Source organism: Melospiza melodia, unplaced genomic scaffold, assembly GCF_035770615.1.
Source record: "Melospiza melodia melodia isolate bMelMel2 unplaced genomic scaffold, bMelMel2.pri scaffold_44, whole genome shotgun sequence".
Lineage (NCBI taxonomy): Eukaryota > Metazoa > Chordata > Aves > Passeriformes > Passerellidae > Melospiza > Melospiza melodia.
The window spans coordinates 5,518,218-5,589,719 of NW_026948761.1; the positions used below are offsets into that span (position 1 = coordinate 5,518,218).

The 71,502-nt window shown below is 48.6% G+C and overlaps 1 pseudogene; it reads right to left on the reverse strand.

The window, feature by feature from the left end:
* Window positions 1–6,636: 6,636 nt before the first annotated feature.
* Window positions 6,637–59,349, reverse strand: LOC134434588 (cytochrome b-like; annotated as a pseudogene).
* Window positions 59,350–71,502: the final 12,153 nt, after the last annotated feature.

Below are 71,502 nucleotides of genomic sequence, written 5' to 3' on the forward strand. Positions count from 1 at the left end.
GCTGTGTGGCTTTAGGTATTGGAAAATAATGATAAATAAAGTACACATAGTTCATAGTATAAAACGTAGACACAAGCCTGGGAGCAGGGAGTGTGCCTCTGTCTGACCTCTGGCAGGCCAGAGAAAAAATGTTAAAAATAAGAAACAATAAACAACCTTGGAAACCAAAGCCAAAGAATTCAGACTCCTTCTTTGAAACACCAGGCTGGGAAAAAAGGATTCTCAGGGTCATCCCTGACCACACGGAACCCGAGATTGGCCTTCTGGGCTGTCTGGGTCAACATCAGAGTAAATCTGGAAGTTTTGCTTTAGCCTATTGAGTCATGGTGCTGGGGTCTTGTCTTTTTCTTGGGTGCCGTCAAACGCTAACCTGGTATTACTCCCTCTAGGGACTGATTCTTTTATCCCTCTGGTCATCAGGGACCTGTAATCTCTCATATTCCTTCTCCCTTCTTCTTGATTAGGGTCCCAGTCAGGCTCCACTAAAGGCATTGTTTAGTCACCTGGGGGCCCAAGCTGGTTTTCTCACTCCCAAATTTTCATTCCTTCAGTTCTTATTAATCGAATCTCTTCTGGGGAAAATAGGATGTTAAAGATGGAGTTCAATTCTCCCCATGTATAAATATTAGGGCCTAAAAATGGATCAAGTTGATTTGCTATTCCTACTAGGTCTTCCACTAAATTTCACAATTCTTTCTTAAAGTTTCTAACTTCGGCCACAGTCAAGTGAGCGTTTACAAATCCAATCTCACTGGCCACCCTGCACATGGGAACTTCTCTGAGAGGGAACAATTTTCCCACTTCAGCCTCTTTGGACTGGGTGTTACAACATCAGCTGAGGAGGCTGACTGGTTAACTTCACTCTTGGGCATGAGATTCTGAGATGTTGTTTGGCTTCTCATTTGTGGTGGGGGAGGCAGAGCAGGAACTTGCTGGTGAATAAGGGGTGCATGAGATGGTAGAGGTAAGGGGACAGTAGTGAAGGGTAAAGAGAGTAAGGAGAGGGCTGAGGGGAAGGTGGTGGAGGTATAACTGGGTGAGGAGGTGGTAAAGGAATGACAGCTGGGAGAGGAGGAGGAATTGACTCCACAGAAAGAGGAATTGGAGGAAGGATTTGAGGTACTGCAAGGGTAGGAGGAAGTAAGTGATCAAGGGGGTCCCAGTTTTTGTTAGCCTTCCCAGCCTCTTCTTTTACTTTCCTTGCTTGCTTTCCCTGTTTTAATTTATAGACTCTTGTATTTTCCTGCTCTGAGGTGTACTTTAGCCAACAGGTGCCGTTCTGTATGTGATGGGCCTTTTGCAGGAACTTGGGGAAAAAATAAGGTGCATCACCTTCGGACAGAGAGGCAAGTAACTCAGGAAATGTTTAAGGATGTTGTTAGGTGATGCAGAAAGAAAATTAGAGAAGTGAAAGCTTAAGACTTAACCAGGCCACTTCTGTGAGGGATAAGAAAAAGGTTTCTATAAATACATTAATGGCAAATAGAGGTACAAGGACAATCTGTATTCATTATTGGGGGAGATGGGGTTACAAAATATGAGGGAAATGCTGAGGTACCTAACCCCTTCTTTGCCTCATTTTTCAAGAATAAGACAAGTTGTCCTCAGGACAAGTGTTCTCCTGAGCTGGTGGATGTGCACAGGGAGCAGAACAGCCTCCTGGAATCCAGGAGGAAGAAGCTGGGGACCTGCTGAGCCACTCAGATGCTCACAGGTGTCTCTGGGAGCAGATGGGATCCATCCCAGAGGGATGAGGGAACTGGTGGATGAGCTCCCCAAGCTGCTCTCCATCATTTACCACCAGTGCTGGCTCAGCAGGGAGGTCCCAGAGGACTGGAGGCAGCAGTGTCAGCCCATCCCCAAGAAGGGCTGGAAGGAGGAGCTGGGGAACTCCAGGCCTGTCAACCTGCCCTGGGTGCCTGGCAAGGTTATGGAACAGATCACCTTGAGTGCCATCAGGGCACCCACAGGATGGCTGAGGGATCAGAGCCAGCCAGCGTGGATTTCAATATCTGCACTGATGATCTGCATGAGGGGACTGAGTCCAGCATCATCAAATTTGCAGATGGCACCAAGCTGGGTGTGAGTGTGGATCTGCTGGAGGGTAGGAGGGCTCTGCAGAGGGCCCTGGACAGGCTGGATCCAGGGCCCAAATCCAACAATGTGAGGTTGAACAAGTCCAAGTGCCAGGTCCTGCACTTTGGCCACAACAACCCCTGTAGTGCTACAGGCTGGGGACAGAGTGGCGGGACAGCAGCCAGGCAGAAAGGGACCTGGGGGCACAGATGGACAGCAGGCTGGACATGAGCCAGCTATGTGCCCAGGTGGGCAAGAAGGCCAATGACTCCTGGCCTGGATCAGGAATGGTGTGGCCAGCAGGAGCAGGGCAGTGATTCTTCTCCTGCACTCAGCACTGGTGAGGCCACACCTTGAGTGCTGTGTCCAGTTCTGGGCCCCCAATTTAGGAAGGCCATGGAGGGGCTGGAGCATGTCCAGAGAAGGGCAACAAAGGTGGGGAGGGGTCTGGAAAAAAAGTCCTGTGATGAGTGTCTGAGGGAACTGCGGTTGTTTATCCTGGAGAAGAGGAGGCTCAGGGAGACAAGGCAGAGTCAAGACACAGTTTGGACTTGATGATCTCCAAGGTCTTTTCCAACCTTGCTGATTCTTTGACTCTCTGGAACCACCCTTGGAGCAGTTGCAGGAGGAGCCCTGGGCCTCCTCTTCAGAAGCTCCAGCAGCCCACGTCCCTCAGCTTCTCCTGCCTCCCCCCAAAGCCCATCCTGTCAGTCCTGCACAGCCTCTGCAGCTTCTCCTCACTGCCCAGAACAGGGAGTCCCAGAGCCAGACACAGCAGCCCAGATGTGCCCCCCTGGCCTGAGGTGCCTCTGGCAAGGGAGCACCACCAGGCACTGCAGGAGCCTGCAGACAATTCCTGCAGCACTTGTAGGATGATCCTGCTGCCCAAGGGACATTCCCATGGGGCAAAGTCAGGAACTGCAATGGGGAGTGGGGCCAGAGAGGAAAGGGCAAACAGGGATGGGCTGTTTGCAGGGGAGGGAGCAGGGTTGGGCAATAGGAAGAAATCTGGATCAGGAAAGAGGAAAGAAAGCAAAGGTGAACGCAGGGAAATGCTCATGGCAGTTTGGTGGTGGCTGCCAGGCAGCCCTGGCTCTGAGCAACAGCGTCTGCAGTGGCACAGGAAACTCCCAGCTGATGGGAACAAATTTTCTGGCTGACTGCAGAGGCCAGGACAAAGCTGAGTGGTTTCCCTGGTGTCCCCCAGCCCTTGCTGGCCCCAGGGGCTGATGGCATTTGTGCTCCCTCAGGTTCATGTCCCCACACCAACAGCATGGGGGTGCTCCCTCTGCTCTGTGCAATGCAAACAGGGGCAGCTGAGCCAGTGCTGCCGTGTCTGTGCCTGCAAGGATGGGGCACCTGTGTGAGCTGGGGGAGAGGCCAGGGCTGCAGAGGGGGGATGTTGTTGGCAGCTCCATGAGGACGCTCTGGGACGCTGCCCTGGGCTGTGCAGCGCACTGGGGATGGATCAGCCCCTGCTCTGCTGCTCCTTCCCTTTTCCCCCAGGGCCCTTGCAGAGTCGCAGCCATGCTGTTTGCCCCCAGCCTGCCCACAGCCAGCCTGGGGCTGCTCACGGGGCTTTTCTGTGCTGAGCATTGGCCTGGGTGTGTTCTTGAGAGAGCCTGGGCAAGGAGCCTGGAGCCCCCAGGGCCTGGGCTGAGGCGTCAGTGCTGCCCCAGCAGTGCCCATGGCCTGTACCTGCTGCAGCCCTGGCACTGCCACCCCCAGGGCTGTGCCTGGCCCCGAGAGCACTCAGGCCCTGCAGCTCACCCTGATGTTCACGTGGCAAACAGGGAGCGTTTATTCTCAAGCCCTTCCTTCTAAAGGGCCTTTGAAAAACACAGTCTGGATTATTTCATTGCTCTGATCTCTATGCCTTGTCAGATTCCGGCCAGTGAAATGCTGCAGCCCTGGGAGAGATGTGCCTGGGCGAGGCCCCTGGCAATCAAACCAGGGCTGGTACATTCACACAGCCCGAGCCACCCTCCACTGTGACACACAGCAACAGAGTGCAAGGCACAGCTCCGGGTGCTCCTCAGGAACCTCAGCCCTGGGAGCACTGTCTGCCCCAAGCTCCAGGGGCTGCAGTGGGAGCCCGGCTGGGCTCTGCCCTGGGGCCATCCTGCAGGGACAGCTGGTAACAGGGGGCATTGCCTTGCCACAAACAGCCAAGCCAGGGCTGCAGGGCAGCTGCTCCAGCCCGGACTGCATTGTTGTGTACTGTGCTCTGGGGTTGGAGCTCCCTGCACAGGGCACTAGACTGGTGTGCCACAGGAGACTGGGAAGGTTCAGCTGCAGCCTAACTGAGGGGGGTGTGTGGGCTGGGAAGAGTGGGGAGGCTCAAGGGGATTCACAGAGCTCATCTTGCTGCAAGGATGAGGAAAAGGCAGTGGGAGCTCAGCAGCAAGGAGAGCTGAGGGCTGGAGAGCAGCTCTGAATGACACTAAAATCCCACTGGAATTCTGAGACATTTCTGCTCCTCAGCCAGTGACAGGATGAGTCCCTAAGCCTGGGGCTTCCTCTTCCTCGTGGTGAGGGGCACCAAGTGTGATGGAGACTGCAATGGGCTGAGAACTCACTGGGGGAAAAGAGGGAGCAGTTAGGAAGTAAAAGGCAGGTGTTGGGGGAGAGAACTGTTTGGAGAAGGGCTTAGCTACGGCTTGAGCAAACTGAGAAATGTCATTTGGGGTCATCCCAGATTGATTTCATTTCAGAAGTTATTGAACAAGTTTATTTTTTTAGGGTTGTCTTGTTTTCCCTTGGAGATGTACACTCTGCAAACTTGAGATGTGCTGCCAAAATGCTCAAGCAAGTCTGCGCAGCAGGTCACACCATTTCTTCTTTGGCTGATTCCGGCCCGGTGCTGAGCTCCAGCAGAGCCCTGGCAGAGCCCACAGCAGCCTCAGCACCCGCAGAGCCCGGCTGCAAGGAGAGAAAGCAGAAACCACCTGTCAGCTGAAGGCTCCTGTGCCGTTGTGCCAGTCACCTGCAGTGCCCAGGCCGTGCTGGCCGTGCTCAGAGTGGTGCCCAGAGGTGCCCATTCCTGTTGGCTTTGGCACAGAGCAGGAGGGCAGGATATGTGCCCAGCCTGCAGCCAGCCAGGGCACATGTGACGATGGTCAAAGGGGTCTTTCCATGTGGGAAGAGACAAGGATTTGACTCCATATTTCAGAAGGCTTGATTTATTTTTTTATTATATATATGTCATGGTTTGACATTGGCACAAAGCCAGTGCCCCCATGAAAATACACTCTCCCTGGTTTCTGCTGCGAGATGTGACCAGAAATAAGCAAAGCAGGCCCCCACTTAGAAATAAAGAAAAGAAAACTTTATTAACGACACTACAAGTAAAAAGAAACACACAGGGAAAATGAAAACCTTCCAAAAACATTTCCTCCTCCCCCCACCAAATTTCCAATACATCCATCCCTCAGATCACCAACTCTCGGTCCATCATGACCCTTTAGATAATCAATTCTCTGTTCATCAAGAGGAGAGGAGTCCTTCTTGTGCCATAGGCTTTCCCAGGAAACACTGTCAAAACCTCGTGTTTGGTACGCTGCCAATTTATATACAGACGCGAACAGGATGGGGCTGCTTTGATCAGCGCCTAGAGCTTTTTATGTTTTTAGCATTAGTTTCATTAGATGGTTATGACAATGGAAAGATGCGTACAGCTCGCTGACCAGGCAGCAGGCCAAAGAAACTTAATGTTACAACATAACATAAATGCGTCTCAGCCAATTACACAGAGTAAAAGCATACTGACAGTAGTTCTATCTAATCATCTTAAACACTCGTAGCTTTGGTTAAAACAATAGCAGCCAATTCTCCAACACAATGGCTCGTTTATAAGAGACAACGAATAAAGCTGTATTCATAAGCATAACCTTCTAGATATATACTAAATAAACTTGTTGCAACTTAGAAGGGACATTACACAGCCCTATTGTCTTCGCTACAGCTTATATATCTTTTTCTGCTGCTTTAGCACTTCACAGTTCTTGCTGTTTCTGCGGCCTGTCCTTTTTACAACCTTCCTAAAACTCTCTGATTTTTATGGATTCCCACACACGTGTTTCCATGTCACTCGTGGCACCACCTGGAGAACATCTGCCATCATGACCTCTTCCTTCCATGTCCAGTGCTCTCACCACTGCACATAGACCAGAGCTGCTTCTAGGCTTTTCCTTTTAAGGATGCTTTGTCCCATTCCAAAAAGAGCACAATCGCTCACTTTCGGGACACCTGTCTCCCCCAAATTTCACCCCCTGGGGCTGAGGTGTCTCATCACTAAACCCTCTTGGCTTTAAGCCATTGCCTCCCCCTGGATGCAGTCTCTGTGCCACAGGAAACATGGTTCTGTCCAGGGCTATACAAGAAAAGTCCAGCTAAGGCCACTCCATCATCTCTTCTCACCTAAGATTCTTCCCCGCTCTTCTGACATCTTTCACTTGCAGGAACTTTCATCACACTTGCCCATTTCTTCCTCTGTTTCATCTCTATCTCTCTTCTAGGAAGGTTACTGTTTTGCAAAGTTTTCATTGTCCAAAATGAGGGTTAAATCTCGGGCTCTGCCCACCCAGAACTCCCACAGAGGCCGGACACCTTCTCACTGCCGCCCCACCTCTTCTTCTCCTTCTCGGCCTTGCTGCTGGCACATGTTATCAAGTTTCAAGGTAGCACAGTCACAGGCACACGCTGGCTCTCTCTTTCATGGAGGGTGGGCTGCACGATTCCTCCTGGTTTTTCTCCAGCCTTCCATCCTCAGGGCCGCGCCTACCTCACCTGGCTGCATGGCTTCCCCTCCCCTGCCCAGCAGCTTTTTTCCCCTGTAACCCAAGAGAGCTTCCCCTGGGACTTCTCTGCTTTTAACCCCCTGTGTTCTCAGAGGCGTATCCATGTCCCCAGTGGCCACACCAGGTGCCAATATTCAAATCTCAGCACCCATTGGTTTGACCACAGCATCCCAAAAAACTCACTTCCTCTTAAACCATGACCACGATGTATGACTTAAAGCTTGTAAAAACTATATTTTAGCATTGATATATGATCCTTCTGATAAGCTGTGTTCACACCCTTGGCTTACAGAAGAGAAAGTTTAGTGGGACCAGAACTTGCGTTTCACCTTCTCTTTATCTGTTCACTTTTAGGCCACCCAAGCCTCCAGATACTAAATTAGCTCAAGTTAGAGAATGCTGCCATTTGTTGTCGCTGCAGCAGGAATCTGGATGCTCCTCATTGAGCCATGTGCCTTCAGCTGGGTGCTTCCATAGACAAGCCATGATTTCTTGTCCATGGCCATGGCTGTCAGGCATTTGAAGGCATGTGTTCTTTCAACCTGCTGTAACAGAGGGAGTCACTACACCAGAGCATCCAGCTGCTAAAAGATCAAGGAAACAAGATCCAGATGGAAGGCAACAACGACTGGTTCAGTGGACTTTTCAAACACTGGGGGATGAAAGGCTGGCTTTCATCTCTAGTTAAGGCTGTTTTGTGGGCTTTGTTTATTGTCTTCATTGTGTTGGTTATTGTATCCATTTTTGCTAAATGCCTGCAAAACTCTGTGGCAGGAGCCTTCTTTATGGAGAACAAAAAGAAGGGAGGTGTGAAGGGCCAGGGGCCTACGATTGGAACTGTAATACCTCAGGGCAAAGTGACCAAGGTAAGAGACACTGGTCTGAATGCAATGGTGACACCCATGGGCATTTGCAGGCCCATGGTGATGCAGCAGCTTTTGTTGGCATCACCCAGTTCAACTGCTGTATTTTCCTAATATGTACTCCCTCTAGAATGTTCTCCCCTCTCTAGTCCCCTATTGGTCCTGGCTTACTGCAATGCTTCCCTGCTTTCTCACCCCATTTAAAACTCTGTGTCCCCAGCCCCATTTTGTCTCCCTCCCTGCACCCTCTTCATCGCAATACACAGTGTTTGGTGTTCCACACAAACATCCCTTTAGAGCCTCATTCACCAGCAGTTTAAGCAAGCGTGCTCCCAGCTCTGGGAGTGCAGGTCCCTCACAGAGGTTGGCAGTGGGCAGGCTGCAACACAAGAACTGAGTGCACCAGGGAACCTGGCCTCTAATAAAAGGCATGAATCCCACAGCCCACCCAAACCAATGCCTTGTATGTCTCTACTTTTTCCTCCTACTCTCATCTCTCTTGTCACGTTCCCCATTTTCTCTGAGAGGGTACATGGCTTCTCTCTCTCCTGTCTCCGTGTTCAGCCACATGTGTGACCCTGCAGGAACAGCCTGACCCACAGGGAAGTGGGAGAGGACTCTTTGTCAAGAACTGTAGTGACAGGACAAGGAGGAATGGGATCAAACTGCAAGAGTTGGAAGAGATTTGATGATGGGAAGAAGTTCTTTACTCTCAGAATGCTTGTTGCTGACAGAGGGACCAGTGCAGAGAGGCTGTGGATGCCCCATCCGCAGGAACATCCAAGGCCAGAGGGACAGGGGCCACAGCAACCAGGTGTGCTGGGAGGTTGCTCAGCTTGGAACCCGATGATCTTTAGGGTCCCTTCCAAGCCAAACCATTAAAGGATTTGATCATTCTGCCATCTCCATCTCCCACTGAAGAGCGGCCCTGAATTTTCTGTGACATCACAACTCCCAGAGGGTTCCAGGTGGAACATCCAGGACCTGGAAATGAGCAGAGCAGGCACTTAACTGGCTGCCAAGGGTCAGTTTCCACTCGATCTGCGTTCTGCCCCTCAGCGCTGAGGTGTTGCTGCTGCCTGGGCTTTTCCTGCTGCCTGCTCTGGAGCACCAATCCCAGCAGGATGTGCACTGCTGTGCCAATGGAGGTACAGTGCCATCCCAGGCAGGGGGGACACCTGGCTTGGGCAGGCTGCAGCCATGTGGAATGGATGGTGTGGGACAGGAAGCCCACTGGGAAATTGCGCTGCCCCTTGCAGACTGCAGGAGACACTGAGGAGGAGATGGAAGTGGACGTGGTGCTAGAGAGGGAAGAGATGATGGAGGTAGATGAGGAAGACCCTGTTGAGGAGATGGAAGTAGAGGAGGGGGACAACATCGAAGACATGGAGGTTGATGAGGCGGATAACATCCAGGACATGGAAGTGGACGAGAAGGATGAGGAGGAGCCCATGGTCCTTGGATGAAGATGGAGCCCCACAGGTAAGACAGGCAGATGCTTCCCACGCCCTGCCCACAGACACACTGGGTCCCCTGACGCCAGGCTGGGGCTGGGCTGGATGGCCCCGCTCAGGGACACGGTGCCCACAGGGGGCCTGGATTGTGGTGGCAGAAGCACCAGCCCCGGCCTGCCCTGCACTTGTCTGGGGCCACGCCAGCCCTGCCAGCCCCGGCCCAGCCCCTGGGGCCCAGCTCCCAGCCCTGCTGGGCCCAGTGCTGGCAGCTGAGTCCAGCTCTGCTGCTTCCTTTCTTCCAGGACTGATGCAGACGATGGCACAGATCCGATGCCTTTGTAAATACGTTTCAAAGTTTGGAAGTTGCTTGTATTGCTTGTAAATACGTTCAGTACGTTAGAAGTTTTCTGTAAATATGTTTTGAAGATTCGTAGTCCATCAGATCCCATGTAAATATGTTCTGTACATTGTTGTTGTTGTTATAAGGATTGTTATAATGAAACATGTTCTGTAAATCCGAGCTTTTGCCTATCTTCAGCAAATAAATACTGTTTCTTTTTAAAACATCTCTACTTTTTGCCATTCTTTTGGGTGCAGGCAGCGTTTGCACACTTGTGGGTTCCTCTTGATCCGGGTTCGCAGGGCTGGAGGTCCCTGGGGTTGCTGGCACAGCCACCCCGGGGCTGGGGGTCCCTGTGCACAGGGGCTCCCACTGACACCACTCCTGGCACTGGGCACTGCTGCTCTTCCTGGCCTGGGGCACAGCGCTGTCCCCAAGAGCTCAGCTCTCACCAGCTCTCACACAAGGGGCTCTCACAGCACTGGCCCCTGCAGCCATGCCACCTAAGCAGGCAGCAAACCTTCAGCCACCCTTCCTGCTGCAGCCACAGGCACTCCTGGGCCCAGAGACGCCAGCAGGCCACAGCAATGCAAAATCCACCTGCACGCTCTGAAGGCCCCCACAGGCTTGACAACTGGGCCACCTGCATCTGGGCTGCTGCAGGGGCTGATCTTTAAGGCTCTCAGCCTCCAAAGGCTTCCGCCTCTGCTTCCCAGCCTGCTCTGCACTGCCCTGAGCCTGCCTTGTTCAAGAGACAAAAGCCAAGCCAGGGCATCCTCGCCATGCCTGCATTCCTGCTGCTGGCAGCGGTCACTGGCCCTGGGCCCCACTCGGGTGACAGCTGCCAGGACAGGCCTCTGCTTTCAGCACAACTGAGCTCCTCACCCAGCAATGAAGTCTCAGGAAGTAGTAGTTTTGTGGAGGTCCAGGGGCCTACCACTGGAACCGCAATACCTAAGGGCAAAGATAATGAATTAAAGTGAGACACTCCTCTAAATGCAATGATCTTGCCCAAAGGCTTTTGCAGGCCTTTGGGATTCAACAGGGTTTCTTGGTATCACGAACTTCTTTTTTTCCTTATATGTACTCCCCCAAGATGTTCTCACCTGTCTTTTCCCCTGTTGGTCCTGGGTTGCTGCATATAAGACCCTTTTATCCCCCATATAAACCCTGTGTTCCCAGCGCCATTTTGTCACTGTCGACTGAGAAACTCCTGTATTGACTAAAAATATAACTTCTTGGCTCTGAGGACCTACTTTTAGTTTTATTATCAAGGCCTCTTCTGGTTGTATTTCGGTCCTCTTCATTAAACAAAAAACTCTTGCCCTCTCTGATTCTCCTGAGAAGTTTTCTCATCTTGCCGTTTCTTTCTGCAATTTTTTTGCAGGTGCCCCTTTTTATGACAATAAAAACAGGTAGGTCCCGCATCCTTTAAAGTAGGACAAGAAATTTTTAAGTATCTTTTCTTGTGGCGGGAAAAATGCACAGGTCTTGTGTTCCTAAAATTAGATCCTGACATTCGCCGTTTGTTTTTCCCTGCAGATTTTTCTGTATTCAAAGCTGCCTGCATTCTTGAACTGCCACAACCAAAATTCTGGCATCTGTTTTCTGCTTTTTCTCATTGCTCTTTACAAATGCCCTTTGTGCTTCTCTCAGTAATACTTGAAGTCCCCTGTCCTGCCAATCTTCTAATTTTTCCAGCTTCTTCCTGATGTCACAACAAGATCTGATCACAAACTGAATTTTTACCAGAACCTGCTCTACTGCAGTATCAGTATCTATACCTGAATAGAATTGCAAGTCTCTTTTTAATCTTTTTAACCATTCTGCCGGCGACTCATATTTTTTTTTTTTTCTGATGCTCACTCAAAATTTTTCCTATATTATGTCCCTTAGGCACTGTCCTCTGAATTTCTTGATTTTCTCCCCTTCTGGATTCCCGTTCATCCCAAAACTGTATTATCATCCCCAGTGAGCTGTCCTGAGGAATGCTCCCCCCTCTGAGAACCCCCCTCATGGTTCTCAGATACCTCAAACCTCTGCAAATTTTCCTACAATCCGCAGCCCCTGGGTCAAGGAACTTACTTTTTCCCTGACCCATTTCTGGCAGCAGCAAACTAAGAAATCCCCGGTACCAGGAGAGCCTTAGTTTCCCACACTCACCTCGTGGCTTAACTTCCTCACTTACTACTCTGTCACACTGCCTTTTCAATCTACCTGTTCCACTCCTATCTCTCCCTCTGCAATCTAACTGTTCCACACTCCCTCTTTCTCAGTCTATTAGCCCCGTCCTCTCACCATCTAATCACATACTAAATTGCCTGCTACCAACCCCTCCAAGGAAATTGAACCTATTCATTCACTCTCTTTCTCAGTCTCCCTAATGAGTCAATCCCTCCTGCTCAAGGACCCTCCCACAGGTGCCTGGACCAGGGAACCCCTCCTTCCCCCTGGGTCAAACCCTCCCAGGGTCCCTACTCAGTCACTTTTCACTTCCCTCCTTTCCCGGCTGGCGTCCTCTCGGAGGGCACGAAAACGCGGTACTGGGAGGTCCCGCTCACTTCGGGGGTCTGGCACTGCCCTGCCCCCATCTCAGACACTCCACACACACTCACACATGCATACAGCTGCCCCCCCGACCCAAAACCCCGTGATACTCACAGCCTCCTTTTCTCACGAGGGTCTTCGTTCACAAAGCAGTTTTCTATGGATACTCTCTCTCCTATAAGCCGGCACTCTGATGGGAGCCTCTCTTGCGTGCTCTTAAAAACTAATTTGCTTATGCGTTATTGTAATAAAACCTCTCTTTTCCCAAGGGAGAGTGGTCTAGCCTTGGGACCACTTAAAATTCTGGTGGGGAGCTCCTTCCCAGAAACTATCGACCTCCCTGGAGTTGAGAGAGTCACGGATGTCGGCACCAAAATTGTTATGTTTGCCCAATTATCCCATCATAAAAAAAGCCAAACAATATTAAAAGTAGTAACAATTTTAATTGAATAGTTAAAATAAAAAAAAAATTGGATACAATATAATTTGATTAAAAAGAGGGATAATTTGGTTCTAATAATAGTGCATAAGCAGAAGATAACCACGGGGTACAGAGGGCAGAGTTCTGGGACCCTTGCAACATCACGTACGAGCTTGCCAAGTGAAAATCACCCCTTATATGCCATGTGTCAATACCATCTCCTCCCATTTTTGGTTCGTCATATCTCTATCTCCGTCTTCATTACCACCTTTACCACACATGCGCCACCACTCGGTTTGGTGGTCGCACAAGTCTTTGGGGGTCGTCACTGATGAAGGCCCTGTAGTCTTCTTCATTGTCCTTCAATTCACCTTTGGGTTACACATGCGCACCAAGCCAGTACAATGTAAACCAAGACTAACGTATCACTGCATCTACATATCAAGGCAATAAATCCCTTATAGTTAGCACTTTCTGTGACCCAACCAGGTTTTTACTCATTTTTAGCAACTGTATCTTCAGCTTCTTTCCTGTGGTCGTTGACAACATCTGCTGGGAAGGGGGGGGGGGGGGGTGGAGCCCCTCCTCTCCCTCTCTTCTTTGGCATTACAACTTTTATCTATTTTATTATTCTCAAATATCAATTACTGTATCAATATTGATTGCTGTTTCAAATTTTATCAGCACGAATCATACCTATTCATCATATATGTAAATTGCAGTTTAATGAACTTGACTTGAATTCAGTTTTGACTTCTGAAGAATTAAAAATCCGAATGACAATGACACAGCCTCACCTTCCCTTAGTGATATGTGAAAGGCCAGAACAAGAAGAGAGAATCTGGTGCCTGCTTAAATCAACATGTACTGAGAAATTATTGGTATTATTGAAAGAACAGTTTAAATTACAGGAGGGTCTCTTGCCTTGGTGAGCCCTCATCCGTCTGTGATACACCTCACCTCAATGTAAACTTCAGGTGGTTTGGGGTTTTCTTTTTCTTTCTCCAAAACACAAAGAGATCAAAATTCTTGGTAAAAACAGGACTTCTACTTTCAGTCAAATCTAAAGAGAAGCTCTGCAGGGCTTCTTCCTAGATACGGATAAAATACCCTGGTGATCTTATCACACCCTGTTCTCAAACTTTTGGGACCAGCTTCTACTCTGGAACACCATGACTTCCTTGTAATCTGAAAGAGGGAACAAATCAAACCTCAAGAGTTGGTCCTACCTTTAAAACCAGTGTTCCTCCCACCAGAAACTTCTTTTCCTGTTGTGATAGATGAGTCATGGGATGATTGACTCTCACAATTAATAGAAAAATATCATGTATATAAGTTAAAAAAAGTTTTATAGATTTATAGTTATGCTGCACCCCATCCTGTGGTTATCAAGGGACAGCTGGGGTTGGGACATCTGGGAGGGCTGGCGTGTCACTATGGCCACACTTGACCCCCAATCAGGATTTGAGGAAGAGATCACCACCACTGGACAGCGAAGAAGGGGTTGATGGACAAAACTTTGGGAGGGGTAAAGGGTTAAAAAGGGAAAGTCTCCATTGTGAGGGGGCTGAGCACATGGCGAGGAAAATCTTTTGCTCCTGGTGCTGTAACCTTTTTTCTTTATTCAGTCTTCTGTTGTATTTTTGATAAGGTTTAATAAACCTTCCTAAACTATGACGAGTAGCTATTTCTCACACTATGGTCTGCAACCCTCACTTTATTACAATAAAATGCTTCTTTTTATTAGGTTTATATCAATTCCATATGAGCTTTTATGAGCTTTTATGCCTTTTTATCTATATATGTTTAATACCACTATCTGCTTATTGCAACATTCCAGGAATCGCTTTTGACTCTTCTCTCCATATTCCTGCAGAAGGTCAGGTCACTGTGGGTTTTACACCAATAAAAATCCAGGCTGTTCAGATTCTAGGTGTGATGAGCAGGCACAATTTCCCTGCTGACACAGGGACTGAAGACAAACCCCTCTGTTGTCACTGAAAACAAAAGAAAGGAGGAAGTTTCTGCCCATTGGAAAGTCCCTGTTTGCCCTGAAGGACTCTGCCTCTTCTTTCTCAGCAGCAGCTCAGCAGCTGGACGCCAAGAAGGACAAGAGAGGGAGAGGTGGTTGATTTGTGTGACAATCTAACAGCCCTTGCAAACAAGAGCTGAGTTTGTCAGTAACATCTCTGCAGAGGCAAGTCCTTGCTGAGGCTGCAGAGCTGTGTCACTTGTGTTTAGTTTGCATTGAGGTAATGGCACGGTGGGTTTTCATGCTGCAGGTGTGGCCCCTGTGACAGCAGCCTGTTCATCCTTCAGGGGGTTTGCACCCACAGGGACAGTGCTGCTCCTGCCAGCACACCACAGTTTGTCCTCATGCCAAAAAGTCCGGGCAGAACTCCTTAAAGGAACATTTTCCTTTTGCTCTCAAACCAAAGATTTAGATGTAATGGTATAATAGAAACAAATCTTTTCCCCTGTTGTCTGTTGGGACAGGAGGAAAATCCTATCACATCCAGATAGCAAGGCACTGATTTCACGTCCACTCTGGAAATGACTTGCAGGAGCAAGTAAAGTAAATTCTCTGCTAGAACAGTGAAGTCCTGCCACTCTAAATCAGTGTGGTGCCTGAAGGGTTTTGTAGCAGGGTTTCACCTAAGTTGATGCTCAAGACGTTTATGAGGTCCAACACAGACCTAAGGTTTGCACAGCAGAGTTTAGGCTGACAGCTAAGGGAGCGTAAATTAAATGGTCTTTCCAACTCAGAAGGCTGATGAGAATTGTTGGTATTTGTGCTGTCCTTCCTTGTTTAAAGGATAGCAACATATTTGATGAGATTTTGGAATTGCAGCTAAAAGTCATGGCCAGATTAAGTCACCTAAGTGGTTGTTGTGCATTTCTAATTGTGGAGGTCATTATCAATGTAGCTGCTTCTAGTAATACAAAAAGCTCTTTCAAGACACTTCTTAAGAGAAACGTCTTTTTCCTTTTCACTCTTAACTGCAAAGCCCCTCCAGGATGAACAGCAAACAGGTTATCTAAATTGTCCTTTCACAATAACAGAAAACTTCCCCTTTAATCAGCCTGAATTGCATGATTCTCATCTGTATGAAGGAATTTCATTTAGTCTCTGCTGTAAAGAAGTGATTTCTATGCAACAGGGCTGATAAAGGGCAGACCCAAATTAACAAGAGGGGTATTTGTTAGTGCTGCCATTACTCATCTTTAAACAACCCACAGCACCCAGCCCAAAGCTAATATGGCTCCGTGTTAAACATTTCTGAGGGATTACACATCCTTGTGTGAAGATGGAATTAGGATTTAAAGCCAGTATTTCTGCATATAAAAGCATTGTGCAAGAACATTGCATCTTCAAAATGGAAACCAAATATCACCTGTACAGGGTAAATGCTGCAATAACATGAATACACTTCTCCCATCAGGTTCACAGGCAGCTTAACCAATTCAGTGCTTGCAGATAATCTGTTCTGGCATCTTTTGGGGCCCTGAACCAGGAAAGTCACACTGAAATACTGTGAGACCATGAAAATGTCTCCAGATCCAAACTAGTCTCCAGGTGACACAAGTGACTGCAGCAACCTCCAATAATGCAGTGGAGGCCAGGTTTGCTCTGTTCTCTTTGTCATTGTGGGTTTGTAATTCAGACTCACAGAAGGGCTTGAGTTGGAAGGGGCCTTAAGGACCATCTAGATCCAACCCCTCTGCCATGGGCAGGGACACCTTCCACTAGACCAGGTGGCTCAGAGCCCCTGAAAGCTTTGGCAAATACCCAAGGACACCTTTTCCTCTGTTTTGCAAGGTCAGATTTCCATGCTCACTTTCACAGATGGCTCCAGTCTGACACAGAGCATTGCTGGTTGGTCACTCTTATCTCCACAGCCCAGCAGAGTTCCTGTTTTGGATGGCTCTCACTGCTCCCAAGGCCCCAGGGACCAGCCACTGCCTCTCCTCCTTCTGCTTTCCCTTCCAGGATCAGAGATTTCCTGCTGCTTCCTCCACGTCTGAGACAGCTGGAGGAGATGAGGGGCTGAGGATGTGGCTTATGACAGAGAGTTGATAACACTCAGCTGAGTATTTTATTCTCCTGCCACTAAGCTGTCAGGCTGCTGCTGAAATTCCTCCTGCTTGGAAAGGGCTGGTGTGAGCAGCAGGAATTGTTGCTGGCTGGAACTATTCCAAGAGCTGGACAAAAGAAGCATTTTGTGGAAGGCCACCAGCTGCCCTTGGTCAGCAGCACAAGGTGTGAGGTCCCCTTTGAAGGCCATCCCTGCTCAAGGACAGCCTGGCCTTCTCCAGTGCCCAGAGCACCTTCCAGGCTTTTGGGCTGGCCTCGTCCCTCACCCCGGAGAAGCAGGTTGCTGTTGGAACTCTCATATCCACAGTTTCTGGCTGGATTGCCGTGTCTTACCACAGACAGCCCTGGAGACACCAGCACAGGCTCCATCTGCAATACAAGGGGACTTTGTTCCAGCTTTTCCCTTGGACCAGCGTGCAGCAAGCCCATCTGGGCCTCATTCCGGTCTGTGTGGGCTGGTAGTCAGCTTCTGCTGGGAATTTAAAGCTTTTACCCTACTTTCCACAGCAAATAGTGGAGCAAACCCAGCCGCACCAACCCCCGAATTTCACTCTAAAAACCACAATTTTCATTTTCCTCTATTCAAGCCTTGAAGAAAACAAACTTTTCTTGAGTGAGCTGGAGGTACAGTGTTCTCCAAGATCATTCTTGAGTAGGATAATATTGCAGGGGAAGACTGGCAAACCCAGAGTTTACTGGTGCTTAGGAAGCTTTGCAAAACCTTCCCACGTGCGGTGCTCTTGCACCTCCTGAGCTCCTGGAGCCCTCACTCAGCTCAGGCACAGTTTGGACAGAAGGGGATGGTTCCGTCTGTCACATGTGGGGACAGGAGGAGGGAAGACTTTGCAAACACTGCCACGAGGGCAGGGCTGTTTTCATTGATGGTGCCAAGGTAGTACATCATCTTTGATTAAATGTGAGGTGCTGAAGGGCAAAAATTCTCAGTGATGAGGAGAGTGTGTCTCCACTCACACAGCAAGGTAAGTGAAGGGGAAAGAGCAATCTGTATTTTATGGGAGGTGTTCAGTTTTTAACAAAACATTTTTGCAGAAGACGTGCCTAGGCAGGGGTGATTCAGAGCATTTTATCAGCCTCACAGAGTATCCCCACATCTCCTTTGCCACATTTTCTCTCTTTTTTTCATTGTGAATGATTTCTCCTGCCAGGGTTGCTCCTGCTTGGAGTTCTACTCTCAGTGGAGCCCCGGAGTTTTCTCAGCTGCCTCTGCAGCGAGTTCTGAGCCAACGCGGGGCTCTGCTGCCAGCCCAAATCTGCGCCTCCCCTGCCCAGCCTGAGTGCAGGTGGGGCATGTGCTGGGCATGGCCGGAGATTGGCATGGCCAAAATCCTCCAGCATTTACACCTGCTCATGGCTTTGGGTAGCACAAATGTCAGAACACCCATCATAGCTGACAAATGGCATTTCTTGCAGATTGCTACAGCCACGCTGCTGATCCACAAATACACGAGAATCAATTTCAGTTGAAAAATGTCATTTATTACAAAGTGCTACACCCACGCTGACAATACAGAACTATACAAATCTCAATTTAGGTTAAAAACAGGAATTTTTATTAGATTTATTACAACCTGTGTATGGAATAATATACAAATACCAACCTCAGTTAATTTCTGGCCAACCTCTACAAAAATTCATTATACACAAAGATCAATTAGGCGTTTAACACTTAATTTATTACATATTACTACAAGGATTAAGCCCATCCAGGAATACAAAAATATGTCCATAGATATGTAAATAGAATTACATCCATAAACAGATAAATATACCTATACAAATAGACTTATATACCTATAAAAATACCAATATTCCTATTTTAAAAGCCATATAACAAAAATCATATCAAAAGAGACACCTACACCACTGTACCCATAAGAAATAGAAATTAACACAGATATAACAATATCCATGTATACATAGATAAACTGATACACATATATGTAATTTCAAACATATATGTATATATACAAATAGCATACATTCATAACAAAATAAATATACATAAATACAAGAATATACACATGGAAATAAATCCATACAAATAGCAACTCACATACAGAAATACAGATGTAATAATCCCTGTCTATGTTCAAGTCCATCTATCTGTAAACAGCACTCCAAGCAGAGGGATCCCAGCTGCCCCATCTTCAAAGCCTCTCACTTGGTCTCCTCCTCCCGTGCAGAGCAGCTCCCCTGGACAGGGACAGCAGATGGGACATCTGGCAAGCAATGGGAACACGGAGTGAGTGTGGGGACGTTTCCCTTGGCAGTAGCTGCACTTTCATCAGGGAAGAGGAAATGTCAGAGCCTCCCCAGGGGGTCAGAAAGAGAAAGCAGCCGGGCGGGCCGGGCTGTGGTGAGCGCAGCCGCGGCGGGACTGTCCCGCAGCCCCGGCAGCCCGGCAGAGCCAGCACAGCTCCCGGGCCCTGCGGCACAGCTGCCTTGCCCAAGGACAGCCCCTGAGCCAGCCGGGGCAGCTGCGCTGAGCAGCCCCAGCACGGGCAGGGCCCGCTCCTGCCCCGCCGGGCAGCGCCCACGGCCACAGCCCATGGCAGCCTCAGCCCCACCTGCCTCCCTGGGCCTGTGGCCTCAGTCGGGCTCTCTCCAGGCTGGCAGCAGCAGGTCCCCGTTCACTTCTCTCGCTGCTGGCCTTCAGCTCCTCCCTGCTGGCTCCTCTCAGTCTCCAGCTGTCCTCACGGTCTTCATGGCTGCTGTGGCAAAAGTGGAGGCTCTGGAATTGCTTCCAAGGCCTGGCAGAGCTGCAGTCCTGGAGCCCTCTGTGCTCCTTGCTGGCCCCCTCCATCCCCTCATCCCCACCATGCTCTCGGTGAAGCCCCAGCCCCCTTCAGTTTCTTCAGCCCCTCACAGTCATCTCACGCCCCTCAGTCCCTTCTGAGCCATCCCGTCCCATGAGACCTGCCACCCTGTGCCACTTCCCTGTCACCTCAGTGCCACCATGGCGCTCGGCTGCCCCACAGTCCTCAGCCCCAGCAGCAGCTCAGGGTCACCGTCCCTTCAGCGCCACGGCCCCCTCAGCCCCCTCAGTCTCACCGTCCTTCAGCAGCTCCTCAGGGACAGTGCCTGGGGCCAGCGGCAGCTCCCACCGCTCCAGGGACAGCCGGGGCTGGAAGTGCTGCTCCGCCCGGCCCGGCCGCCAGCTCGGACCCAGCCACAGGGACAGGGGACACAGCGGGCACCGGGGGAAAAGCAAGAGGTGAAAAAGGCAGCTGAGGGGGGAAAGAGGTACAAAGGCAGCCTAGGCCTACACAAACAGCAATCCTTCCATCAATCTCTCCATCTAAACATTCCTCTTACTATATAACTATACACATTCATAAATGTAACTTCATATATATATATAAAAATTTTACTCTACACATAGAAAAATCTAACTCTGAAAATCTACAAATGTAAATATATTATAAAATATAATTATATCATATCTATACCTATATACATATCCACATTTAACTATACAGATCTATCAATATATGTCTATATAAATAGAACACTATCATCTATAAATGGAACTATAACCACTAATAAATAACCATAGAAATCTATAAACATATCTACAAGCAGAGGAGTTCTACCTGCCTGATGGTCACATGCTCTCCCCTGTCTCTTCCAGCCCTCCTGGAGATGTTGGTCAGATGGCATCTGGGAAGCAAAGGGAACGCTCAGTCAATATTGGGCCTTCTGCACCTTTCCCTTGGGCAGCAATTGTCCTTCTACCAGGGGCTCTCAAAGATGGCCTGAAAGGCAGACTCTCACTTGGCAATTTGGAGCAATGTGCCCTTAAAAGAACAGGCACCATTCCAAGGGTTCAAAAGTGTGCTTCAAAGCATTGAATTATCTCGATAAAGTCCCAGCCCCCGCAGTGCAAAGGGCACCCAGGAGAGCTTGAAACACAGACAGTCCCAGCTGCCACAAGGAAGCCCAGCCTTGTTCTTTCTCTGAGCTGACAGAGACACCTCAGTCCTCACTGAAATGGCTGAAGCTGAAGGTGCTGGGAGCGTAGTCATGAACCAGCTCCATTACCTGCCATCTACAAACTGCCCTCTGCAGTGAGCAGCAGCTGCTCCAACTTGATCATCAGCTCTGGCAGGAAGGGCTGGGAGGGACAGAGCTCCCTACGAGGTCTGCAGGCTGCACCAGCTTGGCTAAGGGATGGATGCAAAGTGCTCCCTCTCTCCTCTTAGGCCTCCCTAATCAGGGGTCATTCAAGCTTTTCCTTCTGATACTGGAGTTACCGTGATTTTTCAATTGGTTGGCCTCTGATGTTGTGCTCCTTGTTTTTCGTGTGGGTCAGGACCAATACCAGCACACTGGTACTACATTTAGTCAGTGATTTGGACTTCTACCCTGAATTTTTGCTCTTTTTTTCCTCTGCTCCTTCAAGTGTTGCTCAGCCTGGCCTCCCCTGGCACCTTGCATTAAATTTATCCACCAACTTCAGCACAAAATTGGGACACACGGCTTGGTGACACAACTCGCACAAGGTCAGGTTTATTCCCTGCTCTCTGCCCCAGCAGAGGACTCTGTGTCAGAGCCTCTGGAGAAGTGTGGAGGGCAGGGCTCAGGGAGGTTGTGCCAGTGCAGGATTTGAACTAAAGGCACCAGGAAGCACCAACCCTGCTCAGGGCAGCCATCTCACAGCTCTCTAAACCAGTGGGGGCTCTGTCCTTACCAGGCTCCTCGGGCTCCTGGGAACTGTTCCTGCAGCTCTCAGTGCCAGATGAAGCTTCCTCTGCTGCAGCTCTGTTCACAGGCTCCCCTCCTGAAGAATCAGGGGCAACACCAACATTGCCCTGAGCAGAAAAACAGAAAGAAAGGAACCCAAAGATCACTCACTATTTTGCTGGAATCATATGAGGGATACAATAACTGTCCTTCTCCACTCCCAAAGGACATGGAGCACAGAGGAGGGAACACTGCCCACACGGTTCACATGACAAGCCTTTTAAACTCAGGATTCAGGGGGCCAAGGTGAAACTGAAGCTCTTACAAAATGACCTTTGAGACAAAACAAGAACACAGAAAACCAGAAGACACCGAGTGAGGAGACATGCCCCCACGCTCTGACCCTGCCTTATCCCAGAGCTGTGAGAAATCAGCCAGCACAAAGCCAGGGGCTCTCCTTGCTGCCAGCACGGCTGCCAGCCCTGCCCAGGGCTGTGTGCTGCAAACCCACAGGCAAAGCACTCATTTCTGCGTGGCAGTCTCAGCACCCCTAGCCAAGCGCTCACACAGCCCATCACAAGGTGCTGCTTCTCCGAGCCCTGTGCTGCTGCCCCGCGTGTGTCATCCAGGCAAACACTGATGCACCCAGGCTATTTCCAGGATCACATTTGTGATCAGTGGCAAAAATCGGTAAATCATTAGGGTAGGAAAAAAAACCAACCCAAAAGACAGGAAAAGCCAGAAAACCAAGTAGTGTTTCTATTCTACTGAGAAAGCAAATGTCCACAATTAAGCAAATTACCTCTGGACACAAAGATATTCTCCCCATGACCAGTTTCAGAATATTCATCTCTTCTGCCATAGCCCATCCATCAGAACCCTAAAGATTCTAAAGATGGTTCCAAGCCTGCAATGTTTCCTTTTATTATGGAATAAAATGCTTCTCTAAGCTGCTATGTGTGACTTTACAGAAGACAAAAGTCATGCCACTTGAAAATAAGGTATTGGTAAATCAAAAAAATCCCACTCCCCCCTTGAGTCATAATCACAAATGTACTGCAGGCAATTGGTCAGCACATCAACAAAAAGAGAGACATTCTTTGGCCAACATGTGTAAGAATCTGCAAAGGACAGAGAGCTGCAGCTGCAGCCCAGCCCCAGCCACGGCTCTGGGAGCGCCCACACGCTCGGCAGGGCTCACACAGCAGCAGCAGCTGCAGCCCAGCCCTTGCTTTGCCTTGGCCTTCCCACCCAAAAGAGGCACAGTCCACATCTGCTGCAGCTGGGGCAGAGGCACCTCTGGCATGCCCCTCCCTGCAGGGGACATTTGGCCTTCAGTGCCACTTCTCCAAACACTCTTCTCCTCTTTCCCAGCAAGTAAAACCTCTTCTTCATTTCTTCTTCATCTCCTCTTTTAGAAATCTTTATTTACCAAGAATAATTCAATAACTAAATAATAATGAAATAAGTTCAATTCAAGAAGCCTTTGCTTCTCAACCGTGTAACAAGGTTCAAAAGCTCTCAGTCCAGCCCCTTTTATCCCCATCCAATGGAATTACCTGTGCAGAGGGAGATCTTTCAGACAGGGACCTCCTGATCTCCCGAATCATTTTTTCTACGGCAAGGCCCAGATCTGCTGGTGGCCATTCCTCCTCCCCAGGTGCGTTCTGTGCTGAGCTGGAGGCCGTCCATGCTGCACAAGCTGCACTGCCGGGTGGAGCGCTGGGCCCTGAAGTGTCCAGGGTGGCTGCAAGAATCCAAACACATTGGTCAGGCTCCACAACGTGGCTGTGGGACACAGAGCTCTAGTGCTGCTGTGGATCAAACATCACGGGAAGCACACAGCAAAACCAGGCAGAGAATCTTTTGGCCTCCGAGTGCCCCTTCCTAGCAGGCTTGAAAACTTCTGGCCGAGAATGACAGAGCCTTGTGGCAAAATACTTCAAACGGTCACTTTTCAGGACCTTTTGGAAAAACAAGGCTACAACTCTTTTCCTACCTCGTGCGTCGTCAGCTGGGGGCTGCTGCTCTCTGTGGAGCTGCTGGAAGCTGCAGGGCTGGATGGCGAGCACCTCCCGCTCGGCCGGAGGCAGCTGCTCCCCGCAGAGCTCCTGGAAGCGGCTGCGGGGCCCCTCCCGCCCGAGCGGCTGCGGCTCCCCGTGGAGCCCGAGCAAGTGGCAGGGCGGGATGCCGAGCACCTCCCGCTCGGCCGGCGGCGGCCGCTCCCCGTAGAGCTCCTGGAAGTGGCTCGGCCCCTCCCGCCGGGCCGGCAGCGGCCGCTCCCTGTGCAGCAGGTGGAAGCCGCAGGGCGGGCGCCGGGTGAGCAGCGGCCACTCCCCAGGGTGCTGCTGGAGGCGGCCGGGCCGGGGGCTGCGCAGCTCCCGCCCGTCCGGCAGCGCCCGCTCCCTGTGCAGCAGGAGGAAGCCGCTGGGCGGGCGCCCGGCCGGCAGCGGCGGCCGCTCCCTGGGCAGGGGCGTGAAGCGACCGCGCCCGTGCCGCCCGTCCGGCAGCGGCCGCGCCCCGGGGAGCTGCTGGGAGCAGCGGGGCGGGCGCCTGCGGCCATCCCGGCCCGCCGCCGGCCGCTGCCTGTTGGCCGCGCTCCGGCGCTTGATGCGGAGCAGGAGGTCGGGGCGGTCGCGGCGAAAGCAGGGGTTGCTGTAGTGGAGCCAGGCCCCGGCATCGCCCGGCGCGGCCGAGCCGAGCCAGCCTGGCACCTTGCGGAAGCCGTAGCGGTAGAGCTGCCGCACGAAGCTGCGGAACTGCGTGGCCCTGAAGGTGAGAGGCACCGGGGCCGGCCCATGGCCACGGCCCCTGTGGGCGCGGCCCGAGCTGAGCAGCTCCCGCTCCAAGAGGGAGCGGTTGATGAGCAGCCCCTGGGCGCGGCTGTCCCAGCGCACGGAGCGGACGCGGGGGCTGTTCACCAGGCGCCAGAGCTTGGCGGGGAAGTTGCGGGCGCTGAGCCCGGCGGGCAGCGGCAGCTCCGCCATGGCGTCCATCGCCGACTGTGGCCACAACGCCCGCAGCGCAACGGCCGCGGCTGCGCCGGCGGCGCGCGGCCTGAGGGGGGCGCTGCGCTCGGGCCCGCGGGGCTGCGGGCACAGCGCGGGCGGGGCGGCTCCGGGGCTGCCCCGGCTCGGCTTGGCTCGGCTCGGCTCGGCTCGGCTCGGCTCGGCTCTGCACAGCACGGCACGGCATGGAACAGCACAGCAGGTTATCCCCATGCTGCATGCTGTGCCTGGGTCACCATCGGGGACAGAGACGTAGGATAGGACATTGCTCTGTTTTGGCTGGGAAAAGGATGAAAAGGGGTGATTAGAAAACATTCATTTGGTCTCCTTTTCCACAGACTAGCTGGTTTTATCTCACTATGTCTGCCTGTCTTTGGCAGAGTTGGCACATTTCTCGTGATTCGGAGTCAGCTACAGCAGCAGGAATGGGAAGCACTTTTGTTAGCATTGATATCAAAGCCAAAGTGCTTCCCCATGGATGGATGTTGCTTTCTTCAAGGGATTTTTGGCCTATAGCTGTAGCAAACTCACATTGGTGTCTTCCCAAGCAGCGTTGCCTTTGTATTTCCACAGGAATCACCTCTTCTTTTTTTTCCCCCCATTTGGGGAGAGCTCCAATGCAAATGCCTCCTGCAGCCAGCTCTTGTCACTGTGGACTGACAAAGGAGATCTTGCAATGGAGAGACTCCCTAGAGCTGCTGTGGAGAGCTGAAGGGGGAAGCTTTGTGCCTTAGTCTTGAAGTCTTGTTGGGGAGCTGCTCGTGCTCTGGGGGACAGACACCAGTGGTGTTTATCCAAGTCTTGCAGATAAAGAAAGAAAGTATACGGACGCCAGGTAGAGAAACAAGGTGTATGGGAGAGAGACGGGGAAAAGGAGAGGGGTTATAGAGAAAGGAGCCCTCCAGAGGCAGAGATCAATCTTCATGGAGGTAATGATCGATGCTCAGTTTATTGCAAATCTCAGGGTACATTTATATGCTAATGCAGGGTTCAGCAACAGGAGAATACTTATAAGTGGTTACAAAGTGTTATGTGTAGGACAAAGAGCTAACATATCTTTGGTCAGGTATATAGATTGGCAAAAGTGTCAGCAGAACATTCTGCCCCATATCTTCTCTTCACATCCCTAGAACATCTTGCTTCACATTTCTTTTCCGTGGGTACATCTTGGCAAACTTTTTTATATTGTTTCCCCAAGGGCAGCATGCTACTGCTCTAAGGCACGTATGCAGGGTTGTGCAGCTTGCTTCTCTCCAGTGTCTGCTGAAAATGCTCTCTACATTCCTGAGCTTCCTGACACACCACAGAGACTTTGGGGTTGTCGTATTGGCAAACAAATTTCAGTCTGGGAACTTTTTTGAAGTTCCCAATTCTTTTTTTTATTTTTTGCTTTCTTCCAGAAATACTGTCATAATCTAATGCTTCCAGAGAATTTTTCCTACTTTTTGGGGAATTCCTTTTGCTGCCCTCCCAGATCAGGCCAATTCTAAGGGCTCCTTCCCAAAGTGAGGTGCAGCCCGTGGCCTCCACTCTCCAGCTGGAACAGAAGGAAGCACAGAGTTTGCTGATGTGGGAGAGGAGCTTCTCTTTCCTTCCTGCTTTCCCTTTGGGACAGGTTGGTGTGTGCTCATTTGATAAAGGCAGGTTTAAACTCAGAAGCAGTGGTGTTTCAAACTGCTCCCTTCTCTAGTTCTTCTGTGGGTATCCTTGGACAAAAGGCCTCTTGGTGGGAGCTCTCTGTGGCAGGTTAAGGAAGGAGGTTGATACTTCAGGTTTGTGACTGCTGAAAGCAGCTGGTTTCTGGAGGTGTCCAGAACTGGAAGTGGCTCCTTTTCTCACCTGCCTGCAGAAAAGGAAGTTGCAAAGTGGGAATTTCATTTGTGGAGATGGCCACCAGGGGTGTTTGCCAAGAGATGGGCTGGCAGAGAGGCAGGTCTCATGCCGAACTGGCTGTGTGTTTGTTTTGATGGTGGAGAGGGTCAGAGATGCAGACACAGATACCAGCTGAGGGAACAGTGTAATTTACTGTAATGCAAAAGTGCAAAAAAGAGTCAGGAAAGGATAAGCTAAGCAATGCACCTCAGCTTTATTGCAAAAGGGTGCCTCTGGTGATTATGGAAGATCCATCACCAGGTACCCCAATGGTTTCCCCTTCATCCAGAGCTGCACATCAGCTGGGGGAAGCTGTCCCAGCCCAGCCCTGCAGAGCCACGGCCGGGAACCGGGAAATCCTGCGGTGCCTCCACCTTTGGCGGCCACGAGGCTCACGAGTGCGCTGTGAGAGTAGCCCGGCTCTGACAGTGCTGGACGAGCAATGTGCCAGAGCTTCTGCTGGGGGCACAGCTGGTGTCATTCTCCTCTTGGTTTTCTCCCCGAGCCTGCCCAGGGCTCAAGGAGGAACCAAGGCCAGGTGTGGCCTTGTCCATTTTCCTCATGCAGAAAGGTGAAGACGTGTTTCACCAGTGAATGGATGCAACAATCCTTTTGATAATAACACTTGGTTAAGGAGCAGGTACATGGAACATTGGGTTGGGAAGGTGATCTAGAGGGCAGCTTTGGCTCAGGTCCTGTTGTTGAGGCTTCAGTCAGGGTCTGTAGTTCAGGCCTTAGTCCTTCAGTATTTTGTGGTGCAAATCACACCTGTGCAGAGCTGGAAACAAACAAGTCTGTCTTTAGCACATTTGAGAAAGGAACAGCATTAGCCCTGCAAGGCCAGGCTGGGGCCAAGAGCAGAAGGCCAGCACCCTGCTTTTGCCCACAGGCAGCCCTGCAGAGCAAGCAGCCCCTCCTGCCCAGGGGCTGAGGTGCCCGAAGCTGCCTCCCCGCTGTGCAGCTCTGCAGAGCCCGCGGGGCGCAGGGTCCTGGGCAGCCAGGGCAGCCCGGCTGCCTTGGAGCACAAGGAGTGGCCCAGAGAGAAGCTGCTGCCCTTTGCTTTGGAACTGTTCCTCAGAGTCTTGTCATTAATCCACAGTGTCTGATGTGTTTTCCTTTCCTCTCCCAAATTTAACACAGCTTTCTGAGAAAACTGACTGATGTAGCTGCTGCTGCTGGTGGTGGTGCTTTTGTCTGCAGGTATGGGCAGATGATTTGGACCAAGGACAGAGTCCATTGTTAACACCCCAGCTTTGCCAAGTCAAGAAAACCATTCACAACTGGGCTACCACTGCTGAGCAGTTTTCCTAGGTTTTGGAAAGCTACCACCTTAAGAAACCCAACAGATTTTCCTCCAGGAGGATACAAGCACTAGCATGATGCCAATGTTTTCCACCCGTTTTCTGTCTTTTTTAGAGTTCCTCAGTGCCAGCAGGAATGAAATTACCTGTGATATTGTGATTTGAGATCTCTTTGTTGTTCGTTGCCACATGAGTGTTCATGACAAGCTGGACACCCCACTTGTGGCTCTGTTGAGTTAAATTCATCCCAATTCCTTGCAAACAGCAGCCCCAAGATGCTGAGAAAAGCAAGCACGGTGGGTGTGCATGCACACATCCGGGGTCTGACTGCTAAGTGGGCAGAAGGTTTTGCACTGTTGTAAATCTTCATACTCCCAAGCTGGAGGAATTTATCAAATCTATATGAATTGAAAAGATATAAATCAATATGAAATAAAAAAAAATTCAAAACGTATGAAATAATTCATAATTATTTCTCATATACGCCATTTAACACCTATATACTAGTGCCGGCCAGGGGTCTCTGTACAAATCATGAACACGACGGGGCTGCTGAGGAACTGCCTCGAGCTGTTTGTTTTCCAGCATCAGTCTCATTGCATGGTTATGACAATGGGAAGATGCTAGCAGCTCACATCGCTGGCAGCAGATAAAGAACTTAATGTTATAACTTACTTTAAGTAAGTTTTTTGACCAATCACACAAAGCAGAAGCATATGGACAGTAGTTCTATCCAATCACTATAAGCACAGGTACCTTTGGGTAAAACAATGCTTGCTTATTTTGAATACAATATCTGCTTGTAAACCTTAAAAGGCAATGCACAGAGCTCCATTATTAAGCTTAGAAGTTCCTAATATCTTGCTAGAGATACTTTTTTGAAGCTTAGGGAGTCATTCTTGCCAAGCATTAATACACAGACCATTGTTCTATTTGCCCTTACTTTTCTACTTCTTATATAACTTTTCTGCTGACAAATCTTATGGCTGCTGCTTAGCTCTAATTGCAGTTCTGCTGTCTCTGAGGCCTGCCTTTTGCAGCTTTCCCAAACCCCTCTGATTTGAAGGATTCCCACAATTCCCCCTCTTGGTAGAAGTAAAAAGAAACCTTTGTAACCATGTCGTTTATTAACTACCTTGCATTTCGTAGCTTTACTAGAGTATACCTGCTTATTACTTGCTTAAAGCATCCTTTTTGCTCGCATTAAGCCTTGCTATATTCCAACACAGCAATTTTAATGCTCTGAAAGTCCAGTCAGTGCAAAGGGCATAAGTCATGTCTGACAGCAATCACAAGTCATTGTTCCAAAAAAGTCTTGTCTGTTCCAAGGTCTTAATTCAAAACATTCCTCCATGTCTATACCTTCATCCACCATCTGTGTGAGATTTCAAGAACACTCTGTGAATCCATTTCCTACCTCTCTCTCTTGTGTGATTAAAACTTCTTTGATAGTTTTGTCCATCATTTATCACACAGACCGACGTATGCAAGGTATTACTACTAGTATCATTACCAAAACACCCAATACATATAGAGACCCATTCTACAAAGTTCCTATAGCCGAGGTTCAAAGCTTCATTCTTGGAACAAATCATCTAACCATGACCCACCATCTTCTTTAATTGGAGCTGTCAAATCTTTCAGCTTTTTTATGCCTTTGTGGATGGATTCAGCATGATCTGACAGGTTCATGCAACACAATCCTTCAAATTCCTCACAACAATGCCCATGTGCCTGTAAAAGAAAATCATTTGCTGCTCTGTTCTGTAAGGTTGCATGTCTGACAGCACTAACATCAGTCATCATGTCACTAATTGCAATGGAAGTAGCACGATCTTCTTTCTAAAGCCAACACCCCAATCGGTATAATGGTTTCAATGCTCTGAACAAGTGCTAAAAGATTTGCTTGAGAACTGAAATAGATGGGGAAGCTTTTGCCAAAAAGAAACTGAACAGGAACATGGAGCTCAATCAAATTATATACTGGCACTTGTTGGTTTTGCTTGCTTGCTTTTGCATGCATATATGCATGTAGATCAACCAAAAATGAATGTTTACCTTGCTTTAGCCAAGTCAGCAGTCTCAGACACCATATGTTTGACCAATTTGAGCCCAGACAAATCCTTTGCCACCCGTTTGGTCGGTGTGCCTGTGCCAGCCAAGGAGTAACCAATACCCAATAGTGACAAATATTGGTGTGAGGCTGCCAACGAGACCAATTCCATAACCAGCTGACATCACTGGGCCCCTGATCTTCTTAAGGAACCTTGTGATCCTCAAGAATTGGGATACTTGGTTCATTGGTGATGGAATTTTGTGCTGAGTTTCAGTACCAGGGAGATCCACAGTTAAATGTTACTCCCCATCATCCTGAGGACAGATACTCCAGTTTGTGGTGCAATTGTACTACCCCAGTTCCCCCTAAGGGTGAAACTGCTGATAATGGACATCATGCTTTTGCTGAAAGAGCTCTATGATACAAACCATTTTCACAGTCCAAAAATCAACATCAAAATCAAGATTTGTGGTTTCACAGGTTGAACAGGGAACGTCTGGCATGAACCGTAGCTTCTCCATGCGGCTCAGGTCTGCGTGCTCATTTCCCTGCTGGTGGAATTGTCGGTGTGCTCTTGTGTATGAGACGGTTTCACATCCTTCGCGGGGACCCACTTAAGTCCAGCACCTGTGCAAATACAAGCATACCCTTTGCCCCAAGTGATTAGTGAAAATGGTCCTTCAGTTTGTCCTAACTCAAGGTTTCTGATCAAAACTGAAGGATTTTCTTTCAATTTTTCCTGTGTGCTGTTTGAAAAGTGCCTAAAAATTGGAGGATTAGGTCCTGCAAATGAGCTATTCAAAACATAAAGACATATAAAGCTTTGTTCCACCTCATCTGGGGTGTTGCTTGGGCCACTCCCCCTTTTGTTGATCTAGAATGGCTTTTAGAGTGTGGTGCGTCCTTTCAACAATTGCCTGACCTGTGTGGGAATAGGGAATTCCAAAATGTGGCGAACACCCCAGTCCATCAAAAATGTGACCAATTTTTGAGCTGTGTATGTGGGGCCATTTGTCAGTTTTCAGCTTGTGGGGGATCAGTTTGGCGAGCTCTGGACCCAGTGACACTGACAAGGACAAAAGCAAAAGACGAGAGGCGCTCTCTCTTCCCGGGACCAAAGTCCCACAGCTTTAATGGAGAACAGCTCCAGGAGAGAAAGGGAGTGTCCAGGAGAGGAAACGATGTCCAGGGGAGGAAAGAGATTGTCCACCTCATGGCAGGAGATTTTAAACCCTGGGGGAAGGGGGCAGTAGAAAGGAACTACAATAGTTTAACATAATAAATCACCACACTGTAGTTTTCTGCATAAATTGCTGCACATGTTGCAAACAAAATCCTAAAATCTCCCCAAACACAACCGTGCAGTCCCAAATGACCACAATGTGGGAGAAAAACCACTCAACCCCCCTGTATACCCAAGCACCAGATGCACCAGGGAGTACCAAACCCTGCAATTAGAAAGTCCACACACAAGCTCACCGGGAAAGGAATATCGCTTTATGAGGGGACAGAGTGCTCACTTTTCTCAACACAACACACACCATCCACCACATCAGCATCCACCCACATCATCTTCCTCAAACATTCACACACTGAAAACACAGCCACAATTACAACACACAGGAAAAATAGCAGCAAGAAAACAGGATTTGCTCAATTCAGCCCCAGAATTCCTTGCAGGTCCTTATTGACACAGCAAATCCTTTCTGCCAGCAGCCAGACCCAAGCCCAAACTGCACAGGCGTACGTTGTGCACAGGACATCTCTGTGTGACTTGTGAACAGCCCTTCCCCTGCATACGCCTTACGGGTTACTTTATACAGAGTTAAACGTTCCTTTCTCCACAGTGCCAGCAGTCTTGTCTGTCCCCCACGAGGAGCAGCCGAGAGCGGAGGTGCCTCCAGGAAAAGAATGTCCTGGCAGCGCCCAGAGACGTCCAGAGCCCGGATGTTCTTGCTGGAGCAGGGAAGCGTTCCTGCCACGGTCACCAAATGAGGTGTGGAATAGAACTCCCCACAGTTAAAGGTAGGAGGTGGTGTGTTTATTACAGCCAGGCACAGGAGGAGTTGTCTCCTGAAGACGTGTGAAGAAGCACTGTCTCTCTACTGATCTAAAAAAATCTTACATATTCATATAATTCCCAAAACAACTAATACATATTCATTAGGTAACCCCACCTACCCCCTTTGTATTCAAATGTATTATAACTGAGTCCAAAGTTCCTTCACATTTGCGGATTCTTTCACATCACATGGGTGAGTGGGTTTTAAAGTGGGGAATGGTCTCCTTCTGATGAAGGCCAAGACTTCTTCAATTTGATCTCTTTACTTATGATCTGTTGGCAGGCTTTCACACCCCTTGGCTATAGCTGAAGTTTCAGGGCCCAGGTGCAGGCTACGGTCCTCTTCTTTGTCACAAAGAAATCCGCATCCCATCCTGCTTCTTTAAACATAGTAAAGACAGGCAAGTGATATATTACCCTAGCCTTAACTACCTTATCTGCTAAAAATTAACTATCCTCTATTATTTCTACTCTTCTTGCTATACTCTTTCCCCCTAACTAAATCTTGCTAAAATTTTAACTCTTCCAGTTCTTTTAAATCCTGGATTCATTGGCCTCATCTCACACACCAGCCATGTGTGAGCCAATGCTGTAACTGGGAAATTCCACTCCTGAGCAGAAGATCCCAGGCCTGGTTCTGAGCTGGAAGGGTGAGAAGGATGAGATGCACAGCGTTTTGATCCAGGGGATGTCCTGAAAGTGCACTGCCTACCTGCCCCTGCTGCTGAGCACCATGCTCCACCTCCTTCTCCTGCTCAGCAAATTTTTAGGAATCCAGGGCTTGGTATGTATTATTTGCTAGTGCAACAAATAGAATGAATTTGCTTTGCAAGCCCAGTTTTGTCCTGGGTTATTTTGTGCATGGGTCTGTCTCCTCCTGAACCTGTGTCAAAGACCGGCAGGGACCTACAGGACACTCCTATTCTCTTGTCAGTAAATTCGGAGAAGTGATTTAAGTGTCAATAAGTATCAATCAGTAAATCAAATAATTTGGGGGAATGTGATGATGGTCACAAGGGTTGCAGGATGAAGAGAGAGGCGAGAATGTTGACCTCATGTTCAGAAGGCTTGATTATTTTATGATATATATTACATTATAGCTATACTAAAAGAAATAGAAGGAAAAGTCAGAAGGCCAGCTAAGCTAAGAATATAAAAGGAATGAATAACAAAGGTCTGTCTCCTGGCAGAGAGTGAGACCCAGCTCTGCCATGAGTGGTCAGTAAATCCAAACATCCACAGGAGACCAATCATGCATCCACCTGTTACATTCCACAGCAGTAGATAACCATTGTTTACACTTCGTTGCTGAAACTTCTCAGCTTCAGCAGGAAAAATCCTAACAAAAGGATTTTAATGAAAAGATGTCTGTGATAGGGGAATATTTAGCCTGTGAGTTTCAGCAAAGTATTGAATATGTCTTAGATCCATGGATACAAACTAGTAAGTGAGATTGCTGGGTGTGCACGTGTTAGGGAAGTGATTCCCCACACACCCAGTGCTGAGATCAAGGATTGCCTCTCTTCTAACCCTGAGCTGGCAGCAGGAATTGGGCCCTGCTTGGTAATGTTCATTTTGAAGACTTCTGTTGAGCAGGTAAGAATGGCCAAAATGAAATCTTTTCCAGCTGTTTCCCTTTGGTTTACCAGTTTGAGGGTTAAAATTGTGTGCTGCAGGTGTGCTGGGTGTGTGCAGAGCAGTGCAGCCCCAGAAACTCCTTGGCTTGCCCACAGGTTGTCATGCCTTGTTCCCAGGTGTGCCCAGCTGTGGCAGGAGAAGGAGCCCGCAGCGCAGTGGGCACCGTGCCCTGCCCAGCCGGGGCTCTCTGGCACAGAGCAGCAGCAGCGCCAGCACCGTTCAACCCGCTCCTGCCTTGGCTTCCCCTGGCACACAGAAGCCTCTGGAAATCAGCAGCGCCAGTGGCGTTCCCAGCTGGGAGCAGCTGCTGCTGGCAGGCAGATGGTGCCGGTTCGACTGCTGCCAAAGGGGAAGAGAGGCAGAGATGTACCCGCACCGGAGCCCTGGGCATGTCCAATAAAGGTGCAAATATGTGGGGAGATTTGTTATGAAGCATTTCAGCTGGGATGCCAACAGTGGCTTCTCTCCTGGTTCTGTGTGTTCTGGACAAGTAATGCAATGGTTGGGTCTGACAATTATGAAGCAGATGTTATGTGGATGTTCAAATGTGCAGTGATTATATTGTAATATATCCTCCCATAGTCCTCTTTCCCGTCCCCCTTGTAATAGCCTTGGTAGTCAGGGCATTCAGGGAGGGCTGGCTTGTCACCAGCAGGCAGGGTGTAACAACACCTGACCCCCAGTCAGGATGCAAGAAAGTAATATCCTCCAATGGATAGCAGAGAAAAAGTTGACTGACAAAACTTTTAGAGGAGCTAAGAGTATAAAAGGCAGAACATCGTTTTTGTAGATGAGCACATGGCTGCTAGTCACAGAGACTCCCAATGCTGCAATTTTTCCTTATTCAGTCCTTTGTTAAGGTTTACTAAACCTTTAAAATTTTAAAAGTGAGAGTCATTTCTCACATGTGCAATGCTGTGGGCCATTGTCTTGTTCTGGTTTCCTTTGCTTGTGTCCCATCTGAGTGCTCAGCTGGGGTACAGGCTGTAGGTGCTTGGGGCACTCCTGGAGTTCCTCTTGGATCCCTGAACAGGGTTTGGCCCATGAGGGGCTTTTGCGCTGCTTTGTGACACAGAAAAACTTCCCAGGCTCTTTTGTGTTTGCTGTAGGGAAGGTTGGTTATTGCTTTGCATAAACTCACACACCAACATGGAGCGTTTGCTTTGTGATGTCAGGGCATGGTTGCCACCTTGCCGTCGTGACATCAGAAGGTTGCCTTGGTGCACGGAAGGCCTGAGTGTCAGAGCAGCCCTAGGCCTTGCTCAGTTGATGAGAACTTTTCTGGTTGGGGTATTTGTAAGTGGGTAGCTGCCCACTGACAAGAGCCTTGTTTCTTCTATTTACCCAACTTTCAAAAATGACAATATTTCACCATCTGGCCACAACAGCTTTTGCTGCTTATGGCATTTCTTTTTCCGCGTATTACGTTACACACTTTGCACGTAAGTAGAGTTTTCCATTCTACTTACGTTAGGGTGTATCCTTACCTGGCTTTTGTATGTCTTCCTGCTCTTTCTTGGGGGCTGAGTTTCTGATTTTGAAAGAGCATTAGGATGCCAGTGGTTTGGTAAAGCTCCTGTCAAGAGGTTCGGCTAAAAAGGGGGTGTCTGTAGCCACAGGGGCAGCATTTGCAGGGGAACCTGCTGGGCTTCCATTCCCTCCACGGGAGAGTCTGTGGCAGCAGAGTCTGTCATTTTCTCAGTTTGCTGGGATAAGCAGGACAACTTCCAAAATGCAGCCTGGGAGGCCTTCTCAGAAGGCCTTCTAAGGACTTTGTAGTTCTCCCCAGAACTCAGGGAAAGCTTCTTTTGTTCCAAATTTTGTAATGAAAGGATTTGACTGTCTATTTTGACCCTTGACTGAGTGCTAAAAGAGTGATTCCCTTTGCAGTGAAGTGCAAACGCCAAAGCAGTGAGTGTCTGCTCCTGAGCCTGGAGCTGCTGCTGTGCTCTTTCACAATGGAACCGCCACAGCTCAGGGGGATTTGGGGCAAGCTTTTCTGGGTGACTGTTTTCAGCAACTTAATGGGAATTAGTGCATGCAACTTCTTTTTTTAAAAAAGTACCTGAAAGACAAGAGAACAATAGCTGCTTTATCTGCTGGACAGAACAGAAGCATTGAGTGTTGAAGAACAATTTGCATTTTCTTGATCATGTTTGTATTCATTTACTGGCTAAACTGGCCAAAGTGTAGGCACAACCAAGATTATTGTCCTGATCTCTTGCTGGCTGTGTGAAAGAACTATGTCATGTGGAGGGATGTTGATAAAGAAAAATACTCTCTGTTTGGGTTGACTTCTTCTCTTCTGTGGGATTCAGCAGCCCAGGCAGTTTTCTCACAGCCCTTGTTCATTTTCCGTTGCCCACTACAGGTCACCTGAAGCGTGTATTCAGAGGTGCTGATCCTGAGGTGAGTGAGAAAGGAACATTTCATGTTCCTGGTGCTTAAGAATTGTAGAGCAAGCTGTGAGCTTGGCCTGTGGCAGTAGAGTGTAGATGGCCAGCTGGGCAGGCTGAAAGAAAATCCATTTCCATGTCTGCAGCAGCAATAACAAAGGCATCGCTGGCTATTTCCTAATTTTCCATTTCAGAACTTTCAAGGAATGAAAAGCTTGTTTTGCAGAGAGAATGTTGCTTCTTGATAGTAGCCAGGGCGAAATGTCTAATTCAGAACTATTAGCAATTCTGTTGAATTGGCCCATTTAAATTTGGTGTCAGTGACTTAGAATCCCATTGTTATCAAAGTTTCTGATTTGTCCTTAGCAGAGCTGGTTGTAGAAATAGAGCTGAATAGCATAAAGTGCTGAATAGAAATAAGGTTATAAATTATAGGTAACTTTGTGTCCCTCACACTGCTGTCTGTCCACAGATCACAGAACCAACAGCAGTCTCTCCCCTGGCTCCCTCTGCTCATGGAGAGGAGGCCAAAGAGGAGGCAAATGAGGTGGATGAGCGCCAGCCTCCAGCTGTGCTCACACCACAGCCTGAACATTCTGAGCCAGTAAGTGCCAGCTGTGTGTGCTGCTGTCTTTAGTGCAGGGCAGAGCTGCAAGTTTCTGACCAGCCAGCACTTGCTGTTGCTGGCTGAGGATGCTGAGTGCTGGAGTCCTGCCAGGACCCAGTGATTGCCCCCAGCCTGTGACAGCTGGACAATGGGCTTTGGTCTGTCATGTTTAGGGACCAGCTTCCTGGCATTTTGATAGGGGCCAGCCTGAAGCATGAAGGCTCCCTGTTCCCAGAGGAGGGAGCATGTCAAAGACACTGTGCTCAGCCTTGTACACACAGGGGACACTGTGGCGTGGAGAGACCTGTCCCCCTTCACACACTGGCCAAGTAGCTGCAGGCACAAAAAAAAATGTTGATCTGACCACACAATTTCTTTCTGGTGCTTTGTCTCCACAAACTTCTTGGGTGTGTTTACTTGGGAGTATTTCAGAGACACACTGGGGATGTAGAGTTGCTGCTTGAAGTCAGGGATTTTGGTGCCTTTGTTGCCAGGTTGCTCTTTTGCCCCTTCAGGCAGAGCAGCCAGTAGCAGAGCAGATAGGTGCTCTGAGTCTGCCTGTTTCTTGGTCTTTGATAAGCTGCAAGGAGATGACTGTGTTGTCCATGAAGCTGTGGGGGGGCATTCTTGTCAGGCGTGGCAAAAGAAACAAAGGGAGTAGTTCTGAACCCTTCTTCTGAGGCAAAAACCAGACACTGCATGTGTCTGTCGATACCTTCTATTGTGTAGTATGCTTTGAAGACTGCATTTGAAAACTGCATTGGAGCCTAGAGTGCGAGAAAAGCTGCAAGTCCTTGACTGCTGTCTTGTAATGCTAAACCCAGGATGTACACCTTGCAATGATGCCTGCAGTATCTGAAGTGCAATGGGCACCTTTGTGGCTGGGGAGCTGCGTGGGCCCAAAGGACGCAGGGCTGGCGGCCGTGAGCAGCTGAAGAGGAGGCAGCGTGGGGCCAGGGGCCCAAGAAGGCCAAGGGCACGGTGGCTGTGCCAGCAGCAGTGGGGCAGCAGGAGCAGGGCAGGGAGCGTGGCCTGTGCTGGGCAGCGCTGCGGCCACAGCTGGAGTGCTGTGTGCAGCTGTGGGCCCTGGGAAGCAGAAAGTCATGGAGGGGCTGCAGCGTGGGCACAGAGGGACAGGGGAGCTGGGCAAGGGGTGCAGCACAAGGCCAGGGAGGAGGTGCTGAGGGAGCTTTAGCCTGGACAATGGGGGCTCATGAGGGACCTTCAGGCAGACTTCCATAGATTCCTGCCTTGGATCCATAGAGCCAATGCTCAGCACGAGGGCTGTTTCCCTGCCAGACATCCCTTCACTGCATCCAAGTGCTTTAGACACTGGAGTAGGTAACACTTTCATATTTTGTTTATTTGTTTGTTTGCTAGAAGGACAAGCCTTGTGCAATTTCTCCTTCTCCAGAGAGCAAGGGAGCTTTTTTCTCAATCTTTCCTGCGCTTTTACAGCACTGGCAGAAATTCTGCTAGAATTTTAATGTTGAAGGAGGCAGTTCTGGATAATGCAGTATTTTTGCACAAGAACACATAGTTTGGGGCAGGGATGTTGGTGCAGAATGAGCTGTTCTGGTGCCAGACCAGCCAGTAGGGTTTGCCCATCATTTTCAAGTTAACGGCTCCCGTGTGTTTTGGCTGCCCAGGGAATCAGTGTGTGTTGTGTTTGGGAAGTGAGTAGGAAATCAATGCCCTTGCATTCCAGCTGGTGCTCAGAGATTAGAGGAGCTGGGAGGGGCTGGGCTGCATTTCAGTCAAGAGGCAATCAAGAAAATTCTTAGAAACTATGGAAGATAACTTTTTGTTACAACTGGTAGATGAACCCACCAGGGAAGGGACTACATTAGATTTGTTATTTACAAACAGGGATGGGCTGGTGGGGGACGTGATGGTTGGAGGTCGTTTAGGGCAGAGCGATCATGAAATAATAGAGTTTTCAATACTTGGCGATGTTAGGAGGAGCACGAGTAAAACTCGTACATTGGATTTCCGGAGGGCGGACTTTGGCCTGTTTAAGAGATTAATTCAGAGTGTCCCTTGGGAAGCCGCCCTTAAAAATAAAGGAGTTCAGGAAGGGTGGGCTTACTTCAAGGCAGAGATCTTGAAGGCGCAGGAACAAACCATTCCTGTATCCCGAAAGATCAGTCAACGGGCCAAACGTCCAGCCTGGCTGGGTAAGGAGATCTTGGAAGAGCTTAGGAATAAAAAGAGGACGTATCAGAGTTGGAAAAAGGGTCAGGTCTCCAAGGATGTATTCAAGAGGGCTGCTAGAGTATGCAGGAAAAAAATTAGGGAGGCCAAAGCCCAGTTTGAACTCAGGATAGCGACCGCTGTTAAGGATAACAAAAAATGTTTTTATAAATATATTAATAGTAGGAAAAAAGGTAGGACCAGCCTTTGTTCCTTAATGGACACAGGTGGGAATTTAGTATTTACAGATGAGGAGAAGGCAGAAGTGTTCAATGCCTATTTTACCTCGGTTTTTAAAGAGAAGATGACTTGCCCTCAAGACTCCCGTCCGTCTGGACTGGTAGATGGTTTTAGGGAACAGAATGGTCCCCACATTATCCAAGAAGAGGCAGTTATAGAACTATTGAAATGTTTGGACATTCACAAATCTATGGGACCAGACGGGATCCACCCCAGGGTGATGAGAGAGCTGGCAAATGAGATTGCAAAGCCACTCTCTATCATTTACCAACAGTCGTGGATTACTGGTGAGGTTCCGGATGACTGGAAGCTGGCCAATGTGATACCCATTCACAAAAAGGGCGCAAAGGATGATCCTGGCAATTATAGACCAGTCAGTCTAACATCTATACCTGGCAAAATAATGGAACAGTTCATATTACGTGCCATCATGCAAAATTTGCAGGATGGCCAGGGTATCAGACCCAGCCAGCACGGATTTAGGAGGGGTAAATCATGTCTAACTAACCTGATCACTTTTTATGACCAGGTAACCCGGCTAGTGGATGCAGGGAAGGCTGTAGATGTTGTTTTTCTGGATTTCAGCAAGGCCTTCGACACTGTATCCCATAGCATACTCCTACACAAGCTAGCTGGCCGTGGTCTGGATAGGAATACCCTTTGCTGGGTTCAGAACTGGCTGGATGGCCGGGCCCAGAGAGTGCTGGTGAATGGTGTCACATCTAGCTGGCGACCAGTCACCAGTGGTGTCCCTCAGGGGTCTGTGTTGGGACCAGTTTTGTTCAATATTTTTATTGATGATATGGATGAGGGCTTAGAGTCTTTTATTAGTAGTTTTGCTGACGATACCAAATTGGGAATGAGTGTAGATCAATTAGAGGGGTGTAGGATTCTTCAGAGAGACTTGGAAAGGCTGGACATATGGACAGAATCAAACGGGATGAGCTTCAATAAGTCCAAGTGCCGAGTATTGCACTTCGGCCATAATAATCCCCTGTACCGATACAAGCTGGGGATGGAGTGGCTGGATAGTGCCCAGGTGGAAAGGGACCTGGGGGTGCTGGTTGACAGTCGATTGAATATGAGCCAGCAGTGTGCCCAGGTAGCCAAGAGGGCCAATGCCATCCTGGCCAGTATCAGAAATGGAGTGGCCAGCAGGAGCAGAGAGGTCATTCTTCCCCTGTACTCGGCACTGGTGAGGCCTCACTTAGAGTATTGCATCCAGTTCTGGGCCCCTCACTTCAGGAGGGACGTCGAGTTACTTGAGCGTGTCCAGAGGAGAGCAACGAAACTAATAAAGGGCTTGGAACACAAGCCATATGAAGAGCGACTGAGGGAGCTGGGGTTGTTCAGCCTGGAGAAAAGGAGACTAAGGGGTGACCTCATCACTCTCTACAACTTCCTGAAGGGTGGCTGTAGTGAGCTGGGGGTCGGCCTCTTTCTCCGGGCGACAACGGATAGAACAAGAGGACACAGTCTCAAGTTGCGTCAAGGTAGATGTAAGTTAGAAGTAAGAAGAAAATACTTCACAGAAAGAGTGGTCAGAAACTGGAATCATTTACCCAGTGAGGTGGTGGAGGCATCATCCCTTGAAGAATTTAAAAAAAGACTGGATGTGGCACTTGCTGCCATGATCTAGTTGAACAGTTAGAACATCGGCTGGACTAGATGATCTTATAGGTCTCTTCCAGTCTTGAAATTCTGTGATTCTGTGATTCTGTGATTCTGATTCCAGCCACTTTAGCACCATCAGTGTGGGCGAGTCCAAGAGAAGAACTTGCCCGAGCACAGATGCACAAAGAGAGCCGTTCCCAGTGCAATGTTCTGGGTCTGGTTGCATTCCATAGGGACCCACATGCTCCAGATTCCCCAAGAGTGTGGGTTACTGAAGCAACAGGAGAGCAAATTCAGGATGGCTGCTGATCGGGGCACTGCTACCGAGTGCTGATGTGTGTAGCGACAGAAAGGACAGGATTGATTCAGGGTGACCCCCACGTGGGGAATAATGTGCTTTGGCTCTATGATTAAGAAGGTTAAACAAATGCTTTCTTAAGCTATGTTATATTACACTAGTACTATATTAAAACTATACTAAAGAGATACTTCACTAAAAAGCTACTAAAGAAAAACTCGTGACTGTCTCCAGGCAGTCTTTTATCTAATTAACTAATCAGTCTAAACAACTATCACTAAAATCCAACTAACAAATCACTTTCAGAAAACAATCACTATAACACATTCTTCCTATACTAAAAAACAAGAACAGCCAGTAGAGATTAGAATTGTTTTCTCTTCTTCTCTAAGTTTCTCACTACCTTCCCTTAAAAAAAAACCTAGGAGAGAGAATTATATCTCTCTCCATTCAAAGAATGTAAATACCACAGTACAGTAATGAGAGATTATAAAAGTGAGATCTGTCTGTTTATCTATGTATCTATTTAAATCCTCCTGACTCTGCTCCAAAGCAGTGGAAGATGCAAAGCTCACCTAAAGGCATCCCTTCAGGAGAGACAAACAGGACACGGCAGAAGCAGAGGGAGGCCCTCACCACACCCTTGAGAAATGCCACCCCTTCCCTGTCAGCTGCCTGAGAGGCTGTTGGAGCTTCAGTCCCAGATGGCCCCTGATTGTAGGGCCAGGGTCACTTTGGAATCTGTGCCTCCCCTCGGGCAGAGAACGACCCAGGAGAGCAGCAGCACAGTGCTTTGGGAACGTGTGAGCCCAGCAGTCTGTGAGTCTTGGCCCACAAAGGGTGTATGGGAAGTTGAAATCCATCTTCTCTTGCTTTCTGTGCAGGTGCTTCTAGGGAAAGAGCAGGAGCACACTGCCTTATCTGAGATGCCATGCCAGAATCAGGGAGTGCTGTTCCCTGCCCGAGGGCAGGAAGAGCAGCTCAGGCAGCAGGTGGAAGAGCCACAGGAGAATGGCCAGGTAAGCCTGACTGGCCAGGGCACAGAGGGAAGGGCAGGGAGAGGGGCATAAACCAGAGCTCTTGGGACTGAGGAGGCCAGGAGTCCCACAGGCACTGGAAGGACAGAGCCTTGCAATCTGCAGAGATCAGCACCAGGACAGGATGGTTACAGTGGAAGCAGAGCTGGGTAGGGAAGCAGAAAGAAGGGGCTGAATAAATGTGATTTTGAGGCTAAAAGAGGGAAAAGCTGAGCTTGATGGCAGCTCTCAGTCACTTGCTCTGCTTTTGTGTGTACAGAACATCAAGGCAGAGCCACAAGCAGAGCTGCTTGAAGCTCAGAGTGCCATCATGGCAGTGAAGAGGAGGAATGAAGACATCCAAGAGGAGAAGAATCTCCCTTTGCAGAGGGGCAATCAACAAAAACAGGTGAATGAAGGAATGGCAGCCACTCTACTCATGAAAGAGAGTCCTTTCCATTGTTGTTTACAGAAAATTGACAAACAGATGCAGGCACAGCTGCAGGAAACTGAGGCTAGGACCAAGGCAAGGAAGAAGAGGCTAGACGAAAAAATTAAAATCATCCAAGAGAAAATGAATTGCCTCCTTCAGGAGCAAAAGGCTCTAGAAAAGCAAGTGAGGGAAATAGCCATCAGCACTGCAGTCACCCAAGGGTGGTTTCTGCCCTCCTTGCCTTTCCAGTGCAGAGCAGCAGGGGTGGGTGATGCCTCTGAGTGCCATCCTGATGAGGCCTCTGTCAGAGCTGCTCTCAAGGACACTTCCTGCTCTGCTGGATCTCAGCTGATGCTCTAGACAGTGGCATTACTCCTTTGGCCATTTAGCCAGCAGTCATGAACTCCTGCTGGCTTCTTCCAGGTGACCTTGTTTCTTGAGGTGTTTTTGCAGGTGAACATGGTCACTCACATAGATTTGGAATACGAGCTACAAGCTGTCTGTATCCCTTGCAGATCTGCTCCTGTCCTTTTCTTTCTTCCCAGTCGATGGCTCCTGGCTGACGGGCACAAGCTGTAGTCTCTGACTGCTTTGTTCTGTTTGACTTGAGGTGGAAGTGTCGCCATCCTACCTGGCAGCCTGCAGAGAGTTCCAGCAAATGACGGGCAACCAAGAGCCCCGAGGCTGGCATGAGGCCCAGGAACTGACCCACCCAGAGATGCTGCAGGATAAGCATGTCCCGAGGAAGGTGCAGAAAAAGAGAATTTCATGGCAGGAGGTAGAATATTAGAATGAGGAGCTGCAAATGTATCTGCAGACCTAGGAGGGGGAAAGGAGTCTTTGAGAGAAGTGGAGCGGTCGTTGCTGCAGTCATCCTTTAGAACAAGAAACTGGCTATGAACTCGAGTCAAACCAGCCTTTGCTTTTGACCATTTGGTTTCACAAGGGGACATCCAAAGCAATCCAGTTGAAGAGCTCTGCATGTGGCTGACAGCAGCTTCCTAAGAGCTTGCATTTCAAATGGCAATCTCTCTTGCATTTCAGGGCAATCTCTGTCACACCTTCCTGACATCAACTCATTTCTTGTCTCAGATCTACACCGACTCTGACACTGAAGCTGCTGCAGAAGCCGCAGTGCCGTCCCAAGGAGCCTTTGCTCTCCAGCTGAAGAAGTGGAGCCTGAGCCCTTGGTTCACCTCCCGTGCTGACCCAGCTGCTGCTCAGCAACAGGAGATGGCAGGTGACTCCCTGGAGCAGCAGAGTACATCTGGTGTCTTTCTTATCTGAGGGACAGTGTGTTGTGTGCACATGTCAGCATAGCTGTACCAAGGGTTCTGATCAGTTTAGTGTCACAGAAGTGCTGGCAGTGCTCCGAGGCAGCAAGAGAGAGCTCTGGGTGTTCCTGCTGCCTCTGAGGGCAGCTTAGACTGGCTGGAGTTTGCCTGAGCTTCCCTCTCTGCCGAAGGCAGAATCAGGGATTGTTCCTGGATCAGCAGAAGGCGGTGACTGCTTGAGTCCTAGCCACTGGCAGAAGCCCTGCTGAGATCAGTCTCTAGGAGAACACATCAAGCCCTTTGTGATTCTGCAGCACAACCCAATGAATCTGCTTCTTGCCCTTAACAGCTGCCAGTGCTGTGCTCTCAGATAAGATCTGGTAGGGTTGAGAAGAGAGCCCAGTGGATTCTGTGTCTACCATCACCTGTTGGGACAAAAAGGGCACTGATCTGTGCCTGGGTGTGGCTGATCTCAAAGCCCATCCTGTTGTGTCCTGAATGGGGGTAACAGCTTGTCTGGGGCTCAGGCTCACTCTGGCTTCTTCCCATCAGTGCCTGTCAGTGCTCATGCTTGGGCTTTGCCAGCCTTGCTGTGGTCACTGCCCTGCCCCTGAGGGCTGTGGGAATGCAGAGGCTGGAGCCTTCCTTAGCTGGGAGGGTCCCGCTGCTGCCCGGCTGCTGCAGCGCGGAGCTGCCTGAGGCTGCAGCCGCTTCTCTGGGCCGGCTTCTGCCTCGCACGGCCTGGACTCACCAGAGGGTCAGCATCTCCTCTGGGCAGCTCTCTGTGTCACAGGGATGCCTGAGGAGCTCTGCTGTCCTCTGTGCCCATGCCCGCCGTGCCGAGTTGGGAAGATGGGGACGTGTGCAGTGCCGAGAGGGCGAGTGCAATGGGAGTGACTGATCCGCGCTGTCAGGGTGAAGAGAAGCGGCGCGGTTCTTCATGCGGGGCAAGGGCGTCTTTGAGCTCAGCCTGCTCATAAAGGGCGAGGGTCCTGATGCTGAAAGCCCCGTGGGGATTGGTTCTAGCATGAGCTGCTCTGGTTTACAAACACAGAGGCATTCTTCTGGCAAACTGCTGCAAGGTGGAAAAGATGGGAACACTTGGCAATATTCCTCCTGTCCTGAACTTGGCATCTGTTCAGAGGAATTGATTCTAGATGTCCTGGTGCACTTAATCTTAGCAAGTAGGAAACCTTTTATAAATCTCACAGTGTTTATTCCCAAGAAAACAAAGGCACTGTTAGTTCCAGCTCTCCTTAATGTTTCTAGATGACCAACTTACTTGCCTTGGTAGGCATTCTCTTCTGGCCTCAGTCTCCTCTGAATGTATCTCCCTGTGCTTCCCTGTGTGCCTGCTGTCAAGAGGTCTCTCCCTTCAAAGGATGCTGGAAATCAGTCTCTGTGCCAGCCACTTGTGCTGTGGGCCTGCTGTTCTTTTCTTGTTGTTCCAGTTGCTGTTCCTGTTGTTGTTAGCCAGCTGTCCACAAAGGGAGGGCTCAGAGCTCCAGACAGTGGGGCTGCCTTTTGTATCTCCTAGAAGGTGAGATCTCTGCTTTGAAGTGAACATCTTGCATTTTGTTTCCCTCAGGGAGAATGGTGAAGATGGAAAATCCTATTCTAAAATACACTGAACTGGAAAATATTGGCAGTGGGTGAGTCCAAGCAATGTTAATTTTACAAAACTATGCATCAGATGTTTTGCTGGCGGAATAGGTATCAAGTGTGAAGTCAGACAAGCTGCAAATGTGTTCAGTCACTGGGCTTAGATTGTCAGTGCTGATCAGAATTTCTAAGTGTGCTCAGAAGGCATTGTCAAACACATCTCAATGTTTCCAGTGTCCTGCAGGTCTGCGGTATTTATAGCACAGATCTCCTGTGTGGGCTGGCTTTCACTGCAAGATCTAAATGGCTTCTCCTCTCTCTGCTTCTGTTTTGTTTCTAGGACTTTTGGAGATGTTTGTAAAGCACTTGACACTGCCACAGGAGGAGAGGTAAATGTCAACAGCCCCTGCAGACTCTGCTGCACTTGAGGGCTTTCCCCTCTGGTGTGAGCTGTGGCTGGAGCTTTGGGCAGAGCTGTGCTGAAAAGGCACAAGAAGCACAGACTGGTGCCAGCCCACAGAACACATTTGGGACTTTGTCCTCCTCAGCTGCTGGAAGGAAGGCACGGAGGGCAGCAGTTCCTTTCAGAGAAGGACGCGCTCACTCGCTCTCCATTGCTAAAACAAAGGTGGTGCCTGCAAGCACCTCACTGCTCTTTGGGGCTACAGCTTCGGAGTCCTGAATTCTCATTTCTGGCTGCCAGCAAATCCATCTGAAAGTTACTGGTAGTTCCTTAGCCACCTGCAGTGCTGCACTTGGGAACTGCACATAGGGAGAGATCTGCAAGGTGTCCCTGAAAGCCCTAAGCCCTGCCCATAGCCCAAGATGTATCCACAGATTATTAAGTTCTGAGTCCCAAACAAAGCAGCAGAGAGTGTGGTCAGAGGTTTGTGGGTGATAACTGAGACACTGCTGTTACCAAGTGGTCAAGGCAAAATGTCAGTGGCCCCACGTGTCCTGTAACTGGCTCCCAAGGGAGCAGAGAAATGGGCTGCTGGAATGTCAGTTCCTGATTACTGCAGTGCCTAATCACAAGGCAGTTTGGCACAGCTCAGCTGTGTCATTGCAAAATCACTTGCTCCACGTGCCTTGTGGTCTCATGCCACCAACGTCTCAAGTTACTGATTTTCAATGTCGTTTTAGGTGGCCATCAAGAAAATACAGCTTCAAGGACTGAGGAAGAAGGAACTAAAAGTCAACGAACTCATGGTCATGAAGGTGAATAGAAATCCCAACCTGGTCAACTGTTTAGACAGGTGAGTTGTGCTTTTGTCCCATGAATGTTTGTTTGCATGTTGCAAACATGCAAGGTAAAATCCCACTTTGGTCACTGGCAGAAAATAGAGCTGTAATTATTGGCTAATTATTATTGCTCTTTTCATCTCCAGTGGATGGGAAGAGATTGCATTTTGTCTGCATTAGTCTTCGCTGGCACATGGTATTTGAAAATTGTTCAAAAACCCGGATGAGTTGTGTCTTACTAAATCAATGATCTCTACATTCACAGCCACCACTTTGTTTTGGAGCTTGATTTTTTTCAAGTGTCTTCTAAACTAACAAGGATTTCCCTTGGATTGTTGCCACTGTTTTCCATTGCTATGCATGCCAGGAAGACTAGATACTTTTTTTCCAGAAACACCATGCATGACAGGTTTTTTTATCTGGGCTGTTACTAAACTGCACATTTTGCTTGCTGCCCATCTAAGACATCTCCTTTTTTGCAGCTGCGCCTTTCTCCTTGAGACTGCACAGATGGCAAACAATGCACAGCCAAGAGGGAATGTCTCTTCCTTTATTTTGTCTTTGTCTCAAAGGGACCTGAAAAGAAGAACCAACCTGTCTTTTCCAAACAGCAACTTAGCCATGTACATTCATCTCCATGCCCTTGTTTCCTTCTTTCAGCTACCTTGTGGGTGAGGAACTGTCCCTGGTTATGGAGTACATGGATGGAGGCACTCTGAGCAATGTCATCAGCCAGACCTACCTGTCGGAAGATGAGATGGCAGCCATCAGTCGGGAGGTCAGCAATCCCACCTGTGTTTCCAAGGGCTTCGGCAGGATTGTCTGGGAAACGGGCTCAGAGCTGCAGTGATTTCCTGTGCCGAGTTTTGTTTCTGTGTTGCTGGTATGCTATGGGCAAGTAAAAGCATCTCAAGGGAAAGGCCTGCCAGTGCCCCTGCACTCCCTGTACTCAGTGCCAGTACTCTTATCTCCTGCTGTTGTATTCTCGCTCTGTCTCTTGTATTTTTATTTGTATTTTCTGTTCTCTACCTTGCCTCTCTAAATGTTTGCCTGGAGTCTGTCTTCGCTGCATTCCTTGCCTGTAAAAGCAAAGTGCTGGTGGCAGGATTTGAAAAGACCAGCAAAGAAAAAAGACTCATTTCTCACAGTCCTCAGCTGAAAAGGATAGAAGTGCAGCCAAAATGCTCTTTGCTTCCGCAAAGTGACTGGTGTGATACTTCCAAGCCTGTGCTGAGGCCAGCAAGAAAATCTTTTCCATGCAGCCTCCCACACAAAAGTGATCCACTAAACACCAAAGGGAGGGACTTTTCCTTTCCAAACCCCTCCTTTGTCCTCTGCATGGAAAAAGCAGGTCCACTGCAGCAGGAGTCGTCCTGGCTGGTTTGCAGGGGACAGCCTACAACAGCAGGTGCTGTTGCTCTTTCAAAAGCTGATGTGCCTTTCCTCAGAAAGGTCCTGCTCTGCAAGTGTTGGAGCAGCAAGCTCTTCCTCTCAGTGGCCATGACTGTTCTGCCATTACTCCCCATTCCCCCATTCGATTCTTTGTCTCCTTTCTTGTGTGATGAAATCACATCACTCATTTTTGCCCTCCTGTTTCTGTTTTCTCGCTCAGTGCCTGCAAGGACTGGATTTTCTTCATTCAAACCATGTCATCCACCAAGATGTGAAGAGCAGCAACATCCTTCTCAGAACGGACGGTTCTGTCAAGCTGGGTCAGTATATTCTTGGTCAGGTGCAGCTTTCCAGGGATGTGGGTGTGGGGCTGCTTGGCGTGACTGCCAGCTCCCCAAAAATGGTGCTGGTGGCAGTGCAGGGACCCCTGCTGCGAGCTGAGGGCACAGTTGGAACGTGCACAGAGGTATAAGGAACCACAAGCAGTCAAGAGTGGCCTTGCTCTGTGTGTGTCCCTTCTAGACAGAGGGATCTACAATCTAAAGCTTCAGGGGAATGAAGTCCACTGCTGTAAGCAGCATTAAGAAACCTGGGTTTTTTTGGAAGTGGCCAATTCCATACTCCCTTGGCTAAAGCCCCAAGGAAATCGAGCGTGGACAGTTCTCCAGGAGATTCAACAGCACATTCTTAGCCTGAGAGTGAGGAATTCTTTTGCTTGGTTTCCTAATTGGAGCTGGCTTTCATGGTTTGTTGTTTTCTCCACAGCTGACTTTGGCCTCTTTGCTCAGCTCAGCCCTGAGCAGGGCAGATGGAGCTCCGTGGCCGGCACTGCTGGGTGGCTGGCACCTGAAGTGGTGACAGGTCAACCATGTGGCCCCAAAGTGGACATATGGTCTCTGGGAATTGTGGGCATCGAAATGGTGGAACAAGAAGTTCCTTCCTGGAATGCAACTCCTGTCTTGGTAAGGTGTAAATACTCACTGATCCCACTGTCTTTCTCACCTGTCCCGTGTTCTGTGTGCCATTGGACAAAATCCCATTGCCATCTGCTGGCACCACTTCCACCAAGGTCCCCTTCTAAAAATGCCCCTGCAACACACCAGCATCTGCTGTAGCTTTGGTTGTATCAGAAAGGGAAGTGGCGGTTCAGATACCTAACCAGTTTAGAAACCTGCCATTTTGGCCTCCAGCCATGCCTGGCATTTCTCACTTGTTTTTTGAACAATGTTGGAACTCTGTTTCTGAAGGACAAGAATTTTTCAGTGGACAGGGTAGACATGTGATAAATATCCTGAGAAATAGAGGTTAGACCTTCCCAGTTTCAATTTTATAGAAAACATAGGAAAAAAGGAAAAAGAAAAGTAAACAAAAAAGGAAAAGAGAAAAAAAACTACTACCAAAGAAATGCCCAAGCAGTTCTGCTTGCTTTTTCATTTTTTAAATGCAGCTCTTCTCTTCCATTCTGTAGCATCTTTTCCAAATCCTGTGGTTGTTGAAACTTTCAGGCTTTCAAGTCATCTGTACATTGTTCAGTCACATGTGTGGGTGGCCTGGATAAGTTTTGGATGTGTTTTTCTCCGACTGCAGTTAGAATTGTTTGCCAAACCCTTGGCTGTTTCTTGGTACTTTAACAAGTTGATGAGCTTGCAGGCAGGTGCCTGGGCTGGGATCCAGCGTGGACAGTTGACACCGGTGCTGTGTTTCTTTACCTCAGGAGCAGGGCCATCCCTGGCCTGCACTGTTATAATGACAGGGAGGGCTCCAGCTCCCCACCATGGCCAGTGGCTGAGCTCAGCTGAGAGTCAGGATAAAACCCTCGTGTGGGTTTTATGGGAAAAGGACAGAAAGCCGCATAAATTATTTGTACACAAGGGGAGTGCATTGCCATTTCTGGCTTTGAAATTCTCCTTTGGGTTGAAGAGGATAATAGCAAAGTCTCTTTGGTCACCATCTATTTCAGTGCCATGAGCACAGAGTTATCATGACAGTGGTGGGCATTTTTATGGAGACGCCAAGGCCTCTTGCCATTGTTATTTTTGTCTATTTGAGATGGATTCTGCAAGTTGAGGTTTGAATAGTTCCAAGTCGGTGTCTTATGTTTCTAAATACCATCTTGCAAAAGCAGAATGAGCTCTCTCCTTCTGACTTGTCAGCGTGTTAGAGCTTGGTTCCACATGAACCACACTGGATAATGATCAGCCAATGTCTTGCCAATCTACACTGTAATTCCTTGGCCTGAGGAGTATCAGAAAGACCTGCTGAGCTCCATGGACACTGTCAGCTGCATGGAAGTGAGCATCCTTGGCCTTGCTGAAGAAACTGGAGCTCAGCTTAGGTTAGATGCTCTTGAGCAGGAGAAAGGCTGGAATCGTCAGGTGTTTCCAGAGGCCTGCGTGCCCAGAGGGACTGAGTTCTGGGGAGCAGCTGGATGTTTCTGCACATCATGGAAGGGGATTGCCAGACAGCTCAAGCCTCACCACAGGCAAACACTCCCCAGCTCTTCTCAGGCAACATTTGCTTTGGGTTTCAAGTTGTTCCCACTTGTCTGTCTGTGAAGATGCCCCTAAAACCACAAGGCAAGCCTCTCAGAACTGGTGTTACATTTCCAGAAATGAAGAAAAGAAGCCCAAACACATGAAAGTTGCTAAGGCACTGGTTTTTAGAGAGGAACTTAACCCCCTGTGCAGTTTCTTCTCACTGGGAAACGTGCCTGAAACCTGGGCATGAGGGTGTAAAAGCCACAGAGTCTCTTCTGCTTCTTGTGCAGTGCTGCTGAAACACTCAGTGACCGTGTTTCTCTCCCAGCCCAAGCCACATTCTGCACGTCACCAAGCCAGAGCCTGGTGATGTGGAGAGCCTGCCAAAACCTCCCATTTGTTTCCTGGCACTTTCTGGGATGGGCCTACCATTCATGCATTGACTTGAGTAGCCAAATGAGTAGAGGGTGATCATAGGGATGGAACCTCTCCTTCTGATTTGACCATGAAAGGTTTTTCTTTTCCATGTAAGGAAAGCAGAAATTTTCAGACTGCTGAGAAACAGAGCTGCAGCTGGCTCCTGTGTGTCCAAGCAGGCGTTTTCATCCCAGTACATTTGTGCATGGATCATAATGTGTCTGTGTTGAAGATGAGATTCCAAAGATTTGTTTCCTTACCTGAGGAATACCTGGTGGATTTCCTTTCTTTCCCTCCAATTCCCATTCTTTTCAAGAACAAAGCAAAAAGCTTGATTAGGTTTGTTTTGTGGCAGCGGTGCTTAAGGGACCAACAAGCACTGCAGAAATACTTTCCATGTACTAACCCTTGGATACAGTAGAGTTAGTATAGCAAAGTCCTTCTTCGAAAAAGCCTCTCAAGCTGGTATGAATCCTCAGGGAAGGAAATGTGCTTGTGCTGATGTAGTTCCCACTAATTAGGTCAGTCAATGTAATCAGCTGCCAAGGCAAGATCTGTGAGATGTTGGAGAGGCTGTGGCTGCATCAGGGTTTGGGTTTTTCGGTTGGTAAAGGAAAGTCATCTCTGGGTCTCTGCCAGGGCAGAAACTGCCACTACAGAGTGGAGCTTAATCAGTGGGATCTGGGAGAGCAGTGACAGATGGGAAAGAAGCAGGTGGAGCCTGGTGTCTCCTTTTTCCCCAGCCCCAACTCCTGATAGCCACAGGAGGAAGACAAAAGCTGCAGCAGCCCAACCTATTTTCATCTTGCCTGCGTGACTTCCTGAGCTGCTGCCTGCAGAGAGACGAGGCGCGGCGCTGGTCTGCCAAGGAGCTCCTGCAGGTAAAATGTGAAGGGGCTGCAGGTGAAACAGGCTCTGAGGGATGGGCTCCTCCTCCACTCAAGCCCAAGGCAGCAGATGAGCCCCCTTCCTCCTCATCTCCACTCTTGGTGCTCTTCAAATGAAAACAGTGAGGAATCCTAGACTGGGCTGGGCTGGCAGGGCCCTGTAAATGTCCTCTGGTGCAAGTGTCCTGCAATGAGCAGGGACATCTTTAAAGACATCAAGTTTCTCAGAGCCCTTTCCCACTGGAGCCGGAATGGTTGCAGGGATGGGGCACCTACAAGCTCTTGGGGCAAGCTGTGCCAGGGTCACACCATGCTCCAAGTAAACAAGTTCTGATTAGATCCTATTTGTGTTAAAAAATATTCATCCACATCCTATTGTAACTGGCCCTGTTAAAAAAGATGTCCTCTACTTTCCTCAAAGCCACTCTGAAGTTTTGGAAAGTGGCAATAAAGTCTCCCTGGGGCCTGTTCTTCACAAAACTGAGCAACCCCACCTCTCTCTGCATTTCCTGAGTCAGAGAGGTCCTCTGGCTGTTTCTGTCACCTTCTTTTGTAATTTGGTGGGGTGTTCAGTTTTATGTAATGGCAAAAAAATTGAAGTAGAGCAATGCAGGGTACAGAGACATGAAATGGTGGTGGAGGAACCCAAGGAAGCCAGTCCCAGCTGAGCAGTCAGAGATTTGGCTGTGGGCAGGAGGGGCTGTGGGGGGCTCACTGTGAGCCTCTGAGGGGCCCTGGTTGGTGCCCCCCAGCCCACCCTCAGAGGTTTCTGCCATGCAAACAGGGACAGCTGGGAGGGACTTGTCCCAGCCCCATCTGCGGCCTGGCACGCTCAAGCAGACGGGAACTGTGCCAGGGTTACTGGCAGGTTGTGTGGCAGAGAGGGAACTGCAGGGCCCAGTGCCACTGGGCTGGCCCTGCTGGGAAGGAAGGTGCCATCCAGCACACGAGGGGCAGGGCATGGAAAGGCAGACACTGCTTTCTGTCCCTGTGGCAATCAGCACAGTGCCTGTCTTTCAAAGAGAGGGACCAATGAGAGGCTTTGGAGTTTCCTGAAAAGAAGAAACTCCAAGGACAGAAAGCACCATTTCTAGAGCACTGGCAGGGCTAAAATCTCAGCAAGATGAAGACACCTGTATAAATGGATGAGTGGGATTCTGGGCCAGGTTTGCCTGTGATGGAAAAGTCTGCACATAAAGATGGAGGTGTAGACAGTCCCATTGTTCTTCTTCCTGCATCCTTCTAGGAGCAGGAGGAATCCTGTGAAGCACTGAGTTTGGAAAGTCATTGTTCATTGTTTTTTGTTGATCTGTTTTTTTTCCCTTTGGGCAGCATCCATTTGTAAGATTTGCTGAGCCTGCGTCCAGCCTGGTGCCACTGATTGTTTCAGTGAAGAAGAGGAGGGAGACAAGAATGTGATAATCACATCAGGACCATTTATTCCTCAATCAGTTTAGAGTAGGATTGTAGGTTAGGATTAGGATTAGGATTAGGATTAGATTAAGGATAAGGATAAGGATAAGGATAAGGATAAGGATAAGGATAAGGATAAGGATAAGGATAAGGATAAGGATAAGGATAAGGATAAGGATAAGGATTAGGGTTAAGGTAAGGGTTAGGGTTAGAGTAGGATTGTCTAATAGGACTGCAGAGTAGGATTGAGAATCAATAAAGTTTCTGAAACCACAACTCACCTTGAAGATTCCCTTCCTTCTCACTCTGCGAATAAACTCGAGAATTCCTTCTGAATTGTCTGTTGTTTCTTAAAGGTGGAAAGTGAAACAGTGTCTTTGGCATGGTGTGAAAGTGGGGAAGGATGTTCTTCATTCATCCTCTCCAGACCACACTGCCTTTGGAATATGGCCCACTGGTCTGTTTTCGGCCATCTTTGGTACTTCTATTTTAGGCAGAAAGGGCAATGGCATTTAAAGGCAAAAGCACAGGAAGAATGGGGCAGCCCAAACATCTTATACAGATGCAGGCCTTCAGCTGTGACTGGAGAGCATTTGGGCTGCCTAAATGCAATAATCTCTTTGGCTGGAGGAGAGCCTTGCTCAAGTGAGAAAGCAGAAAGATCAGAGAGGGTGCTTGGGGAGGTCTCCTGTGGTGCAGAGCTGTCAGCGCCTGTGAGGCGAGAGCGGGCCCGGCCTTGCCCAGGCTGGAGCCCCGGCAGAGGCAGGCTGGAAGGAGGCCCTTGGAGCTGTAAGAGGCAGCAGCCGAGACCTGGGTGCCTCTTGCTGGGAGCGGGCGAATCCTCCGCTCTCAGAGCCCAGGTGGCAGCTGGCTGCTGCCGAGGGGAAGCGCAGCCGTGCTGGGCATAGCCCGGCCTGGGGGCCATGGCCATCTGGAATGTGCCCAGGAGCAGAGAAAGGCTAAGGGCAGCCGCGGGCCGCTGGGCTGGGTGAGGATTCCTCCTCTTCTGCTGGCTGCCCTGCAACTCCTGGCAAAGGCCAGCAGTGTGTGCAGCACTCTGGGCACCGGGGCAGGGAGCCGGGCTGCTCGGCAGGCTGGAACACAGGGCAGCTCCTTCAGGCCCGGCACTTGTGCCAGGGGAAGCGAGGCCAGCGTGAGGCAGGGACAGCTTGGCAGGGCCCATCTGCAGGAGCCAGTGCCTCACGCAGCTCTGGGAGGAAGCGCCTGCAACCCTGCAGTTCTGCACTGAGCCAAAGCAAAGGTGAGAGATGCAGAGTGTTTGGCAGAAATATTCAGGCCCACCAGGCCAGCCTGCTTTGTGCTCTGTGGCACACAGCAAGCGCTGTGCAATGCAGCTCTGAGCTGCTGGGAGAGAGGCACATCAGGGATGTGCCTGAGGCATGTGCTTGAGGAGTAAACTGATTTGGAAGGGGGCAGAAGGGTTTCAGCAGGCTATTTGCGTTTTCTTCATTAATTTCTGAAAGAAAGTCATAATGTGTTGCACACAGGTAGGGTTATTAGAAAAGAAAGGCCTTATAAAATCAGGCCTACCTATTGTTATGTTTGCCCGATTATCCCATCATAAAAAAACCCCCAAACAATATTAAAAGTAGTAGCAATTTTAATTGAATATTTAAAATATAAAAATCTAAAATTGGATAGAATAGAATTTGATTAAAATAAGGGATAATTTGTTTCTAATAATAGCGCATAAGCAACAGATAACTGCGGGGTACGGAGTGCAGGCCTCTGGGACCCTTGCCACATCACATACAAGCTTGCCAAGTGAATATTCATCCTTATATACCATGTGTCAATGCCGTCTCCTCCCATTTTCGATTCTTCACACTTCTACCTCTGCCCTCATCATCACCTTTACCATCCATATGCCACCACTTGGTTGGTGGTCACGCAAGTCTTTGGGGGTCATCTGATGAAGATTTTGTAGTCCTCCTCTGTGTCCTTTAATTAACCTTTGGGTTACACCAAGCCAATACAATGTAAGCCAAAACTAACATAATTACTACATCTGAGTATTTTGGAGAGTTTTGTCAAAGAGTGGCTTGAGGAGAGAGGACACAGCTGAATTAATTTGGTAAAGATGTCCTAACTAGGGCAGAGGCCTTTTTGCAGGCAGGTGTCTGTTGGGAATTTAGCTGACTAGACAATGGAAAAGTACAAGACCGTGGCTAATTCCAAATCTTGCACCTGCAAGATAACGTGTCCTTGGGCCTAGCTGAGTATGATAAAGAAATGGACAGTGAGACGTGAGAAGTAGAGAACGTAGGCCCAAAGGAATGAGGAAGAGCTGATGGTATAGTTTAACCAATAGATTGCTTGGCTTACAGAATATTCATAAGCTTATTATTTGCTGTATAAGTGTTTGATGCTTTCTTCAATAAACTGGACCTGTGATGAACAATCTGGTGTCCTGGCCTCCTTCCTTCAACAGAGTATCAAGGCAATAAATCCCTTATAATTAGCATTTTCCTGGGACACAACCAGAGTTCCTTCTTTGTTAATTTTTAGCAACCATTATCTCTTGCTTTCCTCCTGTTCCTGAACATCTGCGGGGGGGGGGGGGGGGGGCATGGTTCCCCTCCTCTCCCTTTTTCTTCAGCATTAATAATTTTACCTGTTTTAATATTTACAAATATTAATTACTGTATCAATATTGATTCTTGTTTCAATTGTTATCAGCACGAATCATACCTATTTACCACACTGTGGTAAATTCCCAGCTGGCCTGTTCCATCTTCTACGTGCAGCCAGCTAACTTCCCATGGGAACAGTCATGAGTGCAGTTAGCACAAGCTATTGTGCTAAGAAAACTGTTTGCATCTGTAATAAACAAGAAACCTGTCCCATGAGCATCCACGAAAGAAAAATGTAATCACCTGAGTAACAGTGAGTCTTAAAAAGAGAGAGTCTTAACATGTACACACTAATACACCTTCTAAGCAATAAATTGTGTGGCAAGGAAACTACCAGCCAGTTGAAGTTGAACACAAGTCTGTGAAAACAGTATAAAAATTAGTTATGTGAATAAAGAATTGGCTTTTCCTGCATGAAGAAACTGAGTCCCGGCTGCTTTATTGACACAGCAATGTGGCTTCACTCAGCAAGAGCACCTGCAGGGTGTATTGATGAAACACTGATGTTTGATTCTCAGAATAGGAAGGAGAGGCATTTAGTCTAACAAACAGGGCATAGTCTTTTGAATTCCTTTAGCTTTAACAGGAGTGCTGAACCATGTATTCCCCCACTGCAGTGCTTACTGTGTGCAAGTGGCTATCTTGGCCTTGAGAATAAGGAGAGTGGTCCTGCTAAGAAGGTAGCTGGAATGCATTCAAAAGGAAGAAAGTGTTTTAGGAGGCTCTTGACCACCAAAGGAGACTTTGAGGAATGGGAATATTTCCCAAATGACTGTGTCAGGAACTGGAGTCATGTCCCAGGCCCTGCCATATTTGATCCATGTTTGAGCAGGTTGACAAGACAATGAAGAAAAGTGTCTTGTTTAGCAGGTGGGACCATGACCCTTGAAAGAGAAACAATGGATTGGTCAATGGGTGAGCAGTCAAGCTTTGAAAGGAGAACAATGCACAATGCAGCCCTTGGTGGCAGGGAGTCATGCAGTCATCCTGAGCCATCATGGCCTCATCTCACACGCCAGCCATGTGTGAGCTGCTGCTCTAACTCCTGCTGTAAAATTCCACTCCTAAGCAGGAGATACAAGGCCTAGTTCTGGGCTGAAGGGTTGAGAAGGACAAGATGCACAGCGTTTTGATCCAGGGGATGTCCTGGAAGTGCACTGCCTACCTGCTCCTGCTGCGAAGCACCACGCTCCAACTCCTTCTCCTGTTCAGTGGATTTTTGGGAATCCAGAGGTCAGTATGTATTATATGCTACTGCAACTAATAGAATGAATTTGCTTTGCAAGCCCAGTTTTGTCCTGGGTTATTTTGTGCATGGGTCACCTGAACCTGTGACAATGACCAGCAGGGAGCTACAGGACACTCCTACTCTGATGTCAATAAATTCTGAGAAGTGATTGAAATATGTCAAAAAATTGGAGGTAATGTTTAGCCAGTAAGTTTCAGCAAAGTATTGAATGTGTCTTAGTTCCATGGATACAAACTACTAGGTGAGATTGCTGGGTGTGCAGGGCTTAGGGAAGTGATTCCCTGCGCACCCAGCACTGAAATCAAGTAATGCCTCCTTTCTAACCCTGAGCTGGCAGCAGGGATCAGGCCTTGCTTGGTCATTTTCATTTTGACAACTTCTGTTAGCGGCTAAGAAAGGTCCAAATGAAACCTCCTTCAGCTGTTTTCCTCTGGTTGATCTTTTTAGGCACCAAAGCTCTGTTCCACGGGTGGCCTGGGTGTGTGCAGAGCAATGCAGCCCCCAGAAAGCCCTTGGTTTCCCCACGAGTTGCCAGTTTGACTGCTTCCAAAGGGGAAGAAAGGCAGAGATGTACATTCACAGGAGGTCATGTCCAATAAAGGTGCAAATATGTGGGGAGATTTGTTAGCAATTATTTCAGCTGTTATGCCAAGCCAGTGCCTTCTCTCCTGCTTCTGTGCATTATAGGTGAGTAATGTAATAGTTGGCTCTCACAATTAAGAGACAGATATTATGTGGAGAGATATTATGTTCAAATGTAAAGTGCTGTTATTGTAATATGTCCTCCCATAGTCCTCTTTCTTATCCCCCTTGTAATAGTCTCGGTAGTCAGGGCATTTGGGGAGGGCTGGCTTATGACCAGCAGGCGGGGTGTAACAACAATTGACCTCCAATCAAGATGCAAGAAAGTAATCTCCACCACTGGACGGCAGAGAAAGAATTGACTGACAAAACATTGGGAGGGGCTAAGGGTAAAAAAAGCAGGGTATCCCTTTTGTAGATGAGCGTGTGGCTGCTAATCATGGAGACTTCCCAGTGCTGCAATCTTTCCTTTTACAGTCTTTTCTTAAGGTTTAATAAATCTTTAAAAACCTAAAGGTTGCCACCTTCTTGTAGTGACATCAGAAGGTTGCCTTGGTGCACGGAAGCCCTGAGTGTCAGAGCCCACTCCTATCTGCCTGACTGGGGTGTCCAGGGCACCTACACTGGAGCGCGGATACTTGCATGTATATACCTAGCTGCCCCTGTGGCTACAGACACCCCCGTTTTAGCTGAACGCCTTGACAGGAGCTTTACCAAACCAGTGGCATCCTAATGCTCTTTCTCTTTCAAAATCAGAAACTCAGTCACTAAGAAAGAGCAGGAAGACATACAAAAGCCAGGTAAGGATACACCCTAACCTAAGTAGAGAGGAAACATCTACTTACTTGTGAAATGTGTCATAAAATAGGCACCATAAGTAATGGCATAGGCAGCGAAAAGCAAAGGAGCAATTCACTCAATCATTTTAACACTGCCCTGCAAGTTTGCAGGCTGTGCTCACACAGTGGAAAAAGCAAGGCTCCTGTGAGTGTGCAACAGCCCACTGACAATTGCATCAATCAGAGGGAACAGAATTAGAATGATTGTGAAGTATGTGAATGAGGCTAGTTGGCCAATGATGATGAAGGGGTGTCCTACTGGCTGGCTGCCTACTCAGGTTAGGATGAGGACGTTGGCGACTAGGGTTCAGAACAGGATTTGTGATAGGGGGCGGAAGGGTATTGATTGTAGTTTTGATGTATGTAGTAGTGGGGTGAGGAATATGACGAGGATTGAGGCGGCTAGAGCTAGTAAGCCTCCTAGTTTGTTTGGGATGGATCGGAGGATGGCGTAAGCAAATAGGAAAGATCACTCGGGTTTGATGTGAGGAGGGGTGACAAGTGGGTTGGCTGGGGTGAAGTTTTCTGGGTCACCTAGGAGGTTGAGGGAGAATAGGGCTAGTGAGACGAGTAGGGAGAGCATTAGTACGAATCCTAGGATGTCTTTGATGGTGTAGTATGAGTGGAAGGGGATCTTGTCACAGTCTCTGGGAATGCCTAGCAGGTTGTTTGAGGCTGTTTCGTGGAGAAAGGTGAGATGGATGAGAGTAAGGCCTACGATGACAAAGGGAAGGAGGAAGCGGAGAGCGAAGAATTGGGTCAGTGTGGGGTTGTCGACAGAGAACCCTCCTCAGGCTCATTTGACTAGTGTTTGCCCGATGTAAGGGATGGCTGACAATAGGTTTGTGATTACAGTAGCTCCTCAGAATGATATTTGGCCTCATGGTAGGACGTATCCTACGAAGGCGGTTGCTATAAGGGTTAGGAGGAGGATGACTCCAATGTTTCAAGTTTCTTTGTTTAGGTATGAGCCGTAGTAGAGTCCTCAGCCGATGTGTGGGTAGATGCAGATGAAGAAGAAGGAGGCTCCGTTTGCGTGGAGGTTGCGGATGAGTCAGCCGAATTGTACGTCTTGGCATATGTGAGCGACAGAGGAGAAGGCTGGATTGGTATCTGCTGTGTAGGGCATAGCTAGCAGAAGACCTGTGACGATTTGAGTAATTAAGCAAACGCCTACTAGAGACCCAAAGTTTGATCATGTTGAGATGTTTGATGGCGCTGGGAGGTCGATTAGGGCTTGTTGATGATTTTGAGGATTTGGTGGTTTTTACGAAGGTTGAGGGCCATTGGTTATTTCTGTATGTGGCTACGAGGATATTGAGAATGGATAAGGTGAATGATCCTAAGTAAGCTTTGATTAGGCCTCAGTGGAGGGTGGTGGCAGTTTTGGTTGCTGTAAGTTGTAGGCTGGCTAGCCCCTCTGGACCTACTGTTTTGTATCAGGAGAGGTCAATTAGGTGGGATGCGATGTTCTGTCCTCCTTTGAGGAAGTTGGTTATACTTAGGCGGTGGGATAGGGGGTTAAAGTATCCTAGGGATGTTGAGAAGTTTGAGAAGGGGGCTTGTTTGGTCAGGATGAGAAAGCTTTAGCTTGGACAACAGGAGCAGGAGCCTCATGAGGGGCCTTCAGCATCTCCTCAGTGCATCCAAATATTTGAGCCACTTTTGGAAATGACTTTTCCCCCTTTTTTTTTTCTTTTTTTCTTTTTTTTTTTTTTTTGTTTTTTTTTTTTTTTTTTTTTTTTGTTTGTTTGCTTGGAGGAAGAGGCTGTTCATTTTCTTCTTCTCCCAGCTGAAGTTCTTTTCATCATTATTTTCTGCCCTTTTATAGCACTGGGACTGGGTCTGCTAGAATTTTAATTTCCAAGGTATCACTTCTGGAGAATGCAGTAGTTTTGCATGAGAACACATCATTCTGTGCAGGGACCTTGGTGCAGAAGGAACTGTTGTGGTTCCAGGCCAGCCAGTATGGCCTTACAGATCACTTTGAGCTTAGTAGTGCTCATGCCTTTTTGCAGCCCAGGGAATCAGTGTTTGGGAATTCAGCAGGAGGTCAATGCCCTTGCATTCCAGCTGCTCCTCAGAGGTCACAGGAGCTGGAAGGGGCTGGGCTGCATTTCTGATTCCAGCCAGTTTAGCTCTACCAGTGTGGTCAAGTCCAAGAGAAGAACTTGCCCGAGCACAGATGCACAAAGAGTGCCGTTCCCAGTGCAATGCTCTGGGTCTGATCCCTTTCTGTAAGGACCTACATGCTCCACATTCCCCAAGAGTGTGCTTTTTTGAAGCAACAGGAGAGCAATCTCAGGATTGTAGTTGAGCAGGGCACTGGCTACCAAGTTCTGATATCTGTAGCAACAGAGAGGACAGTAAAGAGAGATTTCAGTAACGAAATCTATCTATCTATCTATCTACCTATCTATCTATCTATCTATCTATCTATCTATCTATCTATCTATCTATCTATGTAACATTTACATAATTGAATCTTCCTGGCTCTGGTCCAAGGCAGTTGGAGGTGCAAAGGTCACCTAAAGCATCCCTTTCTGGAGAGGATTAGAGACATGTTCCCTCAACCAATTCTGAGCAGGCGGAGATGTTTTCCCCTCCAGATATGATGGTTTTTCCCTTCAGAGTTGTTTCCCTCCTCTGGCCTCTTGTGCCCTGAAGTCTCCAGTTAATTCTTTAAATTTCTGCCTGTCCGAGAGAGGTGCAACAATTCCATGTTTAGGTGGTGTTTGGTGACTCTGGTCACATATGCATTACATGACACATGGTTTCCTTCGCTGGCATCCCCAGGGCTGTGTAAGTGCATTCATTCATGGGGCCTTAGGAGAGTCTTCTCTTTCCCCCAGCAGCAGCAGCAGCAGCAGCAGGGAGCGGTGGCAGGGTCAGGACGAGGAGGAGGTGGCTGCCCTGGCCCTTTGCTCCCGGGCCCCAGGCCAGGAGGGCTCTGGCTGCAGCAGGGCACTCTTCGGGCAGCCCCTGGCAGCCTCTGCACGGAGCACGGTGCGCTGCCCCGTCCTGCTTGTGCCACTTTTCTTCAGCAATACCCTAGCTTCTCTTCACAAGGAATAAACTCCAGCAATCTAAAAAGAGATCATTCAAGTACAGTTCTATCTGCCTTTGTATTGTATTTCAGGGCATGTATTTTTTTTTTGTCTAGAATTTCATTATTTTTATGAAAACATGCATTCATATCTGCACATTTTTGTAGTTTTTATTATTCATATACCAAAACACACCTTTTTAAATTCTTAATTTATTGCAGTTTGTAATTTTGAGGTAATATATTTTAAAATGTCACAAAACAACACCCTTTGGGTAGTTTTTCTCACTTTAAAAAAAAAAACCCATACGCCATTTTAGTCTCTGTCTCTCCAAGTTGGTTCATACCAGCCTATTTCAAATCAGGGCTACAATACTTTTATAGGATTGAGAGAGGTCCAATGAAATGCACACCAGTGATTCCTCTTGTGCAATGTCATGGCCCTGCCATAAAGCCTCATTTCACTTTTTTTTTTTTCTCTCGTTAGCTCAAATGCAAATGCACGTTTAGTTGCGAACTTACACAAGATGAGCAAAATCAAAATGATGTGAGAGGCCTTTGGGAGCTCCTTGCTGATCTTTCTGCTTCTTCAGCTGAGCAAGGCTCTGATCCAGGCAAAGAGATTGCACTTAGTGCTACACAACCATTTGCTGGAACTCTGCTGATTTCTAGGAACAGCTGGAGGCCTCTATCTCCCCAGGATGTTTTGGCTGAGCCAAGCTTTGCTGGGTTTTGGCTGCAAATACCATTGCCCTTTCTTTCTTATATCCACAAGTACCATGGCTGGGCAAAAACTGCCACGAGGGGCATCTTCCAAAGGCACTTTGGTCTGGAGTTTGTGAATGAACGAGAGCTTCCTCCACTTCCAAACCACATGAAAAAAATAATGAAAGAGAACTTCCAATCCTTAACGAACAACTGACAATTCAGAAGTGGATCTAGAGCATGGGAATGAAAAGGAAGGCAATCTTCCAATGGAGTTGTGCTTTCAGGAGTTTTTCTTCTGACTCCCACTCACAGCTGGCACTGGAAAAAGTCACATCTCTGCAAGCGGCAGTGTCTTCTGTCTGACATCAGTTGTTTTGCTGCAACAATCAGAACAGGCATCGGGCTGGAGAGAGGCTCAGCTGATGCTAGGAACAGGAGCTGCCCCAAGGAGAAAAAAGAAATGAACTTTTACCTCCCAAACCCATCTCCCCAGAGGCTCAAGCAGGATTTCTCTGGTTCCCAGAAATACAAAGAAATAGGGCGGAGAAGACCCTCTGCAGCTATGTGTTCATGCACAAGACTTTGCTGATGCCATTTGGGTTTGGCCATTTTTTCTTTTCTATCTTTTCTGTATTCCTTGCACATAAATTTAGAGCTCTGTAGGCTACTCGATTTGTGACTACTTTTCCCAGTCCTTTTCCATGGCCTTTGCCTAAGCAGAAAGACAAACTTCCAGAGCTCCAAGTGGCAAGGGGTAGAAGGCCCCAGTGTTATCCTGGTTCTTTCTGGGACAGACCCCTCCAGGGAGCTGGTGGACTCACCATCCCTGCAAGCCTTTAAAACACGACTGGATGTGGCACTCGGTCCCGTGCTTCAGTTGAGATGTTAGGGCATGGGTTGGACTCGATGATCTTGAGAGTGTCTGTCTTCCAAGCCAGTGATTCTGTGATTCTGTGCCTGAGGCAGCTTTTCCTGCAGCCCTGGAAAGGGCTGTGGGGGCCCTTGGCCAAGGACGGGGATCAGGGCTCATGACAAAGAAGCAAAGGGCTCAAGGCAAAGGCTGATAGGGCAGAACTGCCCCAGCGCAGCCCAGAGTGAGCCTCATGTCCTCCTCCTCACCCTGCACCCTCTGCGCTGCCATTTGCGGCGCTGGCGGCTCCTCTCGCTGTGGGGCTCCAGGGCATGCTTGGGCCGGGCCCCTCGTCTTCAGGAAGCGCTGGAGCCTCGGAGGCGAGCGGCTGCTGCTGTGGCCGGCAGGGGAGAGCTGTGGCTGCGGCCCTGGGCACGGCGAGCTGCCGCTATGGCCGGCTCCTGCCGCGGCTCCTGCCTCTGCTGCGGCCTCTGCTCCTGCCCTGTGCGCACAGACACGGCCGAGGGCTGCCCGGCAGCTCCCTGCCGCTGCTCAGCGGGCCCGGCCGGGCTGCTGCTCTCTGCGGCCTCTGCCCACCGCTGCCAGCCCCACCGCGCTCCCGCCTGCCTCTGCCGCAGCCAGGCCCACACGGGAGGCAGCACGTTTCGGCCGGCTCGGAAAAGCCCTGCCCGCAAACCGCCTGCCACAGCCTCGGCCTCAGGGCACAGGCTGCCGGCGTCCTTGCAGCTGAGAGCTGGCCCGGGCCGCCTGCCGGCCTCGGCCACAGCTCCCGCCTGTTTCTCCATGGCCGCGGCTGCTCGGCATAGTGGGCTGAGCACAGCCAGCGCCAGCAGCAGCTCCTCACGGGCCCAGGCTCCAGGTGCTCCGAGCCCACCTGTGGTAAATAGGTATGATTCATGCTGATAAAAATTGAAACAGTAATCAATATTGGTACAGTAACTAATATCTGGAAATAATAAAATAAGTTAAAAATAGTAATGCCAAAGAGGAGAGGGAGAGGAGGGGCTCCACCCCACCCCCCCCCCCCTTCCCAGCAGATGTTCATCAAGCACCACAGGAAAGAAGCTGAAGATACAGTTGCTAAAAATGACCAAGAACCTGGTTCGGTCCCAAAAAATGCTAATTATAAGGGATTTATTGCCTTGATATGTAGATGCAGTGATACATTAGTTTTGGCTTACATTATACTGGCTTGGTGCACATGTGTAACCCAAAGGTGAATTGAAGGACAACGAAGAAGACTACAGGGCCTTCATCAGTGACGACCAGCAAAGACTTGTGCGACCACCAAACCGAGTGATGGCGCATGCGTGGTAAAGGTGGTGAGGAGGGCAGAGACAGAAAATTGACGAACCGAAAATAGGAGGAGATGGTATTGACATATGGCATATAAGGGGTGATTTTCACTTGGCAAGCTTGTACGTGAAGTGGCAAGGGTCATTGAACTCTGCCCTCCGTACCACGCAATATCTTTTGCTTATGCGCTATTATTGGAACCAAACTATCCCTTATTTATATATTTTCTAAACTATTCAATTGAAATTGCTGCTACCTTAAATATTGTTTGGTTTTTTTATGATGGGGTAATTGGGCAAAACATAACACACCCAACCCCGAATCCCAGCCCTGAGGGGCTTGGCGTTCCAATGCATCCCCTGGGGACAGCAGAGTCGGCCGCTGAGCTCAGCCCATGGTGACACCACCAAGGGACCAATGGAAAATTCACCAAATCCTCATCAGAGACAAGAGAAAACTCCCATGGTGCCTGACAGCCTGAGGCAACTGCCAATTCCAGATCATTCCATCCATGCAGGAAAAGAGGCTTTTACATTAAAGCAAAAAAGAGTAAAGAGTTATAGAAAAGGAGGGCAGAACAAACAACAAAGTTATTTGGACTCATGCTTCTTATGTCTGTTAAAAAGGCCAAGAAAATGCACTCCCTGCTCTTCTGACACAGCTCTCTCTGTTCATGATGTGGGACAGTGAGTCCTGATGAGGTGCAGGAGCTGATGCAAGGGACAGGGACGAGGATGCAGCAGGCACAGTGCCAAGCTGACAGAGGGATGATCTCCGGCAGTGGCGCTGAAGGAGAAGAGTTTGCAGGCAGCACAGAAAATGTCTCTTTGTTTCACCTCTTCTTTCAGTGCTGCTAAGAATGTAGCCTGGAGCAAGCTGGGAAGACCAGAGCCTGGAGCCCTTTCCAGGCAGGGCTGCATCAGACACAAACCAGCGGGGGACTGAGGAGTCCCTGGGGTGGCAGTGAGCAACCTCGGGCTCTGCTCACTGCTACTGGCATTTTCTATTCAACCATCTCCAAGGACTTCTGTTGTGCTCTGTATTTCTAAGGGTTTTCCCCCTTGTTTGTTTTTGGTTGTCTCCTGCACCTTTTCTTCTCCAAATTTTCCTACCCTGTCAGCAGCAGCCCCTGTCCAGAACTGGCTCTAAAATATCAGCAAAGCAGCTAGGAACAACAATGGGTAGAATCCTGTGGCTCAGGAATTCGTATGCCAGAGCCCTGCCTGTGCCTGTGCCTTATGTCAGGACCTCCTTCTCTGTGCAAAACTAGGGATTAGTGGAGTTTTTTTGCCAAAGAGCTCCTGAGAAGCAAACGTTGTGCTAGGTTTCTCAGGAGTGTATCTGTTAAGTTCATTGCTGGCAAACAGAAAGTAAGGCCAGGGTAGCAGAGCAGCTGGGAGCTGGTCACTCCCTGCAAAGGGCTGCTGTAGGATGTGAGAACACATTCCAGGAGGGGCGAGCAGGGTCAATGTGCTCAAGGTGCTGCAGGTGAGGTTTGGGTTCACTTAGAGAGTAGTCAGGGCTGGTTAGCACTGCAAGATCCAGCTGCAGTCCCCATCCATGTCCCTTTCAGTGCTGGCTTTAGTGTGTCTGCAGCCTGGATCCAGAGCGCCCTGGGGGGCTCCTGAGGCTGCCTTTGCACTCAGGGTGAGGATGCCCAGGAGCCCCTGAGGCCGGCAGTGGGGACCAGGGCTGGGGCTTGTGGCCTGGCAGGTGTGGCTCTGGGGGCTGTGACATGCCAGGGCATGGGTCACTGTCACTGCCCTCCGCAGCCCTGGCTAGCTCTGTGATGCTCCAGGGACAATGGCAAGAGCGGGGAACTGGCTAGGTTGGGGTTTTGCCTGAGCCAGAACCTCTAGGCCAAATGCCGAGCAGTAGAGACCCCTGGAGGGCTGAGTGAAGGAAGCAGAGGAGGCTCTTCTGCGGTGTAAAGGGCAGCAAATTCATCAGGAGAGGCGGGGGGAAGGTTCACAGGAGAGAATTCCCAAACAGAACAGATGTTGAAAGAACCCCCACCACCCCTGTGCATGCATTTTTAAAATCTTTCACAACAGGGGGTGGACACCATATAGAACCAATAAGTGACACTTGGGGTGTGATTTTGACGGCTACAACAAATCAGAACAAGGGGAAAAGAGAGCGTTGGGATAGGGATTGGATCTTGGGGTGAGGGACAGGGAACTTTCTGGAACAAAGGGTAGGGTTTGGGCTGAGGGATGGGGCAAAGGGGCCAGGTTGTCTTGACAGACAGGGAAAAATCTGGTGAGGAGGGAGGGGATTCCTTGAGGGACACTTGGGTAGGAGAGCACAATGTAGGGGAGAGACTAACTGTAATAACTCGGGGAACACTTGAACATACCACTATATAACAGAACATTTGACTCAATAAACTAACTCACTGCAACACAGAAATTCAGGCTTTCAGCAGCTGAGAGGTGGCAGTGTTAGAACCCGCAGCAGCTGGTGAAAGCCATCTCTGTCCTTCAGGTTCTTGCTGTGTGGGAAGGTGCTGCGAGTTGTGGTGGCTGCACTCCCCCTTTGCTGGGAGGATGATCTGTACCAGGGCAGAGCAGAAAGCTGCCATGGTGAGCAGAACATGCTCAGAGCATTGCAGTTCAGAGAATGGCACTGCCCCTGAAGGGCAAAAAGCTTGAAAGCATAGAATTCTGTGTAGAACCGTTGCACAAATTTTCTCTTCTAGAACATGCCCATTTTTGTATTCTGTAGATGAATACTCTGGGTTTTATAGAATACATGGTGTTTTTTCTTAAGGGTTTTTGGGAGAACTCTCAAGTTTATTTCTGTTTGTATTTTACATCCAGCATGGATACAGGGTTTTTTATTATTATTATTTTTCTTTAGTAGATACTTAGGAAAAAAATACCTAAGCATTTTTTAATCCTTTGGGATATTGTGATTAATATTCTTAGAAAGAAAACCTTGTTGAACAAGTGTGAAAACACAGAGAGAGGGAAAACAGAACAGGGCGTGTAATAAGGACTGCAGAACTGAATAATTCCTCCAAGGCAGAATTAGCAAGATATATCACCAAGAATACCTGCCAAGATACTTCCTTAAATCAAGGGAAATGTGACCTGCAGCCATAGGAAGTACAGCCAAAGCAAATTAAAACCTTTGGAAAAGAGAGAATTTTGCCAGTGACATCAGTCTGTCTGGATAACTGAGGGATGCCCATCAATATTGCACTACATTCCTCAATATTTGCAATGTTTTTCTCCCAATTTCTGTGAAATGAATAAGCTGCAGTTGTTTACCATTAGCTTAAGCCCTTAGGGGAATGACCAAGCACCATGTATGTTTTTCTGTAGCTGAGCAGGACTTGAGTTTCCCAAATCTTCTACAAAGCAGAAGGGAACCACACAGTTACTTGTGCTAATGTTAATGAAGAGTTTCATGAAAGCAGGTGAAAGAGAGCATTGCATTGTAAAACTTCCACATGCAAGAAAACAGGAGTCCACTTAGAATAAAACATATAAGGCTAGCAGAACATCAGAACAGGACAAAATGAAATTGCCAGACAGGAACTGATGCATCAGAAATTAGATGTATCATTTCTGATACATCTGCATGCATTTGCAAGCTAAAACAGAAAAAGAAGGGCAGAGATAATAAGGAACGAAGATTTTAAAATTGCGCTGTACAGAAGAGACACACAAACCACCAGTGTGAACACAGCTGGGAGATTCAGCTTGGAGATGGATTAGAGTGGAATCCATTCACTGAAGGTCTCTGGTGCACATGAGTGCAAAGACTGAGGAAAAAAGGAAAAAAGTTCAATTTCTGAATGCTATTTAGATTGCTGGAAGCATTGTCTAGAGATCTAAAAATCTAAAGCCTCAGAGAATCTGAACCTAAAACATCCCCAAATGGATTGATCAGGTATGATGTGCACATCTCTGCTGTTTTCAGAGTCAATGAAATTGACAATGAGTGGCTGGAAATTAGGAATGCCCACCCAGATTTTATCTCCATTACTTTAAGAACACCTTAATAAGGCACTTCAGGAACTGAACACTGACCTTCTCACCCTGCTCTATTTTACATTTGAATACAGGCTGCTAGAAGCAGAAATCGCTTTAATTTCTCCCCAAATTACCTGTTGTACTTTCAGGTTAGGAGTAGATGTAAAATTCAGCCAATTACTCTCTCCATTCCTGAATATTCCACTAGTGAACTGACATACAGAAGATCCTTTTTCTCTTTTGTACCTTCCTAAAATGGTTCCCAATGAACAGGACACTTGCATAAATCTCACAGAAAATCACCAAAATTGTTGAAATTAACACTAAATTCCATGGTAAAAGCTTCTGAGAAAAGGCTTGACAGGATCACTGAACAAACTGAAACTTGGAAGAGAAACACGCATTTCAGCACTGATCAAGGGGAAAGAAAAAGAAATGCTGTAACAATTCCAAGTTGAAGGTAAAGAGAAACACAGGAAGCACAGAAAGAACAAGGCCCTGTCAGATGACCTGTGCAAGGTAACTTTGTGCCTCAGCACTGTTAGAGGACATTCCCTGTCATTGGTGCAAGCAGCTGGAGACATAAATGCTGATTGATTTGGGGGCCACAGTCTTGGTAAGTGCAGAGGTGGTTCAATAACGTGACATGAGGGAGTTCCCTCAGAGCAACGGGGATGCCAGAAAGAAGTGAACAGCTCACCACAGCCTGGCCCACTCGGCTGCTTTTCCTTCTGACCCTCCTGGGGAGGCTCTGACATTTCCTCTTCCCTGATGGAAGCGCAGCTGCTGCCAAGGGAAACGTCCCCACACTCACTCAGTGTTCCCTTCGCTTGCCAGATGTCCCATCTGCTGTCCCTGTCCAGGAGAGCTGCTCTGCTCGGGAGGAGGAGCCGAGGGAGAGCCTGGGAACATCGGCGGCTGCAATCCCTCCTGATCTGGTGCTGTTTATGGATGTGTAGTTAGATTTGGATAGTTACAAGTATAGGGATATTTACATACACTGACTGATATTTGTATAGGGATATTATGTGTGTATATTGTTATATTGATGTGTGTATATTCATCTGTTTACACACTTGTACAGCTCTGTAGCTGTGCATTTCTATAGCGGGGTCGTATGGATTTTTTTTATTGGCCCATTGATATTTGTGTATTTATAGACAGGTTTGTTATGTTTGTATTATATTGTCATGTTATATGTCATGAAATATGCAATGCATGTTTACATCTCTATATTGTTATGCCTATATATGTATTTACTTCTATTTATTATGTATGGACTTGTATAGTTCTAAAATTCTATTTATTTAGTTCTGGATCTGAGATTCTTTAGAGAGGGATATTGATGTTTCTGTATTTGTATATGGGCTGTACAGTTGTAGTAATATGTAATAAATTTAATTGTTAAACTTCAATTCAGTAACTTCAATATTTGTGTACAGTGAGTTGTTGCAGAGGGTTGCAATGAAGTAATTTTTTTTTCACTGAAGTTGATATCTCTATATATTTACATAGCACAATTCTCAGAATACATTAGGTTTTAATCATAAATTGATATTTCTGTGTTTCTATATTGGTAACACAGGTGTTTTAATTTAAAATAAATTTCATTTTTAAACGTAAGTTAATGTTTGTGTATTTGTACATTAGTAGCGCAGGTGTAACTATCTGCAATAAATGCAATGTTTCAACTGAAGTAAGTGTAGATTTGTGCTACCCAAAGCCATGGGCAGATGTAAATGCTGGAGGATTCTGGCCATGCAAATCTCCGGCCATGCCCAGCACACGCCCCACCTGCACTCAGGCTGGGCAGGGGAAGCGCAGATTTGGGCTGGCAGCAGAGCCCCACGTTGGCTCAGAACTCGCTGCAGAGGCTGCTGAGAAAACTCCGGGGCTCCACTGAGCACAGAATCCAAGCAGGAGCCACCCGGGGAGGACAAATCCCTCATCCCACGGGCAGCTCTTTAGGAAAGGGCTCCAAGTTTCCCCCTGAAGCTCATCCCAGAGACCAGAAGCCAGCAGGGATCCTGAGCCAGCCCTGCTGCCTTTGGCAGCACTTTGGCAAATGAGCTGCAGCAAGGGGGAGGCAGCAGCGACTGCTGCAGGCTGGGGATGAAGGAAGGGCCATGGACACAAGTGCTGAGATGCCCCAAAATCCAGAGGGAGGCTGGAGAGTTGGGAATCAGCTTGGCATTTCAGTGCCAAGCTCTCAAAGGCCCTGAAATGATGGAATCCCTTTGTGTCAAGTGACCTGGAGGAACTGACAGGGAGTTGCTGCTAGGATCAGCAGTAGCAGAAACTAAAATGTACAAACACTAGGAGATCATCTAATATCCCCCACAAGCAATGGCTTCAAAAATGATCTCATGCATTTATTATATTATATTACATTATATTATGTTATGTTAAGTTATTATTATATTAATCAAAATATATAATATATAATATGAATGAAATTTAATGCACATGTATTTTTGGACAATTTCATATTTTTATATATATTTTCATTTAAGATATATATTTGAAATAGTCTTTAAGCTTGGGAGAGTGAAGATTTACAACAGTGCAAAACTATCTGCACACACAGCAGTCAGCCCCCGGGTGCGTGCATGCACACCCACCCACTGTGCTTGCTCTTCTCAGCATCTCAGGGCTGCTGTTTGCACACAATTGGGATCAATTTAACTCAACAGAGCCACGAGTGGGGTGTCCAGCTTGTCATGAACACTCGTGGCAACGAACAACAGAGAGCTCTCAAATCACATTATCATAGGTCATTTCATTCCTGCTGGGCACTGCGGAACTCTTAAAAGACACAGAAAAGGGGTGGAAAACATTGGCATCATGCTACTGCTGGTGTCCTCCTGGAGAAAAAAATCTGTTGGGTTTCTTAAGGTGGTAGCTTTCCAAAACCTAGGAAAACAGCTCAGCACTGGTAGCCCAATTGTGAATGGTTTTCTTGACTTGGCAAAGGCTGGGGTGTAAACAATGGACTCTGTCCTTGGTCCAAATCACCTGCCCTCACCTGCAGACAAAAGCACCACCACCAGCACCAGCTACATCACTCAATTTTCTCAAAAAGCTGTGTTAAACTTGGGAGAGGAAAGGAAAACACATCAGACACTGTGGATTATTGACAAGACTCTGAGGAACAGTTCCAAAGCAAAGGGCAGCAGCTTCTCTCTGGGCCACTCCTTGTGCTCCAAGGCAGCCGGGCTGCCCTGGCTGCCCAGGACCCTGCGCCCCGCGGGCTCTGCAGAGCTGCACAGCGGGGAGGCAGCTTCGGGCACCTCAGCCCCTGGGCAGGAGGGGCTGCTTGCTCTGCAGGGCTGCCTGGGGGCAAAAGCAGGGTGCTGGCCTTCTGCTCTTGGCCCCAGCCTGGCCTTGCAGGGCTAATGCTGTTCCTGTCTCAAATGTGCTAAAGACAGACTTGTTTGTTTCCAGCTCTGCACAGGTGTAATTTGCACCACAAAATACTGAAGGGCTAAGGCCTGAACAACAGATCCTGACTGAAGCCTCAACAACAGGACCTGAGC